Source organism: Adiantum capillus-veneris, chromosome 10 (assembly GCF_014529385.1).
Source record: "Adiantum capillus-veneris isolate H3 chromosome 10, ASM1452938v2, whole genome shotgun sequence".
NCBI lineage: Eukaryota > Viridiplantae > Streptophyta > Polypodiopsida > Polypodiales > Pteridaceae > Adiantum > Adiantum capillus-veneris.
This window is the reverse complement of record NC_140940.1, coordinates 134406173-134478261: the sequence shown is the minus strand read 5'-3', so window position 1 is coordinate 134478261 and position 72089 is coordinate 134406173. Positions and strand designations below refer to the sequence as shown.

The 72089-nt window shown below is 43.4% G+C and overlaps 1 protein-coding gene and 1 pseudogene across 1 annotated transcript; both read left to right on the top strand.

Annotated features, from left to right (window-relative positions):
* Positions 1-14623: 14623 nt before the first annotated feature.
* On the top strand, positions 14624-54656 carry DPE2 (disproportionating enzyme 2). Its single transcript, XM_086522062.1, has 22 exons — positions 14624-15135; positions 16779-16917; positions 17020-17075; positions 17161-17274; positions 17375-17497; positions 17632-17828; positions 17918-17996; positions 18080-18118; positions 50834-50953; positions 51037-51138; positions 51251-51334; positions 51619-51861; positions 51951-52076; positions 52176-52250; positions 52372-52443; positions 52619-52720; positions 52801-52898; positions 53004-53163; positions 53326-53424; positions 53517-53714; positions 53796-53889; positions 54015-54656. Exons 1-22 carry the CDS (start codon positions 14776-14778, stop codon positions 54326-54328), a joined length of 2994 nt encoding a protein of 997 aa, XP_086378188.1. The 5' UTR covers positions 14624-14775; the 3' UTR covers positions 54329-54656.
* Positions 40572-42098, top strand: LOC147449700 (uncharacterized; annotated as a pseudogene).
* Positions 54657-72089: the final 17433 nt, after the last annotated feature.

Here is a 72089-nt window from a genome sequence, read left to right as displayed (position 1 = left end):
CGGGCAACTTTCCATTTTGAAAGTTGCACGAAATGGCAGGTGGCTAGTAATTCGAAGGCTAACATCACTTCAAATTCTCTTTCCTTAGGCCGCGTAGTAGCTGAATACATGAGCGATCACCATCTGGCAGGGGGGGACCCAGAATCCCTCCCCGCTCTATAATAGTATAGATAGGTTGCTTTGTGAGAGAGAAAACAAGAAAGTGACACTAAATTTTGAAGAATTTTCTTTCACAACAGAATATTAGATTTTTTGGAAATAAATGTAATAGGACTTATTCTACAAAGTTTTGATAAATATTTTTGTTTGGAGTAAAGTTTGTTCATTCTAGTGTTTTTCCACCGTATAGGACTTCGTTCTAATCGTTTTCGTGAAGTTTCAAATTTTGACCCGGGATACCTGTTGGGAGCCAGTTTTGAGGGTGCTATGGTCAAAATTTGGAAAAGTTTTGTATGTAGTAGTTGTAGTCCTCAACACGAGGAAAAATATTGCTTCTTCGAGTTTTTCCAGATTCCTTCATTTCGATGCCCGTTTCAGCCCGTAGATTAGAGAAACGGTGAGAAAATGTTGTTTTAGGTTGTTTTTGTAGAAATTGTTGACTTGCAGGTAAATTTTCGGGCAAACTGAGCAGGAGATGGATTTTTTGCATTACACAACTTTCAAAGAGCTCAATGAGACGAACAAATCCATATGAGACAGCCCCAATCAAATTGTGGACCGTTTGGGAGTTACGGCTTGCTGAAAATGGCCAGAAATTGTGGACTTAAAAAAAAGTATCTAAGTTTGCTAATTCGTGAGTGTGGGTTGCGTTTTTGTGGTTTTTATGCGTTTGAATGTAGGACGTCTCTTTCTGAGCCTATTTTTGGGCCGCTTTGCTAAAGACGGGAAGAAGGTCGAAAATAGCCACTTTTTGGCGTGAAGAAGAGAGGCTATTCTACTATGATGGCGCCTTGTGATTGAGATTGAGATTGAGAGTGAGAGTGAGAGTGAAAGTGCGATTGAGAACTGTGCACAACATTGAGAGTGAGATAGCTCGGGGGTAGTCGGGAGGTTGATACGAGCTACGCTCTTCTTGTACCCGTGAATTGATATCAATACAGATCTCTGATTTCCTGTGTCTACTTTGTGTACTTGAAAATTTCTCTTATTCAGTTGTTGTACTCTCGTGTCTCGTTACAATAAATGTATGAATGAATTGGTAAGATTACAATAAGTTTCCAAATAATCAAATAAATAAATGAAATAAATCTTTATGACCTTAAATCAAAAGACTCTTTATCAATACTTTACATCATGGGATCAAACTCCTATCAATACACTTTATAATCTAAAAAGGTGAATGCAACGAAAATATCATTCATGTTGGAATTAGGGTTGCAGAGAAACGCACACAACTTGGAGAAGACGAAGGAAGCTCAAGGCACACAATAAAGAGTGTGTTTCTTAGTGGGCAATGGAAAGATAGATAGCCCTAGAGTGGTGGGCGTATATACAATGCACAAGAGGAAAAAACCTCCTAAAGAGGGAAAAAATGCCCCGGCGGTCCTAGTGTGTTCACACACATCACTACCACATGTAAATGGTAACAAATCCCCCCTGGAGTGATGCGGTGAACGAGAGATGGCACATGAGTAAAGGAAAGTGCCATGCCCTAAGGACATGATCAGTCCACGAAGGGGAGTAAGCCCAAAGCTTTGCGGAAAGCTTCAAGCTTCTCACGAGACAATGCCTTTGTGAAAAGATCTGCAAGGTTGTCCTGTGTTGGCACATAAGCCAAGCTGATATCTCCTGCTGAGAGCCTCTCCCTGACATAGTGGTAATGCACCTCAATGTGCTTTGTGCGAGCATGAAAAATTGGGTTCCTTGCAACTGCCAATGCGCTCTGACTAACTGTCCAACACCCAAATCAACCATAAGGCGTCTGAGCCATACACACTCAATCGTAGCTGTGAAGACTGCCCTGTACTCAGCCTCACAACTCGAAGTGGCCACAGTAGGTTGCTTCTTGCTCAACCATGATATACATGAACTGCCAAGCATGAAACAAAAACCACTTGTGGACATTCGCGTGTCAAAGCAACCAGCCCAATCTGAGTCCAAAAAAGCATATAAATCTTGTGGCAATGATCCCCCCTTGGGATAAAACAAGCCAAGATGTAAAGTGCCACTAAGGTAGCGAAAAATCCTCTTGACAGCCAGCCAATGCTTAGACCCTGGGCTATGCATAGAATCTGCTGACCTGTGAGACTGCAAATTGAATATCCGGCCTCATGTTGCATACATAAATGAGGCAGCCAACAACAATTTCGTAAAGAGTGACGTCAATAGGATCGCCAGCATTGTGTAGACTCAACTTCAAACATGTTTCCATGGGAGTGGCAATAGGTTTGTAATCCTCAAGTCCAAACTTCTCTATGTAGCTTTTCTGACACAAAGCAATACCACCATCATACTGCTTAAATTGTATACCCAAGTAATGATGCAACAGCCCCAAATCTTTCATCTTGAAAGTAGGATTCAAATCAACCTTAAATTCAACAATATGTCTCTCATTTGGTCCAGTGATCAACAAATCATCGACATAAAGAACCACAATGAGAAGTACATCACCCTCACGCTTTACATACAATGTGCTTTCTGTTGGACTGTTACAAAATCCTTGTTTGACCAAATGAGTGTCAGCTTTCCCATACCAAGCACGAGGAGATTGCTTCAACTCATACAAATCCTTCTTACATCTGCACACTTTGTCCTCTTGTCCTTTTATGACAAAACTGCGAGGCTACGTTACATAAACTTCCTCAAATATGTCTCCATTCAAGAAAGCAGTAACAATGTCTTATTGATGTACATCCCAACCAAAATGAGATGCCAATGCACATAGAAAACGCACAGTAGTCATACGACAAGTCTGAGCAAAAGTCTCTTCATAATCTATGTCTTTTTGTTGTGCATAACCCTTTGCAACAAGTTGAGCCTTATGGCGATCAATCTCACCATCCGGCTTGCGTTTCAACTTGTAAACCCACTTCGTACCAATGGCCTTTTTGCCAGGAGGCAAATCACATAAAGTCCATGTCTCATTTTCTATAAGTGCATCATATTCGGATTGCATGGCAGCCATCCAATTTTCTGAATTTTGTGCGTCATCAAAAGACAGAGGCTCCTCAACATCATGTATGTCATAATCATCAATATCTAATTCTCCTAAATGATTTTCTCATGTTAAACTGATCATTTAATATGGGGAAGTGCCAGGGGAGAAAAAGCTAGAATATTGGTTAAGCTAGCAGACCGGTCACAGTAGGGATCCAAAGGAGGGAAAATAGGGATCCAAAGGGGGGGCCATCTACAAAAGAGCCATGTGCAACAATGGACTAAAAAGACCCTAAGGTTCAGCCCATTAAGACTTCCAAAATGCTAAGGTTCCAAAATTCAAAGGTTGTGTCCAAAGGTCAACCCTAGGGGAATTGGATGCTTTGTGTGTGAACAAAAAAGTCTTTGCAATCCCTACTTGGGAGGGGGCAAGCCTATCTTATAGGGGATGAGAGAGAAAGCCACACACACACACACAATCTCCTTTTACACAAAGGGAATGAGGGACACACGTCAACTCCCTAGGCCAAATGCCCACAAGGTGTACCCAATTCCTATTGGATGGCCTTAGAGGTGGACCAATGAGAATTAGGCTAGAGTAAATCTAGTTTAATTAATTTAAAAACACTTAATAAAAGAACCAATGAGAATTAAGTCCTCTAGAAGACTATTGGACAGTCTCCCAAGAGGTCCAATGAGCATTCAACAGCCCAATGGCTTGCCTGATTCCTATTGGCCAGGAGGCAAAGGGGTCCAATGAGAGTTTAGTTGAATTATTAAAGTACCTAAAGCTCTCGCAAAAGGGGAAAGGGGGACACATGTCAGAAGGCTATCGCTTATGCTGCTTAATAGTCATTGGCTTGACCTAGGGAGGTCCAATGAGGGTAGAGCAAGAGCAAATAGCAAGAGGGCTCACCCAAGAGAGAGAGAGGGGGATGATTTTTGCAAGGCATTATCACACACACACTCTCACACAGTCTATGTGAGAAGTAAAGAAGACTATCTCTTCCCAAGCTTTAATGGAGAGCTCATCACCTACTCCAAGCTTGTGAGATAGAAGCCTACATCGACACACTCTTGGCATGTGGATGCAAATCCAACCAAGAGCCAAGCTTCAATGCATGCTCATCTCCTCTACCATGCTAATTACTAAGCTAAGCTATGCTAATATGAGTGATTATGTGAGGAGATGTGCATCGTTCTTGTAAGATCCTCCTTCTTCCTCTCGATCTACTCTCATACCCTGCTAGCTCTCACCATCTTCGAAGGTGTGTGAGGTCTTGGGTCTGAGAACAGGGATAATTAATGTTGTGTTTGCTAAGTGTTTTGCTTAGTGCATGAAGCTTTCATCTTCATTGCACTAGCTAGTCTTGAAGGAACACAAAGAATTGTATTGTATAATGTCTCTCTTGATGGGAGAAACCATAATACAAAGCCTTTTGGAGGGGGGACCGGCTCCATGCAAATCCGGTCCTCAACTGTTGTCAATAGCTTAATTTCTCTCTCTTTTGAAAGTATTTTTCATGCTATCTAACTAGGTGTTATGCTTTTTGTTGCTCTCTCCACCCAAGCACTCTTGTAATTCTCATTAGGAATCTATTCTAATGAAATGCCCACTATGTTCATGTTAATTTCCTCTACACACAAGTTTTTAGGCCATTAAATGTTACATTGGTATTAGAGCTCAAGGTTTCTCTTTTCTTGCTCAAGAAGGGAGGTCCTCAAGCTAGCTATAAATGGTTGGTATTATTAATTGCCTGTGAGTAAGTAGAATAGGGATTTTTTAGCCTTGCAGTGCGCCTGCCTTCGTGCAGTTAACGGGGCATCACCGTCGAGAGCTATGGTCTTAATAGTGGAGTCCTACGGGGCTTGCCTACGGCTTAACCACTATTGAGCTATTAGAAGCTTGACAGGAGCCGGTGCTGTTTTGGTGTTGAAAGACCCTCTCTTCTATTCCTTGCAATTAATGGTATCCGAGCCACGGGTACAGTAGCTTGAGTGCTTTTTCTAAAGGGGTAAAGAGGAGTAGCAACTAGGGCTTGAAGTGCCAAAGTACACCTAAAAAGTTGTTAGAATGGCTGACAATAGTAAAGAGAGTGAAATTAATGTTGATAACTTTGATTTTGCTAATGAGCAAGCTACTAATGATGCTCCAATGCTTGTTAACTATCTTGTTTCTAGGCTTCAACAAGCCATGGGCAATCCATCTCTCCAAAGTAAAGTGCAACGGCAGCTCCGTGCTCACGGGATTCTTCAAGCTCATCACCATGACGAGAGAACACCTAGGAAGCCTCCTTGTGAGACTCCCAAAAGAGGTCTCTCTCCGATTTGGGCAGAAGAAGAGAATCCATACGAAGGGCTCAAGAATTTACTTCTTGATGATGCATCTCCTTCCCAAAGGAGAACTCAAGAGCCTCCACCGAAGGAACGAGAAAGAAGCAAGTCTCCCGCCACCTCGGCAGAGATGGCTCCATGAAGACGGCGGGCTAAACGCTCTCCATCACCACCAAAGCGGAGAAGAACATCACACTCTTCTCCACACCATAATTCAAAGAGGGATGATAAAAAGCAAGAGAAGAAAAAGGCGAGAAAGAGGACACCCTCTTCTCCATCTTCTTCATCCTCTTCCTCTTATGAAAGTGATGGTGAAGACGATGAAGATCAAGACAAGAAAAAGGCGAGAAAGAGGTCACCCTCTTCTCCACCTTCTGAAGAAAGTGATGGTGCAACCTTTGAACCCTCAAAAAGAAGAGGCCATAGGAAATCCTATGCCGCATGGAAGAGGTCGTCCAAGTTGAAGAAATTCAAAGAGGGAGGGAAAAGCATCTCTTTCCTTACCTATGATGGTACCTTTGGTGCTACCGACAAAGTCTTGGCCTTTATCCAGCAATTTGATGTGGCGTTTGGAGATGAGGGCTTCACGGAGTTCTCTAAGCTACGCCATGTAGCTATGCACTTTCAAAAGTCCGCCAGGCAATGGTGGTCTAGCCTACGAGCCAACGGTGAAGCTCCACGAACATGGAAAGGTTTAAGAGCTTCCATTATGAAGCAGTTTTTGGCCACTGATGCCAAAGACAAAGTACTCACCGAACGGGGAAGCTTAAAGCTCTCTCCCTATGAATCCATCCACAAATATGTAGACAAGTTTTGGGACCTACAACTCAAAGCCACTGTCTTCAAAAAGTTGGATTTTGGAGAGCAAAAGCAACAATTTTGTGCGGGCTTAACCGAAGAAATGGCGGAGTATGTCAACTCCCAAAGGCCACGCACCATATCGGCGGTAATACACCATACTATGGTCGCCTCTCAAATCAATTTCCAAACGGGGGCTAAAAGAAATAATAAGCCCACAGAAAACAAGGGTTCCAATGAGCCTAAGGGAAAGGACAATGTCCAAAAGTCTCCTAAGGGCAACTCCAACAAAGCTAAAGAGAAGGGAGTTTACAAAGGTAAAAACAAACTCTCTCCTGAAGAGCTTGAGCGTTATCGCAAGGATAACCGGTGCTTCAAGTGCGGCGAACAAGGGCATGCGTACCGTACTTGTCCCCAAAAGAACAACCGCCAAGATCCTCCTAAAGCTTCCTTGGTTGAAATCCAAGAGGAGGAGACTCACCAAACTCACCACAAAGGATCTCCTCTATGCCATGCTTCGGGAAAGGTAAGAGAACATGATGCTTTTATTCTCTTTGACCCTAGTTCTACTCACAATTTTATATCTATAGAGTTGGCCGCCAAGCTAGGCATACAAGCCTACGAGATGGGAGATGTCCTACCCACAGACAGTGCCTTCAAGGGGCAAGAAGCTTCAGTCACTCCCTTAATCGGGAAATTGAGGCTTCATGTCCAAGGCTATGTGAACAAAGAGGACTTCTTTATCTCTCCTCTCAAACATAAGGATGTAATCCTAGGGGCACCATGGTTTGACCGCCTGGCTGCCAATGTTAAATTTCCTGAAAGGAGAATCTCCTTTAAGTTCAGGGAAAAAGACATGTATATAGATGCTAAGGAAATGGGTAACACTATCCCCATTGTACATACACCAGCTTTCAACAAGTCAATAAAGAGCTCTATTTTCGTGTACATGATTTTTGTTAAAGATTCTCAAAATGAACCTAATGCTTTAGCAAAAGAAAATAAAAGCAGCCAAAAGGAATTAGAGTTATCCAATTTTCTCAAGGGGTTTCAAGATGTTTTTATTGACGACATCCCTTGTGAGCTACCTCCTAAACGAAGTAATGATGACCATGCAATTGAACTTCTTCCAGGAAGTTCACCGCCTAACAAACCTCCTCATAGAGTTTCTCAAGCTCAACAAGAGGAGATTATGTGGCAAGTGCATGAGTTAGTTGAGAAGGGCATGGTTAGGCCTAGCTCATCTCCATTTTGCTCACCTGTGCTATTAGTGAAAAAGAAAGACGGCACATATCGTATGTGTGTGTCGACTATAGAGCACTAAATAGGATCACTATCAAGAATAGGGTTTCCGTTCCACGGGTAGAAGACCTAGTTGATAAGCTACAAGGATCGACCTACTTCAGTAGGATTGACCTAAAAAGTGGCTATCATCAAATAAGGATAGTTGATCAAGACATTGTAAAGACAACATTTCGCACCACATTTGGTCTTTATGAATACATTGTCATGCCTTTTGGCTTGACCAATGCACCAGCCACATTCAATCGCTTGATGCAGAAGTTGTTCAGGCCTCATCGAACCTTCACTGGAGTGTTCTTCGATGATATTATCTACTCTAATTCATTAGACGAACACAAGCAACACCTCCAGGTAATATTTCAAGTTTTAAGAGAGAATAAACTTTATGTTAATCGAAAGAAAAGTGATTTTTTCTTGCAAGAGATTCAATATTTAGGTCACATTATCTCTCAAGATGGTATCCAAATGGATCCATCAAAGTTAGAGGTAATAAAAGGATGGCCTAAACCAAGGAATCTTCATGAACTAAGAAGCTTTATAGGTATGTGTGCATACTATAGAGGCTTCATAGAAAAGCTCTCACAAATTTGCGGGACCATTACATGACCTAACAAACAAAAGCGTTAGGTATACATGGTCTGCTAAGGAGAACAATGCTTTCGAAAAGCTTATCTCTCAACCTTTGCTTACACTATCGGATCTCTCAAAACCATTTGAGGTCCAATGTGATGTTTGTGGTGATTGCTTTGGAGCTGTTTTGCTTCAAGAAGGGCACGCCATAGGCTATGAGAGTCGAAGGCTCGACCCTGTTGAGCAAGCTCTAGGCATATATGAAAAGGAACTCCTTGCAGTTCTACATGCCTTGTACTCATGGAAGCACTATTTATTGGGGACTCCTTTCATTCTGCGAACGGATCACCAAAGTCTTAAGTACTTCATGACGCAGACCAAGCTCTTCGACAAACAAATGAGGTGGGAAAATTTCTTCATTTTCATATTGCTCACATTGCTGGCAAGCATAATCAAGTAGCTGATGCACTCTCAAGACGGCCGAGAGTGAATGCGGTTTCCATAGCAACTCACAATGATCTATCTTCAATGATAGATGAGTATGCTATTGATCCCGATTTTAGAGATGTGATTTCAGCCCTTGCATTACGGAAGAAAGAAGAACCATTTACTTTACAAGATTGTTATCTTCTCTACGGCAATAGACTATGTGTTACTAACTCACTACATGAGAAAGTAATGTATGAATCTCATGCTCCACCTTATGCGGGGCATAGAGGGATTCAGTCTACCTTAAAGGGAATTAAAACATATTTCTATTGGCCTACCATGAAAGTGAACATACAAGAGTATGTTTCTAAATGTGTGGTATGCCAAAAGACAAAATTTGATAGAGGGAAGCAACTTGGATTGCTTCAACCCTTGCCAATCCCTAATTCATCGTGGGAGAGCATATCCATGGATTTTATCTTTGGATTGCCTAAGTCTATCCATGGGAATACGGGAATATGGACGATAGTAGACAGGTTCAGTAAACAAGCTCATTTTATACCTGTCAAACAGACTATCAAAGCCCATCAAATGGCAACCCTCTTCATTTCACAAATTTTCAAGTACCATGGCTTGCCAATGTCCATAGTGTCGGATAGAGATCCTAGAATGACCAGTAATTTCTGGAAGGGTCTCTTTTTGAGAATTTAGGGACAAGGCTAAACTTCTCTTTGGCCTATCATCCACAAACAGATGGCCAAAGTGAAATAGCTAACCTAACAATTCTCGATCTACTAAAAACCTATGTAACGGAAGTAGATCAAAGATCCCAATGGGAGAAGTACTTCCCCTTAGTGGAGTATGCTTACAATAACATTGTACATACTTCCATGGAAAAAGCACCTTTCGAGGTAATTGAGGGAAGATAAAAAAGTCCCTTGCTACTTAAGGTACATGGGAAGATCTTCGCTGCAGATGAGTATAGCCGAGACCTACAAGAATCTTTTCAAAAGATTAAGGATGCTATCTCTATCTCACAGCAAAGGCAAAAGGCTGTTGCTGACAAGCATAGAAGAGCCCAAGCCTTTAAAGAAAATGATTGGGTCTTATTAAAGTTTCCCAAGGCTCGATGAAGGCACACGACGGACAAGAATCCTACGGGCCACCAAAAGTACTATGCTAAACTAGCAAAAAGGTACTATGGTCCCTTCCAGATTCTTAGGCCAATCAATGAGATGGCCTATCAACTCAAGTTACCCAATCATTGGCTCATACACAATGCTTTCCATGTGAGCCTATTAATGCCTTACAAAGGAGAGCCACCTCAAGAACCAACTATTGAAGACCCACTGGAGATCGAGGACCAAGAGGAGGTGCTGCAGCCCGAGTCCATTCTCCGATATGAAGACAAGGTATTAAGAGGCGGTAAGACTATCCGACGATATCTTATTAAATTTAAGAATTATCCTTTTGAAGATGCTAGATGGATGCAAGGCATACAATTAAAGGATAACCTAAACCTTGTCAATGTTTACAATGCTTCCCAAGAGTAAGCAAATGTACAAAATGTTAAAAATGAACAAAGTTTTTGTCTTATAAGACTCTCTTTTCTTTATCGTGCACAAAAATGAAGTAGTATGCATGCTTAGATCAAGTTTGCGGAGACGACGTCTCCCAAACACCAAGTAGAGCTTGTCACTCTACTATGGAAGACTAAAGGATGCGCAGGCTCATGCATTAGACAACAAGCTTGTAGAACTCTAATAACAACAATCCTTGCAGCAAGACCTGCAACATCCTCAACATGGCCTACATCCTCAGAACCAGGACGTACATCAATGCCTTGCACAATAATCCAGACTCCCTTTGACACAAGAACGTGTTGCATCATATAAGCCCACATAGGGTAATTGTCCCCATCCAACCTGTACTCAGCAGCAAGCATCTTGAAGACATCTGTGTTGTTGTCAGCCATGGTAAATGCTGCACCTGATGTGAAAATTGCCCGAAAATAGGAGAAATGGAGCGGGAACAACACGTGTTATATAGCACAAACCGTAGAAGACTGTAAGGCGCCTGTTATGCAAAAATCGACACTGATAGAAATTCTGTACAGCATGACGAAATTGCCTGTGCAGACTTGCCTATAGTGGAAACAGAGGCCGAAATGAGCCCGAATCAGAAATCTGAGCCAAACCTCAGCGTGATCGGAGAAAGTGAGTAGGCGTGTGTTGGAGTAGTTGGCGATTGAGCCCGGGAGGACGTAACCTGCTCTGATACCAATTGTTGGAATTAGGGTTGCAGAGAAACACACACAGCTTGGAGAAGATGAAGGAAGCTCAAGGCACACAATAGAGAGTGTGTTTCTTAGTGTGCAATAGAAAGATAGATAGCCCTAGAGTGATGGGCGTATATACAATGCTTGGGGGAAAAAACCTCCTAAAGAGGAAAAAAAGCCCCGGCGGTCCTAGTGTGTTCACACACATCACTACCACATGTAAATGGTAACAATTCAAAAAGCCATCATTTCTTCTCATTGAAAATCTTTTAAGATTCTTGGGGACACTTGTCAAGCCATAAAATTTGAACAACCTTCACCCATAGTGCACTAAGGCCTTTAGAAGGCCAAAAAGAAGGAGCCAACATGATGGTGTTGAGCATTGAAGCAATAGCTATGACCCTTTTTAGTTTTCTAAAAAAAGCCTTAGTGGTAAGTTTGGTTAAGCATACTTTCATTACTTTCATTGTTTTCAGTGCCAATGATGGAGACTTACCTTAAATGTTATTTCCATTTTAAAATATTGAATGAATCTTTCTATTTTACCTTTCATTTCACATCCTCACACTGCTTGACTTCACTTGCATTCTATTCTTTTAGAATGCTAAAGTGAAGCTTCACCTCGCATAATTCTAGTAAATTCTAAATATATACATACATACACACATACATATATTTATTTATTTTACACACACACACACACACATATATATATATATATATATATATATATATGATACACACACATTTAGTGTGTGTGTATTTTATATATATATACACACACACTCTCTCTCTAAATGAGCAAACCATGGTAAAGGGAAGAAAAAATGGTGAAATACTTAGTTCAAAAATCTTGAAAATTCAAAAATTTGACTAGTATTTCCGGTTTGCTTCTTTGCAAGGAGGAAACTCAGTCCCTTAATAAAAGAGATATTCTTAAACAATGCTTTACCTTATATAATTCTAGTTAAACTCAGCCTAATGGTTTTTATATTTTCTTATTGTTTTGAAAGCCACGGTGACCTTTTCACTTGTTTCATCTTCTAATCATGCAAGAACTCTAAAGGAGATTTTCTTTAAATTCTCCTACCTACCTAATCATTGTTTTTTATCTATATTCAACACGTCATAGTAGAGTGATGATTAATATAAACTAACTTTCTAGAAGTTGAGGTTGTGTATGCATCTCATTACATGCATGTCTCATCATTTTGTTGCTTGTTTTCTTTAGACTCTCCTACCTGCCTAATCATTTGTCTTTTTTGAATTCTATTTAACACCATAAAGTGTTGATTCATATAAACTAGCTATATAGAAGTTGAGGTTATGTATTTAATCGCTTGTTTTGTTGGAATAAAGAATATGCCCTCCCCTCCCAAAAAAAAACAAAAATTATACTCGAATAAAGAAAAAAATTTGGCCTTTAATTTTCAAAAAAACTAATTCAACAAAATAATTGAATTAAAAATTCTCAACTTTTCCTAAGCTATTTAATAGGGCTTAAAGAATTAGTGTCTACTAGTACGGCCGCTGCCTTCGGCGGCCTCTCTCTCCCCCCCTCTCTCCCTCTTTATTCGCGTGCAAAGGGGCTTTGTTTAGTTTTGGATTTTAGCCTTCATGTCGCATATTGTGACACGTGTAACGGGCTCCCCCTTCCACCATATTATGTTAGTAGATATACAACTCTTCAATTTATTTATCGTGTTTGATAATTTGAAAGCCAAAAAGCCTATTATGTATAGAGTTTTAACTACAACGGCCAACGTTTAAGCTTGAAATTAGATCGAAATGAAATTATAACTCAAATGTTCATTTGAACCCCAAAAATTTTACCACATAAGGCCGTGGGGGTGGACACTCTACACCCCACAAAGATGACAAATTGATACCCTAAAAGGTGACAATGTAAAGAGAAATTGGTGCCATTGTGAGGGCAAAAGTAGAAAGGGGAACAATCATTGATATGACAAAGAAGAATAAACATAGCTTGTAGTGCCTTTGGTAGGAGACTCCTTCAAAGTTTAAAGGGAATTGGAAAGAAACTCCTTCCAAGGCAAATTGGTTATCATTTTTATCATGCATTAGCTAGTCCAAATTTCTTACCATTGCTTTTCACTCAATGGGAGCACTCACATCCATGGCTTGAAGAGAGAGTATCTCAAAATCCAACATTGATTCTAGGTATGGTCTAGTGGGAGCACTCTCACATCCATGGCTTGGAGAGGGAGTATCTCAAAAGCCAACATTCTAGGTATCATTCTCATCATGCTCACTACCTTAAGTTAAGTTACAACTTGGTTTTAGTGCAACTCATATTTGTGGATCCGACAAAGGTCATCTTTGATTCTTGTATAGAGTTGCAGAATGGGTGCTATTTCACCATTCTTTGAGATGCTGAGGGGATATTCGACAACATTTGATCTAAGTATTGTTTAGTCATTGCAATCTAAATGGTATTACCTACAATCACTTGCTACCTAATGGGAGCTCCCTTTGCCGTGTCTTGTCACTTAGTAATCAACATAAGAGGAGAAAAAGACAACTATCATTTGTTGCTGGGATCTTAGCTAGTTGAGTGTTTGTGATTCTATGGTTGTGCTTGAGCCATTTTGGTACAATTTCTACGTGGGGACATATAATGGTGTATTGACCCATACTCAAAAAGGACCCTATCATAAAGTGTGGCCCCTTATTTAACCTTCTTCTTCTTGATTCCTTTTTGGCATAAAGCTTGATTCACCATCGCATTCTACTTGTTTGTGTGGTTACGTAAAGATCCATGTGCTAACGTTATTCTCAATATCGGTGCTACGATTTCAAGCGATAGGTTAGCCCCAAACAAGGTAGAGCATTTAAATTCAATGAATATTTTATCGAAAGTTTATTGTCCAAAAAATGTGCAACTTTTTGTCAAATGTTTCTCACAACGTGGTGAACATAATCCTTGAAATATCTACATAACTATTTTGTAACTAGTATGGTCGACGGGCTTCGCCCGTGTCTCTCTCTCTCTCTCTCTCTCTTTCTATTTCATTGTGTGCCAGAAGACGCAAGGAACACTATTGGCTCAAAGTGCTTCTGCCATGTGCCAAGAGAGGGGGGGGCCCTTTTTATAATTGTATAGATGTTTTTGTGAGAATTTCAAAGCAATTTCTTTCCTTTGCCTTGGTCAAAATTGGGGTGTGGTTGCAAGCTCTAGAATCAACCGAATCAACCCTATTTGCAGCAAAAAGGGCAAAAGGGCGATGTGGATTGAGCACTTTACAAAAGTGGACCTTTTTAAAACAAAATGGGTAGTAAAAAATTACATTATAAAGCAATTTTTTCTAATAGGTATGATCTTTTTCAAGTGGTTAAAAAGGAAGCCTTTTGTCGCGACTCACTAGGCTTCATATTGTATTTGATATTTAGTCGGACTGTGGACATCGACAAGGCCTACATGACCGATGTGAAACGGGCGGCCACGTCTATCAAAGTCAACTGGGCCCGGCCCAAAAGGCCAACATTTAAGTATTACTGGCGGCCCACGTGGCTCACCGGAGTGATGTCTGGACAGTAAACTTTCGAAAGGTATGCGTCCACGTGGCATAAAGCTTCGTGTGACTCGTCGTGAGTTTGGTAGGTAGATTATAGAGCGCTGCGAGACACGTGGACCCCATGATTCTGTGCCGTGTGGCAGTTGCGGGGGTGCACTGCCGGTGATCGGTGACAGTCCAACTGGTAGTAGCCGGTGTTGGGGTCGGGGGCCGCCGCTAGCGGTGCCGCTAACTTTAGCTGGGGCCCTGGCGGATGCGTTAAAGTAGTTGAGCTTCGTAGTTTCCTGCTCCCTTTCTTTGCCGCCACCTCGTTGTGCTGCAATTCCAGCAGAGGATTTTGGTTGTTGGGCGAGGCAAAGAACCCCGCCGCCCATTTGCTTCTCCCTGCGCAGACACCCTTCCCGCTCCTCTCTTCGTAAAAGACTCCTCGCTATGGCGCAATCCCTCCCTGCCCGCCGCCGCAGACGCGCAACCCTTCGCTTCTGCCTCCCCTACTACACTCATTGGGGCCAAAACCTCGTCCTCCTCTCGTCTGACCCTGCCCTCGGGTCTATCGACCCCTCTTCCGCCCGCAGCATGTCTCCTCATCATCGTGGTGAAGTTCTCTTCTGGATCGCCTCCATGCAGGTGGTGCCTGAGGAATTGTCTACAGATGCGAGCTACAGCTACTGTGTTGTTGACCATGACAGTCGGCAGGTGCTTCGTCGAGAGCCTGGGGCTCCCCGGAGGCTTCAGCTGCCAGCTATCCAGCTTGATGACAATGCCTGCATTGACATTTACGATTTGTGGCAGGTATGCTCTTTCTGCCATTTTTAAGGTAGGATCTGAATTGAATTCTCACAGCCTTAGGCACTGAGGCCTGTACTAAATCAAGAACATAACGTCGTCTAGGCCATTTGCGCAAGAACATAGCATCATCCTGCCTTTATTCTCAATCAATAGCTAGGATCTGGTCAGTATTTTCGGTTTTCCAGTAGCATCCCTCTCAGGGATAAGGGCAGGAAGTGAAAGGATGCATCCTCGAATGTGGCAGCTGGTCTATCCAGTCACATGCAATGCCTGGAAGCAGTCGTAGAGCCGAAAGTGGATGCAAACATTGGCGACTCAGGAGTAGAACCTCAACTTGATTTAATTTTGAGAGTTGTGTCCTAGCTAGGTGGTGATGTCCATCTGTTACTTCTCGCAGCGCTCGAGGCTTCCAATTAAAGAATTTATTTAGACATCATGAATAGGCTTCATTTTCCATTCTTTATAGTATATACTGCTAGCAATATCTAGCTAATATGGTGTAGGGAAAGGACCTGCAGTGTCCTTTCCCCGTAAAACGGGCGACCGCACGGCGATAGGCGGAGGCTGGGAGCCATGGCGGGAGCATGTTTTACGAGGGTAAGGACACTGCAGGTCCTTTCCCGGCCGTCATAGTCGGGGGGAGTGAGGCCAAGAACGTCCGCCAGTTGCCGTGCAGTCGCCCGTTTTACGGGGAAAGGACACTGCAGGTCCTTTCCCGGTCGTCATAGTCGGGGGGAGTGGGGCCAAGAATGGGTGCACTGACTGAGCGTACATGCAAGCTGATACAATTCTGCTAGCTGAGGTGGCACATCATGATTTGTGCTAGCTGCAGAAATTCCGGGTGCTGAGATGGCGACGCTCTACTGCCTGCAGAAACTCCAAGTGGCTGCAGGGATTCTGGACGTATGCTGACTGGGCATGTAATCATTGGAGGGTAGCAGTAAATTATGGCTGCTGAGATGGTGCAGAACTGTCGGCTGCACGTCAAAATTCTGACAAGGAATCTGTTGTGATTGTATGGCTGTGATTTAGTGCCCGCGACCCACTGTGACGGAACGAGCCAGGTTGTGAAAGACCCAGCCTTTCTTTTTCTTTGGCTATTACTGTGACAGATATCACTTTTCAGCTTTCGAGAAAGTTTTGGACAATCTAACGCAGGTGGTCTTCTCATTTGTTTGGCCACATTTAAACCCTTGCATTAGTTTTCTGGGTAGTTTTAAGGACTTCTGTGCTTTTTTGCTTGTCCTATGTGAAGCATTTTAGTCATAATTCAGTTGATATTGGTTATTTATCATCTGATCGGTTCCGCATGCATGCATGGCTCATCAGATTTGGAAGGCAACATTGGCCTTTCCAGGTTTCCAAGCAAGGTAAGGTGTAATTCATGAAATATCACATGAAATACCACATTCAATGCAAACTTCTTCTCCTAGCTAAGGTGATGCTTGACGCTTTTTTCTCATGTTTTTATGCAACCTTATTTTGCATCTATTGGAGTCTTGTTTGTCAGTTGTATGCTTGCGTTCCCAGTCTTTGATTGTTCGTGTTTGTCTTCCTCATTTTTTACCCCACTGCTACCCTTTATGTGTGGAACTCAATGGCATCAATGGTTTGATTTTATTGATCTCTTTCGATACTCTGTGCAGGATGCTTCATGTCCTGAAAGTTTTCTTTTCAGAAGTGCCTTCAGGGATGTGATTTTTCGCAACTGTAGGTCTGATCAATTGTCCTCTACAGAACAGCAACGACTTGCCTGCCAAATATCAAATGGCACTGACACACGAGGTAAGCTTTGGGTGCATAATGCACACACACTGGCACTGGAAAGATATTTACCCTCTTTTCAGATTTATAAAGCATTAACACTTCCTTTGTTTGGTCTTCCAGAAGGGATTCTGGTTCAATTCAAGGTCTCTTGTCCTCGACTGCAACCTGGCCAAGCTGTATGTACTAAAGCCAAAGTAGGTTGCTGGTGCAGGACATGTGATCTGTGGCGTAATTAATGGAAATCTTCTGCATGTTGGACAGGTCTGCCTTGAGGGTGATGTAACTCGTGGAAGTCTCTTGAGATTCTCGTCAATGGGGGGTTCTGTCTGGCAAGGGGAGTGCATAATTGATAAAAGCAAGTTTCCTGTGAGATATCCTTTCGTTAGTATTAAGGGCTAATTAGTAGAGTATCGGTCTTATTGATGATATTTATGCCTCTGAGATGTTATGTCCTGACCTATGATGCTTCACATATAGATATGTCTTAAGTGATGAGTCAAATGCTGAGGATGAAGTTGGACCAGATAGGGAGTTGCTTCTTGTAACTGCTGGAAAGCCCCACCCTGCAGCTATTGTTGTGGATGATGGATATTTTAAGGTATGGTTGGCTTTCTCATTGCAGGGACTTGAGGAAATAAGTTTGCGGAGTTGTGGATGCAGACTTGGTTAATAACAATTTATTTGCTAATTTAACTTTATAGTTAAAGTATCAACGATGTATTGTGTGTGTAGGCAAATCCTTGGAGGGGTGCTGGACTTGCTGTACCCGTCTTCTCTTTAAGATCTGAAGAAGACGTCGGTGCTGGTGAATTTTCTGATTTGAAACTTTTGGTAGATGTGGCTGTCAAGGCAGGATTGCATTTGATTCAGTTGCTTCCTGTAAATGACACTTCTGTCAATGGAATGTGGTGGGATTCTTATCCATACAGGTATCTTTTCCCTGCGAGCACTCGAAACATTTGATTATTTTGTGTTGAGATTTTCTACTTTAATATGTTTTGGGGATTTGGGTTGGCAGTTCACTATCGGTTTTTGCTCTGCATCCTCTGTACTTGTGTCTTCAATGTCTCTCAGCAAAGCTACCACATGATGTCCAGGTTTTTCTCCTTCTTTTGTAAAGGACATCTTGAGTTGTGCACTTAAGGCATTTTCTAATAGAGGGTTTCTAATAAATTTGCAGGAGGAAATTCAATGTGCAAAGAAGAAACTTGATCTAAAAGTACGTTGTCTTTCGTTTACCAGTAGGGGAGCTGCTTGCTGAATTAGTTTTAAGGATGAACTTTATTACAAAAGATGGTTACTTGAACACGTGTGCTGCAAATGGATTTATTGATTCATTAATTTTCTTTTTTCCGACCTTATAAAACAATGTGCCAAGATATTCTGCATATGATGTTTGATAGGAGAACGTTTGTGGAATTCTTACTAGGTTATCAAATCTTGATAGGATTCTTAATATGTTGTATTATGGCATATTCTAGACGATGTTTTGTCCTATCATGAAATTCGGTTATTTAAGCCTCAAAACTCATGAATGGACTTCTAGAGGAAGCTTGTGTGATCAATTGATCCATTGTCTCAACAACCATCCCCTTAGACAATATAGTCTCCAAGCATGCATCCACACAAAATGGAGTTATATAATAGTTCGCATTGAACATTTAGATTTATTCTACCTTGTCAATTGATCCTTTTGATACACGAGAAGAGTAATTTGCCTAGACATCTTATCCTTTGGATGTAAGGTCCAGCGGAATGAATGTTGTTCTTTCTCAAGATGAGTGTTCCATATTTTGCTCAAGGTTCTTTTTAGTTCTTATGGAAGGGAGAGCCTTCCGTTCTTAATGGAGAGTGCTATGATCACGAACAAAGTGAGTGGACATTGTGCGTGCAAGTGTATGAGACTAAGAGATAGAGAGAGAAGAGAGATACGACTCTAGAGACGACGTAAAACCCTCCTTCGAAGGCCCCACTCTCGTTGGCGAGAGTGGTCTACAATTGATTGCACAAACTGGTACAAAGTGTATGCATGTGAATGATGCAATTTGAGGCTATCTCGGTGATGACGACGGTGATGGCGAGACCGACCTAAAGGCTGAAATCTGCAATCTTTTATCTGCTGTCCAAAAACACTGCTGGCTGAATTCTGCTATGGCTGAAATTGCTATGAAAAACGTTGATTTGCTGTCCCTTAAGGCTGAAAATCTGCTGCTATGTCGGGGTTGAAATGGCTATGAAAAGAGGGCTGAAATTCACCTGCTGCAATTGTCCAAAAGCTGAAATCTGAGGCTGCTCTTGCTAGGACCAAAAACGCTAGGCATGGGGGATCTGCTGGCGATTACAAGGGCTGAAAACGCTGATGTTTGCAGATTGCCGGCGGTGAGGCTAATGCTGAAAACGCAATGCAGAGAGGGAAAGAGAGCCTAGGCGAATTGATGAGAAAAACTCTGGACTTGCTTACTTGATGAAAAACGTTGAGTCTCCTTCTTGATGGAAATTGCCCAAGTGGTTGGGGGAGTCTTGCTGAGAGAGAGGGAACCTGTTGCCGAAGCCTGTTGTTCTCCTTGCTCATCTGCCATTTAGTGCTAAGCTTGGTTTGCTTATATATTATCTTACCCAATTTGCCTTACCTACTTTCCAACAAAAGTCACTTAAAAATAACAAGTGAAAAATGTCAAAAATAGGCTAAATGCATTGGAAAATTCCCTTGAAGGATTCTGCTGGGAATGCTCATGATCATGCTGTGTGCAACCAGAGGATATGCATCTACACTAAGTGACTAGGTATGCATGGTCTACGAATAGACTCACAAAAGTGTCAGATTCTTCTAATCTAGACTGACTGGACTGACGGACCCTTGTTATGCTATAGCTTGTCCACGACACATAGGGTTGGATGTGTCACGTGACATCCCCTCCTTTTTAAAGTGAGGTATTGGTACCGAGCTGCATGGCTTCCTTGTAGTCGGCCAACAACTCTGGATAATCTTTGAAAAACTCTTCGTCGACCCACACCGCTTCGTGGGTTCCTCGATCCTTGAACTTCAAGAAGTATTGTCTCACTTGCTTCTTCGAACCATGTCGGAACCGATGCAACAATACTTGCTCCAGCTCCATGACTTCAGCTTCATCGATGATTCTTCTTCCGAAATGTCCTTTGGAGGTGTTCCCTGAAACACTTTCAACCAAGAAACATGGAAAACGTTGTGCATTGACCATGAGTTAGGCAACTGCAATTTCATTGAAACCTCATTTATCTTTTTAATGACTGGAAATGGACCATACATACGAAAAGACAACTTTGGACACTTCTTTCCAACTTGCTTAGGACGTTGCTTCATGATTCTTAAATACACCCAATCTCCTTCTTTGATTGAAACATCTTGACGATGCTTATTAGCCGGTTGTGAATAAGATTCTTGAGCCTTGCTTAGCCGAAGCTTCACACTCTCAGAAATCTCATCCAATGACTGACTTTCAGTATTGGCATCAGGCATTTGACTGACCGAGCGAGTCAAAAGTGACTGGAACGAACGGCCAAAAGCTGCCTCATACGGAGTTTGATCAATAGCAGAAGAAAAAGAGTCACTCAAAATAGCCTGAACCAATGGGAGATAGAGCTCCCACTGAGACTGCTGATCATGCACATACGACTTTAAAACATCAAAAGCCAATTGATTGTAAATTTCTATTTGACTCTTTGACTGTGGATGAAAAGCCGATGAAAAATTCAACTTAGTGCTAAAATTTTCAAAGAGTGCGTGCCAAAAAAATTGGACGTGAACTTAACATCCCTATCTGAAACAATTGATTTTGGCAAACCACAAATGGGGTACCAATGCTTAATGAACAACCGTGCTACATTTTGTGCAGTAACTGTGGCTTTACAAGGAATCAACATGTAAAACTTGTTGAATCAATCAACAATTGTCAAACATTGAGTGTTCTTGAATGCAAACTTGGTGGTAGGTTAGTCACAAAATCCATAGAAATATCTTGAAAAGGTCCATCGGGAATAGGCAGCGGAAGCAAGAGACCTTGCTGCTTACCCCGAGGAGCTTTTACTTTTTGACATATAGTGCACTGTGTGACATAACAAAGCACATCTTTTCGCATTTTGGGCCAATAAAAGAATTGTCACGTGACATATCCAACCCTATGTGTCCGTGGACAAGCTACAGCATGATCAGGGTTCAATCAGTCCAGTCAGTCTAGATTTAGAAGTGATTTGGCACTTTTATGAGTCTATTCGTAGACCGTGCATGCCCAATCACTTAGTGTAGATGCATATCCTCTGGTTGCACACAGCATGATCATAAGCATTCCCATTAGATTCCATCAGAATCCTTCAGGGGAATTTTCCAGTGCATTTAGCCTATTTTACCTATTTTTGACATTTTTCACTTATTATTTTTCAGTGATTTCCCAACAAAAGTAGGTAGGGCAATTTTGCTAAGTTTGTATATAAGCAAACTAGAGCTAGCACTATTTGGCAGAAGAGGCAGCAGGAGCTCAACGCTCAACAGGCACCTTCTCAGCAGAACCCTCCCCAAGAGACCTAGCGTTTTTGGAGCAGATCAGCCAGCGATTTGCTTTTGTAGATTCCGACGACAGCAGAACCTCAGAGCAGCCTAGCGTTTTGCATTTTGCAGAGCAACTGGCGACAGCAGAAGCAGAAATTCAGCCCTAGCGTTTTTGGTTACAGATCAGCCCCGGCATTTTGCAGCTTTACCGCGACGGAACATCAGCGTTTTCAGCTTTCAGCAATTAGCACCCGCAAATAAAGTCCCGAACTTCGCAGACCTCACCTTCCCGCAGCAGTTCCTCGCCGAACGTTCACATTCCGCCAGGTTTACAGTTTCAGCCCGGAAAACGCAGATTTCAGCATCTGCGTTTTCAGCGCGTCGTCGTCGCATCGTTGTCATCGACATTGTCACCGACATAGAGTCAGAATTCAGTAGATAGAAGATTAGCAGATTTCAGTCCATAGCGATTAGCAGATTAGAAGATTAGCAGATTTCAGCCCATAGCGATTTTGGACAACAGTAGAAAGATTGTAGATTTCAGCCCTTAGGTCGACTTCGTCATCACCGTCGTCATCGTCGACATAGCCTAGACTTGCATCAATCACTTGCATTCATTTGTACCAGATTGGGCAATCATAAGTAGACGACTCTCATCGACAAGAGTCGGGCCTTCGAAGGAGGGTTTACGTCTCTGGTGTCGTATCTCTCTTCTTTCTCTCTCTCTCTCTCTCTCTCTCTCTCTCTCATACACTTGCACGCACAGTGTCCATTCGCTTTGTTTGTGATCACAGCATTCTCTCATTAAGAACGGAAGGCTCTACCTTCCATAAGAACAAAAGGAACCTTGAGCACAATTCGGAGCACTCATCTTGAGCAAAGCGCAAACAATCATTCCGCTGCACCTAACATTGGTATCAGAGCTTTGGCAGTGTTCTGTATCACTTAAGGAAAGAACCACAAGAACCACTAATTTTTTTGCTTGTTGAGGTCGCACGAACCCAAGTTCGCTTGGGCGTGTCGATTTCTAATCGTGTTTTGTTGAAGAGTGACAGGAATCCCAAGAAAGAAGGGCTTGTCACTTGTTCTAATCTTTCGCGGCCGGCCAATCGACGTGAGGTGGGAAAAAACAACCTTGGTGCGAGCGCAAGGCCGCCAAGGGGTGCGCCCGCGGAAAGGAGTAGAACTCGGGTGAAGAGAAGATCCTTCTCAAACACGGTTTGCAAGCGAAAGAAAACCTCAAGAACCTCAAGAACCCAAGTTCCTCGTGAACTTAAGAACCCAAGAACCCACAAGAACCCACGACTTCAGAATGGTCATCACTCCAAGCGGAATGGATACTTCGCTTGGAGGTGATGAGCATGAGAGAGGCGAAGAAGAATTTTCCCCACCAGGAGGTTTTCCGGACCCTCCCCTTTCCACATCTACGTCAAGGATTGCACTAACTCCTATGGAGGCTTTGGAGCAATTGTTTCTGAAACAGAACTTAGAACGCGAAGCAAGAAATGCAGAAAGAAAGCAGAAATGAATCGTAGACACGCAGAAGACAAAGCAGAAAGAGAAGCTGAAAGAAAAGCAAGAGAAGCAGAAAGAAAGGCAAGACAAGAACAACGCGATCGACACATGCAAGAGTTCTTGCGACTCCTTTCTCAAGTGCCGGCACAGATACAAGAGATTCGGGAAAAGGAGACTCTCTCAGTCTCTTCTTCTCCAAAGCATGACACACAGGATTTGCATGATTGTGTGAAGCATGATGATGATTTGATTGACAATGACTTGCATGATGTTTTGATTGACAATGATAAGCACAATGATTTGCATGATGATTTGAATGACAAGCATAATGATTTGGATGACAAAGATAAGCATGATGATTCGAATGATATTGCTAAGCATGATGATTTGGATGCCAATGACAAGCATGATGATTTGCATGATCAAGATGTGATTTCTCACAAGCATGATGAGTTGCATGAAGATGATGTGATTGTTCACAAGGATGATGTGTTAGTGGATGCTTTTTCTAGCGAAGCTAACCTCGTTGTAGATTGGATCAATCACGAAGAACCGATCTTGGCTTTCGAGTCGAGGTTCAAAGAAACCCCCCAGGACGATTCGATCATTCAGGAAGAACTGATCTTGGCTCTCGCGCCTAGGTCCAAAGAACCCTTACAGGAAGTATTATGTGTTCGCATGATTGATACGCACGCATTGTTCGAGTGTTTCATTCGTGATCGTTTCCTGTATTTTAGTCAGCGTCTTTATGTGATCCCTTTTCCTAGGCATGACATATTGTACGTTGAGCACGTTTCACTCATGAATGAGCACAAATGTATGCGGATTGTTCATGAAAAGCTGAAAAGTATGCATGTAAGGAAGTCACATTCCATGTTTCTTCCTTTGCATGACACATTCGTAGAACGAGCACATGAAAGTATGAGCACAAAGCATGGGCATTTCCATTGTGAATTGCCACGGTTGATTGAATTAGATCAAAAGAGAAAGATTCGATCACATTGTTTGCATATGTTTGGTAAACGGTTTGGCACTCCGTCTATTTGTTCATCTACATTGCATGCACAGTCTTTGAGGAAGACAAGATTTTTTCCAGTCACTTTACATGAAATATGTATGTTCATGGTTTTGTGTTGGAAGTGGTTTCAGGAATTTTCAGCCATGGAAATTCTTAAAGAAGAAAGAATCAGGACTATAGACGAAGTTGAAGCATCGAAGGAGCCACAAAAGACTTTGTGTCACTTTCGGCGCGGCCCAAAGAAGCAAGCGTTGCAGACCTTTATGAAGTTCAAGTACCGCACGATCCACTGTCACAAAACGGGAGCGTACACGAGCACTTAGAAAATCTGAAAATTATAATACTTTGCAAACATGAGAGAAGGGAGAAGATCGACACAGTATTGGGGACTAGAAGATGGGCTGGTCCCCCCCCCCCCGTTAAGAGTATTCTTTTATTCAGGGAGAATTCGTATACAAGCACGAGAACCCGAGGAAACCCCTCCGTTTTGTAATCTTAGACCTGAAGGTCGTGCTTTCTCGTAAAGGGCTTGGGCACAAGGCCGTTCCTTCCCGTAAGGGACTTAGGCGCGAAGCCGTACTTTCCCGTAAGGGACTTAGGCGTGAAGCCGTACTTTCCCGTAAGGGACTTAGGCGCGAAGCCGTTCTGCCCGTGAAGGGCCTTCCCGTAAGACGGGAGATTCTTGCAAAACAAACCACACAGAGCAACAATTCTCAATGCGTACCAACACCTTATACCTGTCGCTCCTTGCTAGGAGAATCGACCTCCGTACTCAGTCGTCACGCGAACACTTGCAGTTTCCGTCGCCAGCCTCTGTTCCAGAATCCTAGCGCTGGTGCTTTTCTGCTGCTTCCGGCTCTTCGTAGTCTCGCGATCTCTTGCGGCAGAGTCTTCTCTTGCTGATGTTGGTACCTCCTATGAGTGAGGGCATGTGGTGCTTTTATAGCTCCCTGGCCACTGCACGAATAACTGCTCGCGTAGAGATCGTGGCCGTTTTTTTTTTTTTTTTGTTGCGCTGCTCTACCCGAAATAGGGAGAGAGAATTCGCTGGCTGGTTTTGTTGCTTTATCTTCTAAGTGGCTGCCCACTTATTAAGTGGGTGGCCGACATATTTTAAAATTGGTCTGAACCTGCTAAAAACTCAATAAAACCTTATAAGTTAAAACCAATGCATTTAACAACACTTCCCAGGCGTCCCTGGATGCAACCACATGCACGAATGCAATGCAAACATAGATTCCTCGCGGGAAAGCGTCTGCCTTCCCGCGATTGTTCCTGCTTTTCGTAAAAAGCTTCATTGAACCCATCTTTATTCTTGTGCTTGCGTTCTTACGCGTATTTTCTTACTCTGTTCGGATTTCCTTCTTAGCCTACGGGATGCCCCCTTACTGATGCACTCGTCACCCATCATGTGACGCATCACGGGCATTCGTAACCCGGCGCTTTCCACCGAACTTACGGAAACTCCTTCACGATGTTTACCGTCACCCATCAAATGACACATCAGAGTTGTCCGTTCCTGATGGCAGTTCCTGTAGCTACCATCTTTTAACAGTTCTTAGTGCACATAATAAAATATCCTCAAAAAGAGATTAATCATTAAAAATAAGAAAATAGTCTAATTAGCAACATCCCTCTGGCTTCTAAACAGTTGACCTTAACCGTAGTGCTTGGACATATACCTCCAGTATCTCGGGATAAGCTGCTAATTCCTCCTGCGTCATCCACTGAGCATCTAGATTCGAATAGTTCTTAAACTTAACCAAATACTTCCGTGTTATCTTTCCGGATTTAAGAGACCGCTCCTGATGACTTACTATTTGCTCCGGTTGGAGTATTTCTTCCGTTTCCTCAACCTCAGGAGGTTCCTCAGCACTAGGCTGGCTTGGAGGCGGTCCCACATACGGCCGGAGTAAACTGACATGGAAAGCATTATGGATCTTCCAATTAGGCGGTAGCGCTAATCGGAACGTGACATCATTTACTCGCTCAGTGATCTTAAACGGCCCATAATAACGGGTAGAAAGTTTTACCACCTTCCCCTTATGAGACGCTTGTTTCTTAAGTCTTGCCTTCTCAAACTTGAGTAAGACTAACTGTCCGACTGTTAAGTCTAGATTCCTTCTATGCTTGTCTGCAGCTTTCTTATGCTTTTCCTGAGAGCGTAGAATAGCTCTCCTAACTTGCCCGTAGGTTGTGTCCAAGTCCCGGACAAATTCATCTGCTGCAAAGATCTTATCCTTAGTTAAAAGGATGGGTGGAAGCAAAGGCTTGCCATATAGAATCTCAAAAGGTGCTTTCCCTGTCGGTGAGTGTATGGTATTGTTATACGCGTACTCGATAAGAGGCAAATATTTCTCCCAATCAGATTGCCGGTCTGACACATAAGCTTTTAACATATCCAATACTGTGGAATTGGCTATCTCACTTTGCCTGTCCGTTTGAGGATGGTAGGCAGATGAAAAATTCAGCTTCATACCAAGATTATCCATCAAGGCACGCCAAAAATTTCCTGTCATGCGAGGATCTCGATCACTCACGATAGACTTAGGCATTCCATGATGCTTAAAGATCTGTGCCAGAAGACCCTAGCCATATGATCTGCTTTTATCGTTTTCTTGACTGGTATAAAGTGTGCTTGCTTGCTAAACCTGTCCACAATGGTCCAGATCACGTCATTTCCAGTCTGAGTTCTAGGGAGGTCCATGATGAAGTCCATGGCAATACTTTCCCAAGGTTCATTAGGCACATGCAACCCAGGCGTCTTATGCCGATCATACTTCACTTTTTGGCAAACCAAACATTCCCTGACATACTTATCAATGTCTGCTTTAAGGCTAGGCCAAAAGAAATATCTTTCTATTGCTAAGGTCGTAGGGAGAATACCCCGATGACCCGCATAAGGCGAAGCGTGTGCTTCATCCATGATCTTCTTTCTTAATGGGGATCTTCTTTCTTAATGGTTCCACCACACATATGGCCTGATGGTGGTAGAGATAACCGTCCCAAATGGAATAGGGAAACTCATTCTCTCCACGATGTAGCTTTCCCCAAACGGTGGAGAAGTCTGGATCATTCGGATACAAATCCGGTAGTGCTTCTAATTCTTGATGATACACCGAAGTGATAGCGTTCACCCTTGGCCGCCTAGACAATGCGTCCGCGACCACATTCTTACTCCCAGCCGTGTGAAGGATCTGGAAGTGAAACATAGACAAAAAGTTTGTCCATCTCATCTGCTTCTTAGATAGTTTCCTTTGCGTAAGAAAATACCGCAAACTCTGGTGATCAGTCTTGATCACAAAATCCGCTCCTAGAAGATAGTGCTTCCAGTTGGATAAGGCGTGAATCACAGCCGTGAGTTCCTTTTCATAGATTGATGCATGCAACTCTGCATCCTTAAGTCGTCTGCTTTCGTAAGCCACTGCATGGCCTTCTTGGTTTAACACTGCTCCGATACAATCGCTTGAAGCATCACAGTGAACCTCAAATGGTTTCCTTAAGTCAAGCACTACCAGAATAGGTCCATGGCTTAGCAAGTACTTGAGCCTATCAAAAGCTCCTTGTTGTCTCGATCCCCATCTGAAAGGAATCTTCTTCTTTGTCAAATCATGAAGTGGTCTTGCTACATGAGCAAATCCTCGGACAAACCTTCGATAATACGAACATAATCCCAGGAAGCTACGTACATCATGTACCGTAGTGGGAATAGGCCAATCTTCTACCACTCGGATCTTGGCAGGATACATACTCACTTTATTGTGGGAGACTATATGGCCGAGATAGTGTATCTCAGAGAGAAAGAACTCGCTCTTCTTTGCATTCACATGCAACTCATGCTTTCGCAATTCTTGAAACACTAAGTCCAAGTGCTTCCCTTTCTCTGATTCTGTGTTTCCTTGAACATCTAGAATGGAGTTCGAGCTTGGTGGTGCGGGTTCCTTCCTTGCCTCGTAGAGGCTTGCTCTTGCCGTTGCTGCTTTAGCGGGCAGTCTGGTTTCATATGTCCTCTCGCCACAGTAGAAGCATCTTCCTTCCTCTCTGAAAGTTTGAAGTTGAGTAGGAGAAAGGTACTTAGTTCGCTTGCCAATGCCCTCTGGCTTCTTAGAATGATCATCATCTCTAGATGGAGGACGTTTTCTTCCTTGGCCCCTTGGGTCATCGTAGACCCCTCTTTGTCTTGCACGGTAAGTGCTATGCTCCATCTTTCTGGGCGTCCCAGTTGAGTGCAAATCCTCAGCAATGATTGCTGACTCCATCATCCTCTGAAGAGTATCATGCGGGTACACTTTCATACTCTTTCGAAGCTGGGGTTGGAGACTCGCTTCGAACTTTCGTTTCTTCTCCTCGTCGGCAATTTTCATGAAGGGAGTGACCTGTAGAAGAACCGACCAATACTTGTCCACATAGGTCGTTACTCTTTCATGTTCCTTCTGGGCTAGCCAGTCCCATTCCTTCCGTATGTCCTGCTCGAAGTCAGACGGAAGAAATTGTTCATAAGATTCGGATTTAAAGCTCTCCCAAGTTCTGGCCTGAGAACCTTCCAGAATCTTGGCTAACCACCAATTACTTGCTGTTTCCTTGAGGTGCATCCCCACATGGCGTAATTTGGATTTTTCTGTGAAGTGCACATTGGTAAAGGCGACTTCAAGTTGTCTGATGAAGGACAGTGCTTTGGAGATGTCTCTCCGTCCGTTGTAGGTTTCGAACTTGATGTCCTTGTCGCCTGATTTGAAGACTCTCATGCGATGTTGAGACTTGCGACCTTGCTTCTTGAATCGAGGTTTATCTTTAGGTTGATGTAGGGTAGTGGCAGTAGTAGCAGCTTCCTTCTTCCGACGAGATGATCGAGAAGTAGAAGTATAATCAGGAGAGTAAGATGGAGATGAGATAGAGATGTCCTTGCTCTCGTCTAGCAAAGAGCGCTTTTTCCTAGCCTTTCCTTGAAGTAGGCCGTTCATTCCGATCCGAAGATCCTTTGTGCACCTCGGCACGTTCTTCTTCTCTTGCCTCTTGTGGTCACACGCCAACAGTGTTGTCTGGATGCTTGGCTGCATCAGTTCCATTCGTTTTCTTCATTCGGCCCAAAAGCTTTTGGACGTCTGGCAACAGTAAAATTTGTTGCAACTCCGCAAGCTGAGCTTGCACTTGTTGAAGCTCCTTTTAACACTTCTCCCTTGGCTCGACATGGTTCTTCCCGTTCTTCCCGGAATCGTCCTTCTTTGCAGAGAAAGAGAGGAGTCCGAGCTCTGATACCACTGTCACAAAACGGGGGCGTACACGAGCACTTAGAAAATCTGAAAATTATAATACTTTGCAAACATAAGAGAAGGGAGAAGATCGACACAGTATTGGGGACCAGAAGATGGGCTGGTCCCCCCCCCCCATTAAGAGTACTCTTTTATTCAAGGAGAATTCGTATACAAGCATGAGAACCCGAGGAAACCCCTCCGTTTTGTAATCTTAGACCCGAAGGTCGTGCTTTCCCGTAAAGGGCTTGGGCACAAGGCCGTACTTTCCCGTAAGGGACTTAGGCGTGAAGCTGTTTTGCCCGTAAAGGGCCTTCCCGTAAGACGGGAGATTCCTGCAAAACAAACCACACAGAGCAACAATTCTCAATGCGTACCAACACCTTATACCTGTCGCTCCTTGCTAGGAGAATCGAACTCCGTACTCAGTCGTCACGCGAACACTTGTAGTTTTCGTCGCCAGCCTCTGTTCCAGAATCCTAGCGCTCGTGCTTTTCTGCTGCTTCCGGCTCTTCGTAGTCTCGCGATCTCTTGCGGCAGAGTCTTCTCTTGCTGATGTTGGTGCCTCCCATGAGTGAGGGCATGTGGTGCTTTTATAGCTCCCTGGCCACTGCACGAATAACTGCTCGCGTAGAGATCGTGGCCGTTTTTTTTTTTTTTTGTTGCGCTGCTCTACCCGAAATAGGGAGAGAGAATTCGCTGGCTGGTTTTGTTGCTTTATCTTCTAAGTGGCTGCCCACTTATTAAGTGGGCGGCCGACATATTTTAAAATTGGTCTGAACCTGCCCAAAAACTCAATAAAACCTTATAAGTTAAAACCAATGCATTTAACAATATTTCCCAGGCGTCCCTGGATGCAACCACATGCACGAATCCAATGCAAACATAGATTCCTCGCGGGAAAGCGTCTGCCTCCCCGCGATTGTTCCTGTTTTTCATAAAAAGCTTCATTGAACCCATCTTTATTCTTGTGCTTGCGTTCTTACGCGTATTTTCTTACTCAGTTCGGATTTCCTTCTTAGCCTACGGGATGCCCCCTTACTGATGCACCCGTCACCCATCATGTGACGCATCAGGGGCACTCGTAACCCGGCCCTTTCCACCGAACTTACGGAAACTCCTTCGCGATGTTTACCGTCACCCATCAAATGACACATCAGAGTTGTCCGTTCTTGATGGTAGTTCTTGTAGCTACAATCTTTTAACAGTTCTTAGTGCACATAATAAAATATCCTAAAAAAGAGATTAATCATTAAAAATAAGAAAATAGTCCAATTAGCAACACCCACACATCTGAGTGGGCTGACGAAGAGTCCCTTCTAGGATTCTAGATGCTGTTGGTGATCTCCCTTGACGCCATACAGTTCGGTACCAGTACCTCACTTTGAAAAGGAGGGGATGTCACGTGACACATCCAACCCTATGTGTCCATGGACAAGCTACAGCATGATCAGGGTTCAATCAGTCCAGTCAGTCTAGAGTTAGAAATGATTTGGCACTTTTGTGAGTCTATTCGTAGACCGTGCATGCCCAGTCACTTAGTGTAGATGCATATCCTTTGGTTGCACACAGCATGATCATAAGCATTCCCATCAGATTCCATCAGAATCCTTTAGGGGAATTTTCCAGTGCATTTAGCCTATTTTACCTATTTTTGACATTTCTCACTTATTATTTTTAAGTGACTTCCCAACAAAAGTAGGTAGGGCAATTTTGCTAAGTTTGTATATAAGCAAACTAGAGCTAGCACTATTTGGCAGAAGAGGCAACAGGAGCTCCACGCTCAACAGGCACCTTCTCAGCAAAACCTCCCCAGGAGACCTAGCGTTTTTGGAGTAGAGCCATCACCTAGCGTTTTCATCACAGATCAGCCAGCGATTTGCTTTTGCAGATTCCGGCGACAACAGAACCTTAGAGCAGCCTAGCGTTTTGCATTTTGCAGAGCAACTGGCGACATCAGAAGCAAAAATTCAGCCCTAGCGTTTTTGGTTGCAGATCAGCCCCGGCGTTTTGCAGCTTTACCGCGACTGAACAGCAAGGAACATCAGCGTTTTCAGTTTTCAGCAGTTAGCACCCGCAGATAAAGTCCCGAACCTCGCAGATCTCACCTTCCCGCAGCAGTTCCTCGCCGTACGGTCAGATTCCGCTAGGTTTATAGTTTCAGCCCGGAAAATGCAGATTTCAGCATCTGCATTTTCAGCGCGTCGTCGTCGCATCGTCGTCATTGACATCGTCACCGACATAGAGTCAGAATTCAGCAGATAGAAGATTAACAGATTTCAGCCCATAGCGATTTTGGACAACAGTAGAAAGATTGCAGATTTCAGCCCTTAGGTCGACTTCGTCATCACCGTCGTCATCGTCGACATAGCTTAGACTTGCATCAGTCACTTGCATTCATTTGTACCAGATTGTGCAATCATAAGTAGACCACTCTCGTCGACAAGAGTGGGGCCTTCGGAGGAGGGTTTTACGTCTCTGTTGTCGTATCTCTCTTCTCTCTCTCTCTCTCTCTCTCTCTCTCTCTCTCTCTCAGTCTCATACACTGGCACGCACAGTGTCCATTCACTTTGTTTGTGATCACAACATTCTCTCATTAAGAACGGAAGGCTCTACCTTCCATAAGAACAAAAGAAACCTTGAGCACAATTCGGAGCACTCATCTTGAGCAAAGCGCAAACAATCATTCCGCTGCACCTAGCAAGAATCTTTCAATTTTTTCTAAAGTGGTGTTCATTCCTCTGTGCCCACGTGAGAGAATCATGTGCATCATGCAATATGGTTAGCCTGAGAGAAGACAACACACATAAACGTTGACGAAAATACAACAAACCATCACGAATGAGATAGTTGCTTGGCCCTTGGGAAGCAAGAGCCTGCAACCAATGCTTACCAAACTCGGAATCGGCATACTGATTCTTCATGCTGTCAAAAGGCTCACCCTGAATAGAAAATGTGGATCGTGACTCGAGCCAAAATCTGTCCTTTGCGACTCAATGCATCTGCAACAGTGTTAGCTTTTCCAGGCACATACTCAATCAAATCTCCAAATTGCTCAAAAAATTGTGACCAGCGTGCTTGGCGATCACTCCAATGTGCACTAGGCATAGACTGGAGCCACTTGAGGGGTTGATGATCTGTGCACACTGTAAACTCTCTACCATAAAGAAAATGCTTCCAATGCTTAAGAGAGTGAATGACAGACAAAAGTTCTTTATCATAAACTGAATAATTCTTTTTCGCACTATTGAGCTTCCGCCTAAGGAAAGCTATTGGACGACCATGCTGTTGAAGCACAACGCCTATGGCGACATTGCTCGCATCCGTCCATACCTCAAAGGGATCATCCCAAGAGGCAAGGATAAGACACGGTGCTTCTGTCACCGCAATCTTGAGAGCTGCGAAAGCCTCAATGGCTGCCTCGGGCAAGTCTACACGCAGACGGCGAGTCTTTACCCCTTTCAAAACATCAGTCATAGGTGCAGCAATGCGTGCAAAATTCTCTATGTGCGAACTATATGCTTGACATAAACCAAGAAAAGAACGCACATCATATGCAGTTTTGGGCAAATCCCAATTACGAACCTGTTCCACCTTCGCGGGATGTAGCTTGACGCCTTCTGCAGAAATGATATAACCCATATAAGTGACTTCAATAAGAAAAAATTCAAACTTCTTAGGTGCAATGTACAAGACACTCATCCAAAGGAGTTAGTACCCTTTCGACATCTCTTTCATGTTGTTCCCACGATGCAGAAAAAATGAGAATATCATCCAAAAAGATGAACACACATACACCGACCATATCGTCGAAACGACCTACCATGAGACAATTAAATGTACCCACGGCACCTGTCAATCCAAAAGGCATAACAATATACTCCCATTGCCCTCGCTCGGTGCGAAAAGCGGTCTTGAAAATGTCGCGTTTGAATACCCGTACCTGATGGTATCCACTTTTGAGATCGACCTTGCTGAAAACCTTTGCCCCATTGAGCCTATCGAGGATATACTCAATGCGAGGCATCGGAAACTTGTTCTCGACAGTCATCTTGTTAATGTCCTGTAATCAACACACAAACGAGACGAACCATCCTTCTTGCGAACAAACAAAATAGGAGCAGCAAAAGGACTTACACTAGGGCGTATGAATCCTCTAGCCACCAACTCCGTGAGTTGTCGCTCTAACTCTTCCTCCTGTGTCTTGTTCAAACGATAGGGAGCCTTACTGACAGGTTGTGTCTCCTCCATAAGCTCGATGCGATGGTCCTCCGGCCGCTCGGATGGGAGACAAGGTGGAAGATCATCCTGCAAAAAGAGATGTTTAAACTTGGTAAACAAATCTGAATACTTAGCTGGAGCCTGAATGCTCTGGGAGACTGGAGCAGCATAGATGAATGCCGCTTGTGCTCCTCGTAATTCACGCTTTACCTGCATATGAGAGATGAGAGGCAAAGAATGCAAGCCCTCCTCAGCACGAATGATGAGGGGGAGTCAGTTTTGGCATGTAAAGTGAGAGTGTTAGCCTCCCAATCAATGAGTGGGTTGAGTTCACGAAACCATCTTATGCCTAAAATCATATCACATCCTGAGAGAGGAGACACAAGAAATTTCCTACTGAAAGAAGCTTGTTGAACGGTAAACATCACATCAAGGCACTCTTTCATGATGAGAGAGTCCATACCAGGAGCGAAGCTTGAAACCTCGAGAGGAGATTTCTGACTAACCTCTAGGAGGACTCTCTCAACAAGAGGGACTAATCACATCATGCATACTGCCTGGATCAAACAATATGATAAATCGCTGACCCTTTACATGACCATAACACTTCATGAGAGACTCATCAATGTGTGTGTCAGAGTCATGAGAAGATTCAGCGTGGTGCGTTATAATGCTTGTGGTTGCTGTGGGTGCCTTTTGTTCTTTAGGTGGGGACTGTCTTAGGACAAGCCTTCTTAATGTGACCCTTGACGTGACATTGAAAACATCTACCTTCCTTAGCATAAATCACTTGTTCTTCAGCCGTGATGTATTCTCCTGTAATTCCTTGTGTAGCTTTTTCATCTGGGTTAGCTTAGGTTTTGCAGGTGCTTTAGCTTTACCCTTAGATTCATTGTTAGAGTTCTTTTCCGAGGAATTAGAGGAAGAAGGGCTAGAAGAATTACTACCATTCTTACCGTTCTTACCATTCTGCGTGTTCTGAGAATTCAGCGGGGTGCCTTGAGAAGTCTTGTTTTCCTTAGGCTTTCCCTTGTTGTGCTTCATCTCGTGTGCAAGAGCAATCGCTACTGCCTTGTTGAGATTGATTGGATCAAGTACCTCGACATCATACTTGATATACTCGTCCAATCCGTAAAGAAATGCCTCCTTGCGCTCCGCATGATTTGCGTAATTGAGTGCCGAGCTGCAACACACGATTAGAGAAAGACATAACTGGCATACCATTTTGCTTGAGAGCGCGCCAATCGTCCTTCAATCGTGCGAGGTAGTGAGGTGGCATAAACCGCGCCTTGAGCTTGTCTTGGAAGTCAGCCAACTGAAGGAAAGGGGCGTGAGTTCGTCGGTTTTCTCTAGGTGCGCGGCTAGCTGTGCCTCTTGCCATGCGTGGTACCAATTGATGGCATCACCGGCAAGGTACATAGCTGGCGTCAATACCTTGCTATTCCCTGTCTTCTTAGTTGTCGCAAAATAAGCATTAAATTGATGCAACCAAGAATGAATAACCGTAGCATCCATCTTACCATCATACTTACTGAAAGTCAACTTCTCTGTGACTGGGTTGTTGGAATCAGCATTGTGGCTTGCGTCACTTGAGGAACTCCCAGATCTTTGGCTGGTTCGGACTTCGAGGCTAGTACTTGTCGAACCAATTCTTGAGTGTGTAGTTCTCTTTGAGCCTCACGCTTGGCCACCCAGACCACGCGCCTTGCTGTAGCTTCCTCCTTTCTTTTCGTTCGTCGTGTTCGCGTTCCAAGGCAATGCAAGTCGCTTCTTGTTTGGCCATCATGTCCATCGTTGTCTTGACCATTGCCTCCATAGGATTTGGTACACTTTGTGGCGTAGATGGCGAAGGGGGAGGGTCGAAAAAATCTCTTGTGGAGAAAATTCTTTGTCGCCTCTCTCATGCTCATCACCTGTATGCGAAGTATCCATTCCGCTTCGGGTGATGACCATGCACTATGATCTTTGGTGCTTAAGTTCACGAGGAACTTGGGTTCTTGAGGGTCTTGAGGTTCTTGAGGTTCTTGAGGGTTTTCTTTCGCTTGCAATCTGTGTTTGAGAAGGATCTTCTCTTTACCCGAGTTCTACTCTTTTCCGCGGGCGCACCCCTTGGCAGCCTTGCGCTCACACCAAGGTTGCTTTTTCCCACCTCACGTCGATTGGCCGGCCGTTAAGTGCACGGTCCGCTCTCAATGAGTGAAAAGAGACACAAGGGGAGGTTGGACAAGCCCTTCTTTCTTGGGATCTCTGTCACTCTTCAAAAACACGATTAGGAATCTCAGATTGTCCATCAGTCTGCGGGTGGAAAGATAACGAGAACTGCAACCGCATGCCAATGTTCTCCCAAATTGCCTTACAAAACAAACTCGTGAATCTGGGGTCCCTGTCGGAGACAATCATCTCAGGCATGCCATGTAATATGAAGATCTGGGCAACAAACAGTCTCGCTAAGTGATTCGGCTTGACTGTTTTCTTCCTTGGAATGAAATGAGCGTGTTTGCTAAATCTGTCAATAACAGTCTAGATACCATCGTGACCACTCTGTGTTCTCGGGAGATCAAAAATGAAATCCATTGCAATACTTTCCTAGGGGCAGGTGGGTATAGGCAAAGGCTGTAACAATCCCTATGCTTTATGCGTGTCAAACTTGACCTTCTGGCATACCAAGCAATTGCGCACAAACTCTTCACATCCTTCTTGAGTCTCGGCCAAAAGAAGTATCTCTCTACCCCTTTCAAGGTGGTAGCAATGCCGGGGTGACCCGTAATAGGTGGACAGTGGCATTCGCTCATAACCTTTTCCCTCAACGGCTGTGTAACGCACAACATGGTTTTCCTCATCAAGTAGCCATTCCGAATGGAATACCCCGCTACTATCTCCCCATCCCGTATCCGTGTGAAAATGTCGACAAAATCTGTATCTGTGGTATACTGGTCGACCATATCCTCGAAGCTCCTATGATGAATCGGAAAAAGAGCCAGAACCAACGTCTTCCGAGACAAAGCATCTGCCACCAAATTCTTTTGTCCCTGCACATGGACAATCTGGAAGTGAAACTGTGACAAGATGTTCGTCCACCGCATCTGCTTTTCCGATAGCTGCTTCTGTGACAAGAAGTAGCGTAAACTCTGATGGTCTGTAAAGACAGTAAAATCCGCTTTGAGTATGTAGTGCCGCCACTGAGTAAGAGCATGGATAACTGCCAAAATCTCTTTCTCATAAATCTGTGCTCTCAATTCCGGCCTTGAGAACAATTGGCTCTCGTAAGCAATGACATGGCCTTCTTGCATTAAGACTGCACCCAGACTACGACCACAAGCATCACAATATACTTCAGATGACTTCTGCAAGTCCGACAAAGTCAAAACTGGTCCCGTAATCAATTTTTCTTTCAATGTCTGAAAGGCAGTCACCTCTGTGGGTCCCCACGAGAAAAGGACTCCTTTTTGTGTCAAGATATGCAAAGGGGAAGCAACCTCTGCAAACTTTCTAATAAACTGCATGTAGTACGAACACAATCCCAAGAAGCTTCTAACTTCATGGAAATTCTTAATTTTGAAATGGCCGAAGCCGAATACAATATTGATAGACTCGCCCTTAAGTTTTACATCGAGTACACTGGTTCTGCCCTTCTCTGTAGTCGAAGTCGCTTTCCTCGCCCGATAGTCGACCACGGCGTTTTTCTTGTGGTACCAAGGAATTCCCAAGAGGACATCACAACCTTCCAAAGGCATTATGTAGAAGTCCTCATGCCCCAAATATCCCTGACAATGCAACCGAAGTTTGCCAATGACAGGTGTAATGGCTACGTCCCTGCCGGGTGCCGCTAGAACTGCCTCTGCAAGTGGTCCCATCCGATTGGGAGTGATCTCAAGCCGCGCCGCCAATTCTGGCGAAATGAAGTTCACCTTGGCTCCTCCATCAAAGAAGATCAAGGCTTCTTGGTCTTTTACTTTGCCCCAAGCTCGGCAAAGTTCTGTACTCTCGTCCATCGTGCTAGGATCGGTACCCACGCAATCTGGAACCAGTCCTGTTTTCATCTTGCCTTTTCTTCCACGTCCCTCAGCTGCCCTCGAACTCTCAAGCCTTTCTTCGTCCTTGTCGTTCTGTTCTTTCTGTGCCTTTTTAGGGCACTTCGCGGAGATATGCCCAGTTTCCCTGCATCCAAAGCACTTTTCCTCCTTGATGTAGAGAGCTCTCTCTTGAGGAGTGAGCTTGGGTCGTGCATGATTTTCTTTCTTTTCTGGGTTACTCTTCCTCTTTCTACTTTCATTTTTCAAAGTCTGTTCTGTCCTTTATGTCATGATTTCATGTGTGGGGTAGGTCAAACTGCCTGAGTGAATGGCAAAACCCCGTTTCGCATGACTCATCAACTCCTGAATGGAAGTTGACTTTTGTTCTAAGCAGTGATCTCGGATCTCTGTAGGAAGACCCAAGGTAAACCGCTCAATCTGCTCTTTGAATGAGATCTTCTTAAATGGCTCTTTGAATGAGATCTTCTTAAATGAAGAGGCGGGTAGAAAAGAGCTCGAGAATCTCTCACAATAAGCGTCCACTGTATCCTTCTTGGTCATCCGAAGATGGTTCCAAGCAGTTCGTATGTCGTGTTCATACTCTTGAGTTAGCCAAGAAGAAATAAAAAGCCTTTTGAATTTCAACCATTTAACTGGTGTTGTCTTGTTTAATAGAAGCTGGAGCACCAAGTTCGAGCATTCCCCTTGAAGTAAGAGGGAGCTCTCCGAATCTTGGAGTGCTCTGAGTAACGCCCTCCTGAGAAAGCTATGTCAAACTTTTGTATAAAAGACAAAGCCTTCGAAGCATCTCTATAATTAAAAAATGTGTCAAATTTTATTGACTGTCCACCTTTTTTAAACTCTTGGACTTTCTTGCTTTTATCTTCTAGAAAGTCATACTAGTTGGCTTTATAAAAATTCTTCTTCTTTTGCGTAAAAGCTGATGTCGTTAGAGTCCGAACTATCTGAAGACGAGTCCTCTGTAGAACTGTCAACCACGGGGCGAGATTTAGGCTTCTTTGCCTTTTTCTTGCCCTTTCCGAAGCTTTGCGTTTTGCTTCTCTTTTTGCCTTTTCCGTCTTCTTCGCTCTAGTCAGAAGAGCTAGAAGAACTGTCAGAAGAAGAAGAAGAAGAAGAAGAAGAAACTCCTTCAAATCAAACACGTTTCTTCTGCTTTCTTGCCGATTCAAATGTAGATTGACGACCCAAATAACCTGGGAAGTCAGCGCCTTTCTTCTGCTTTTTGTCGTGCTTTTTAGCTTGTTCTGCGCGTCAGAAAGCTGAGCAATTTGAGCATCAACCACCTCTACTAATTCTTGCTCTGTGTACGTGCAAGGAGTAGGAGGTTTCTTGAGAGCCAGTTTGAGAGGTGGTTCTGTGGTCTATGAGTGCACCTCATTGAAAGAGGTCTGGCTCATATATTTTGCAAATTTCGGGTCCTTCGCAAAATTTAGCATCATCTTTGTTGCATTGCCGATCAATTGTCAACGCTCCATCTCTTCAATCTCCGCCTGAGTAGGCCGAGGCGGGCCGTACTCCTCGTGTGAATCTTCGTTGTGATCTCTTCCCGCATCTCCGGATGTAGAGGAAGTCGATTGATCTCTGTCTGAAGCCATAAGTGCCGCGTAAAAAGGATCGGATTTCTCATAGAAGAGAAATCGGCCGTGCTCTGATACCACTGTAACTGACTTGGACACTCCAAGTCGAGATTCTACCGCGACAACATAAGATTACACTTCAAACAGTTCACAGTTCACAATTCACAATAGATTCAACACTGGCCTGGCGGAGTTCCGTGCCTAGAGATGTTTGGCCCCAAAGATTGGCGCCCCTTTTGGTATTTCTTTTTGTATTAATCTGCAACTTCAAAGTACAATTGAGTAGTCGGGACTCACTCTCAGATTCTGCGTCCAGATGCTTTGAGAAGTGAGAGCCTAAAGACTCTTATAAAGGTTTTACAAGGGATGCTAAAAGCAGAGCCCCAAAAGCTTGGTAAATCAAAAGCTTTTAAAATAAAGCAAAAGAGTCTCTCTCTCTCTCTCTCTCTCTCTCTCTCTCTCTCTCTCTCTCTCATTTGCATAGCCAGAAAAAGCAATCCCCAAAATCTGCCAACGCAACTGTCGTAAAATCTGCCGTAAAAAGGGGGCGTCCGTACAGCTGGCTGGAATTCCGTGTTTTCCGGGGCTGTCGTACAGCCATGCCACGTCAGCATTTCAGCGGGTCATTTCCAGGGGCTGTCCATGTGGGGAGGGGGTGTGTATTCAGGGCAGCCACGTCACCAGTTTGTGACAGATGGAGATGTATGGAGAGGCCTCTAGTCTCTATGATCTCTCGAATGATTCGGGCTAAGGCCTCACTGCCACATGAGATTATTCGAGCTGAGCTAGCTGCCCCTCCTCGTGTGGTCGAGGCCCTTATTACATCAGTATCTTTCATGCATAATTTATGGGACCTCCCTAGAGATAGATATGCTCGGCCAGCCCTTGAGTCATCCCGACAGCTTGCGCTACAGGGAGACACAACATGCTCGTATGGACAGATGACATCATGGTTTCAGTCTCATGGCTTCAATATGGATAGACTGCCTCCGTTCCAATACTCCTTGGATGCATCCTCCCTATCTCTCACACGAACAGAGATCACTAGACTCATACGTCAGGATTTGATTCAACTAGATACCAGGAGCACATGGATACAGCCGATGCAGGAGCTGGGCACGAAGATGACTTTCTATAGAGAGCATCCTCTTCTAACAGAGGATGGATATGTGATCAGAGCGGCCTATATGGGCACTCATTTATCCTATGGGATATGATATGCTATTGGTCAGATGCGCACATCATTGCATCGGCTAGAGATTGAGACTGGCAGATTTAGGAGAGTTGCCAGTTGTATCATATAGAGCGAGAGACAAAGTTACGTCACATTTGTCATTGTCCGGTATACTATGAAATACGAGGCCGTTTTTATTGTCTATTCAGAGAGGGCTTTGGACCGTTGGCTAGAGTCATGAGATATCGGGATCAGAGATGCCTCCGGTTGTTTTTGCTACAGCTGCGCAGACACAGAAAGAGTTTCTTGAGGAGATCAGGTAGTGGGAGACATTCACAAAGGGAGATTATTGACTTCTTCAGAGCAGGGACTCAACAGCTAGATGAGCATGCTTCATAGCAGACTTCAGAGGCCACTTATACTAGAGGTATTATATTAGTTGACAGAGCCATTGAGCTCAGGAGAGCTAGACGGCCACGTCTACGAGGGCGACCACGACATCGACAGAGGCTCCATCAAAGGATCATGACTATTCTAGCACAGACATGGGAGATGCCCAGTAGGACTATTTACAGAGGCGGACATTGACGAAGCTTTTCAGTGACCGATGCAATACTTTCTTGGACAACGCCCAATGCTGGGTATCCTCGGGCGATTGATGATGATGATTTTAGTCTTTCACTTTACTTCATTTTTCTTTTTGTACCCACACATTGGATTAGATCCACCAAGATTATATCAGTTTGGTCTCATAGGTCATTTTGGCCTTCTGAAGACGTTTACTATAACATTCTTCCACACCTCTCCCATGGTGAGAGCTACAACAATATTCACAGCCGCCAGCGGACATATAGAGGTCGTCACTTCATATGTCTACCTTGGAGTCACATTCACGAGTTTGCCTGGTCCTTTCTCCATGAGACAGGCAGCTACAGACAGACTGACACGGGGGTACGCAGCTTGGCCATGTTAGAGCGGCGCTGTCACTAGGCACACTTTCAGGAGCCCCGTATGAAGGGGTGGCTATTTGACACATTAGTCACACCAGCTATGATGTATGAAACGACAGTTTGGGCCCCAGGCCTCACAGACACCCAGTGGAATGCGATCGAGAGGCCCCTGGTACGTATGATCTCGCGATTCTTTCGCGGGAAGCTGACACTTCCCCATGACATCATTAGAGCGGAGCTAGCGGCACCTCCCATGATAGTAGAGGCACTGTTCGAGACTATCTCCTTCATTCAGAGGATGAGAGAGCCCCAGCAGACAGACTTACACGTAGAGCATTTGAGGCAGCTATACAGATCTCAGAGACAGGGTATGACAGAGCTTGGTACACTCAGGTTAGAGCATGGTTTGACAAACAGGGTCTAGACATGGATAGACTACCACCCTTTCAGTATGACCCAGATTCACCCCACATCCGCCTCTCACGTAGTGAGAGGAACACTGTGCTCAGATAGGATCTATGGCAGCTGTACACCAGTCGGACATGGCTCACACCCGACCTGGCATCTAGACGGTCACATTACCGAGATCAGTTCCTGGACATACTAGCAGACGGGTTCATTCAGCGACCACGATACATGGATACTTACATGCCTCATAGCTCGAGAGTAGCTATTGGCCAGCTGAGGGTTTCCTCACATCGACTAGAGATTGAGATTGGCAGAGCATCATACACCCCCAGAGAGGAGCGGATATGCCGGGTATGCAGAGTAGAGCTAGAGGATGATGAGCACTTTGTATGCAGATGCAGAGCATATGATGACATCAGAGGCAGATATGAGGGTTTATTCACAGGGCAGCCTCCCTTAGAGAGATCATGGACTCCAGAGATAAACGCCAGCTGGGGCGATTCTTGAGTCCACGACAGCTCAGACAGGAGGGCGATAGACCAGCTCACTGACTTCTTCGTCTCACGACATCTACCAGCCCCCCCACCACCTGACACACATAGAGGAGCGACTCTTCAGGAGGCTGAGACCTCCAGAGCTAGGAGACTGCCCCGCGCTACAGGTTGCCTGGCCCTAGACTTAATCGACACCAGATTGCGGAGATTCAGACCCGTAATCGCCGAGCCACTGAGGAGAGACGAGCCCAGATGATGGCCGACCCCACTGCAGCCATCCGAGCAGCCCTGGCTCCAGCTCCACCCATGTACCACATCTTACACCCACCCATTAGCACAAGATGGAGCTAGTTTAGTCAGTCACCCAGATGCATATCATGCGTATACTACCCACTTGCATATAGGCTACCATAGTGATAGCGCTCCACACACTCACACTCTCATCATGGAGATTTGTATCAGCTTTATCAGTTAGTCAGTCAGTTTTTTCAGCACTTTTGTCTTTCCGATTGACGGAAGACACACCCATGTACATTGATTTGTCTCATAGGCTGATTTCGGCCTTCTAATAGACGTAAAAAATCTTTCTTTCTTTCTCTCTCTCTCTCTCTCTCTCTCTCTAGGCTTCCGGCCGATCGACTTTGAGAGCAAGTTGGTTTGTGATTGTGGGAGACGTGTATGGAGGAGAAGACGAGTTTGAGCTTGCAAGCCGCTTTGTAATTTCACAAGTTGGTGACATGGCGTGCTCAACTGGAAGGAACTAGCCGAGAGGGCAAGAAGATCTGAACCGAGCAAGTATGGCTGAGAGGATCATAGGGTTAGAGTTAAAAACTCTGACTCCTACTAACATATGAGCACTGGCCGACGGGCCTAAAACCATAGAAGATCAAGACCATCAAATTTGCATGGCAGATTGATTTCCGTAAAATGCGTTAAGACCTTGTTGACGTGGTAGCTATACGAAAGTTTCGCGTTTTGTGCTAGTAGCATGGTGACGTGGCAAGGTAGGACGGATGACAGTTTTTGCGCAAGACTTTTGGTCAGAGCTTTTGGATCAGATGCTTTTGGGGGTCTGCTTTTGGGGCATTCCTTGTAAGATTATAAGTGCCAGAGGGCCTCACGTCAAAGAGCATCTAGAGGCAGAGTCTCGAAGAGGAGGACCGCGTGATCTGTTTTTTTGGTAAAGTAATAATAAAGAAATACTGAAAGGGGCGTTAGCCAGTGTGTCTAGGGACAGAACTCGTCTGCTCCCTGTCGACTCTCCTCTTCTCTATTGAATTTCAGTTCAATTATTTGCAGTTTTTGTTCGTGTGTTGCTATTGATTTCTCGCTTGGAGTGTCCAAGCTTGTACAGTAGCTCATAACGATTCTTCTTCTACGGAGGATCCGATCCATTTTGTAGCACACATGGGTTCTTGCAAAGAACCTGAAAAAAACGACACCCCTCCGACCTTTGGTTTGCGGGGAGATAAGAAAAACTAAGTCCCAATGTGGGAACAGACGAAAGCAACGGATATTTTGTCACAAGTGATGATGTGGCGTGCCCAATGGAAAGAATTGGCCGAGAGGACAAGTGGATTGAACGTGAAAAGTGTGGCCGAGGGGCCTAAACGAAGGGGTTAGGGTTCTAAAATAGAAAATTAGCCTCTACCTGACTTATGGAGCACCAATCGAGGGGCCTAAAACCCAAAATATCAAAAGCTTGACATTGGGGGCTGATTTTTGTAAATTGCACTGACTGATGACGTGGTAGGTTTTATGGATTTTGGCGATTTGTGTTGGTTGTTTTGGGCAGCTTTCCGCGCGAGCTTTTGATAGAAGAGGATCAAGTGATCTGATGCTTTCGGGGCTCTGCTTTTGGGCATCCCTCATACATTTATAAGTGCCCAGAGGGCCATTTCTTAGAGAGCGTTTGGACACAGAGTCTCGGAAAGAGTTGGACCCTCGGGGAGTTGTAACATTGGAAGCAATAATAAAGAAATACTGAAAAGGGTGCCAGTCTTGGGGCTAGTGCATCTTGGCTCGGAACTCCGCCGCTTTGTGTCGACTCTCCTCTCCTCCTCTCTCTCTAGTCAAGTTCAGTTATTTGCAGATTTTTTTTGTTTGTTGCTAATGATTTCTCGCTTGGATTGTCCAAGCCTAGTAACAATGGTATCAGAGCTCAGAATGACTCTTCTTCTACGGAGGATCAGATCTTTTTAGCAACACATGGGTTCTCGTGGAGAATCTGACAAAGATGACATCCCTTCGAACTTTGGTCTACGAGAGATGAAGAAAAGATGAGTCTCAGCTTGGGAACAAAAGAAACCAACGGAGATCTTGGCAAATTTTCGGCGGGAAATCTTGATAGAGAGGAGTACAAACGTCAATTGCAGGTTTACATGCGCGTGAGATCCTAAATACGTGAATCACTTTAAGAATAACCTGCTTGATCAGATTCACTCGAGATGGCGAGAGGCCGTTGATTCTCCTCTCAAGACAGTAATGAAGCCAGAAAAGAAGCTGAGTGCAAAAAAGTAGAAACTGTACTTGCAGGCATAAAAAAGGGTCAAAACCCTAAAAAAATTACAGCAAGCTGTAATTCTCTGTTTTGGGTTCCATTTTGCGTGTCGAACGCACCTGTAGGTAGCCTCGAGTTCCTGCACATGTAAGGCTACTTGCCCTTTGATTTAGACAAGATTTTTCCCGAAGCTCGTGGGACCTTTAGGCATCAGAAAGGGTCAAAACCCTAAACCTGCAAAAAATTACATCAAGCTTTAATTCTCTGTTTTGGGCTCCATTTTGCGTGCCGAACGCACCTATAGGTAGTCCTTGAGTTCCTTCACATGTAGGGCTACTTGCCCGTTGATTTAGACGAGGTTTTTCGCGAGAAATCTCTCTAAATCAACATGTGCGTGCTTGGGATTAGCAATTAGCTAATCCGGTATATGTCCAAGAGGCTCTTGCCTCGGCAATCACCCGTAAATCCACAGAATTGTACTCACAAATGAGTTGTAAGGTGCAGCGGAAGTGAATGTTGAACTTTGCTCAAGATGAGTGCTCTGAACTGTGCTCAAGGGTTCCTTTTACTTATGGAAGGGAGAGCCTTCCGTTCCTTTAGTGAGAGAGTGCAATGAACACAAACAAAGTGGTGAACACTGTGAATGAAGATGTTGAGACTGAGAGATAGAGAGAGAAGAGAATACGACACCAGAATGTTGTCAAACCCTCCTTAGAAGGCCCCACTCTCTATGGCGAGAGCGGTCTACTATTGATTGCACAAATCTCTACAATGCTTTGGACTTGCCGATGATGTCGACGACGATGAGGACAACAACGAGACGGGCTGAAATCTGAGAACGTTAAGAGCTGAAATCTACAAATCTTGTATCTGTTGAATTCTGACTCTATGTCGGGGGCGATGTCGATGACGGCAATGCAACGATGACGTGCTGAAAACGTAGATGCTGAAATCTGTGTTTTCTGGGCTGAAACTTTAAACCTTGATGAATATCACCGTGCGGCGAGGATCTACTGCGGAAGGTGAGATCTATTATTGCAGTAGAACCCCCGAACCTCAAACGCCGAGTCTAGGGCTGATTCCGTCGCGAAGATCTGCAAAAACACTGAGGTGTCAGGCTGATGCAGAAACGCTAGGGCTGATTTTTGGTCTTCTGCAAAAACGCTAGTGGTTCTGTGGTCCTGTTGTCGCCGGTTGTCCTGCAAATGCAAAACGCTAGGCTGATCTGTTGTTCTGCTGTCGTCGGGAATCTGCAAGTGCAAAAACGTTGGTTGATCTTGTTGATGGCTGAAAAACGTTGAGTCTTCCTGCCTGTGGGGAGTCTTGTTGAGAAGGTGCCTGCTGAACCTTGGTTCCTGTTGCCTCTTTTGCCTGAAAGTGCTAGCGCTAGGTTTCTATTTATACAACTCAACAAAATTGCCATATCTACTTTCCAACAAAAGTCACTTAAAAATAATGAGTGAAAAATGTCAAAATTAGGGAAAATAGGTCTATGTACTATAAAAATGCTCCTAATGGGTTCTGATGGAAACCTGATGATCATGCTATGCGCAACCAGAGGATATGCATCTATTCTAAGTGTCTGGACATGCGCGGTCTGCGAACAGACTCATAAAAGTGCCAGATCACCTCCTATTCTAGACTGACTTGACTGAACCGAACCCTGGTCATGCTGTAGCTTGTCCACGGACACACAGGGTTGGATGTGTCATGTGACATGAGTAGCCCTTGAGTTGGGCATCATAATTTTGTATTCAAAAGAGTGGAGAGGTACACGAGATCAAAATCATCGGGCTACATAAGACAGAAGAGAAGGCAAGCTTTTCAATAAAGCTTTGAACTTGCACCCACTACTCACACACACATTGCAATCAATGTGTAAAATCAGCTTCCTCCCTTGTTGAGATCGATTTTGGGCACCCCTTCTAGCATGAGGTGTCTTGTAGAATGCCCACAGGCTGCCAAGTGTCCACTTTGCCCTTTTGGTTTAAATTCCTAGTACCCATAAGAACTCTCGACGAGGGGCCTAAATGACTTTAATTGATTCTAGCCACCTTTTACTAATCAGATTTCAGTGCTGGTCGGCCCAATCATCCCCTTCACTTTTGCGGGTGAAATGATGGCCATTTTACACTGGCCATGCAATGTCCGGCCATTTGTGACTTCAAAAAGAGGGTCTTAAAAATTAAATAAAAATCGAGGGAAAGAAACCAACAAATAAAGTTGGTGGTTGTCACAGCCTTGTGACATACCACCCTCTTAAAATCGCAAATGTCCTCAATTGCATGCATGATATACATGCCACATATAATTTAGTGTGATTAGCACCCTTTTATCATTGCATGTATCCGCAAAAAAGATAATAAAACATAGATACAAATGACTTAATGAAATTTCATACTTTTGCCATTTCTGTCTATCAGAGAAGTGAGCATTATACCTTTTAACACTTGTCAAACAATGTACACTTTTATTGCACTGAATCCGTATGTACGGGTGATATGCTAGCTCGAGTATCACCCCTCTTTTGAGCAAGTTGAGTTGGGGCATACGTGGGTCGTAAACCAAAGGCTTCAAGGTAAGCGAGAAATCAATAGCAACACACGAAGAGAAACTTCAAAATCATTGATCTTTAATATATATATATATATAGAGAGAGAGAGAGAGAGAGAGAGAGAGAGAGAGAGAGAGAGAGAGAGAGAGAGAGAGAGAGAGAGAGAGAGAGAGAGAGAGAGAGAGAGAGAGAGAGAGAGAGAGAGAGAGAGAGAGAGAGAGAGAGAGAGAGAGAGAGTCGACACGGCACGGTGGAGCATTGGTTGCAAAGCCTGGCACCCCTTTTGGTATTTCTTTATTATTGATTACATCAAGGTAAACTTCCGAGGGTCCTCTGCTCTCAAACTCTGCGTCCAGATGCTCTGTAGAGTGAGAGGCCCAAGGGCTCTTTTAAACTTACAAGGGATGCCCAAAAGCAGAGCCCCAAAAGCAATCAGTCCAAAAGCTCTAACCCCTCTGGTCCCGAAAAGCTAGCGTTGGAATCTACAAAAGCTACCAGCATAATTTGGAAATTTGTACAGCTTGCCACGTTAGCGCAGCATCGCGATTATCAGAATTCCGTACAGTTTGCCAGGTCAGTTGTCCGTGCAGCCTTGCTATGTCAGCAGCCAACGTGTTTTACGGGTGTGTTCTCCAGAGTTCAAGCTTCTCTCTTTAGGGTTTCGCGGCCCACGGTGGGTGCTTCATACGTTCTTCAAGTTAGTCCGTTCAGTTTCTCTTGTCCACTTGGCCATTTCTCTTCCAGTTGGTCATGCCACGTCATCAATTTGTGACATCCCCGCCTCTTGAAAGAGGCGTAATCGCCCTCGATTACGCCTGCAAAACAACCAAAGGACAGAAACTTTCTTCAGTAGACACTTACTCTATGTACTCATACACCAGACTCCCTCAATCCAACACTTCTACAAAGACATAAGTCACTGATCAATCACATTTCTGTCGAGGTTCAAAGACAAATCCTGATCATTGTAACCATTTAGCAATCACATGCATACCATACCGATCTTTTCACGGATGTCTTGATCTACTAAATCTTGTTACTATCAGATTCATATTATTTCACATTTCAATAAAGCAAAGCATGCCCATGACTATCCCCACAAGACGGTACATCCACATAGCATGCAGTTCACAAGTCAAACACTAAGTTCGCACAAAACACTTGTGTTTCAATCATTTTTTTTCCCGAGAAAAAGATCCTTCTATTAGTTACTGAAACTGCCCATAGGGCTACAACCACCTCTTCAAGAGAGGCCTACAACAACCATGGTGGGAGACTCTCCCAATGAAAAAACCAGCATATGTACAATGGGGCTAAATCAAGAAATGGGGGGAGGGAAAAGCCACACAGAACTGTACTCGCAGAAAGAGCTGGACAAAGCTCTCGACAAGAAGATGAACTAGATAATGAAAGGCTTTTTTGCACTTGTTTGTCCTTTCAGCTTTCCTCTGACCTGAGCGGAATTAGAGTGACAGTGGTAGCAGGATTTCTTAAAGATAATGCTATGCAATGGTGGAGTTCAATCGCGACACAACCGCATGCTCCAAGGACTTGGCAAGCTTTGGAGACAGTTTTTGCACGTAGTTACATGACTTCGATGTTTGAAGTCCGGATTTTGGCAGAGTGGGCAACTTGAAAATGCTTGCCACCGAAACCATGGACGACTATAACCAAAGGTTTCTCGACGTGTACCTTCCGGTGTCCTTCTTTCAGTTCATTTCCTTGGAGGACTAGTGCGAGCGCTACACCATTGGACTACCATCACCATTGCAAGAATATTGTCTCTCCAAGCAAGTCTCTACCATGCAAGAGCTTATGGACCATGCCGCCGTCGGCTACAAGCTCATGAAAAGAAAGTTGGAGTTTACCATAGAAGAACCTCCGGCCACTAACCAGAACTCCGAGCAACAACGAACAAATCCTTGGGAATCCCGTGAAAACCAGCCTCAACGGCTTCGGCTGACAGACCATGAACGAGACTCTTTGTTACAAGAAGGCCGATGCTTCGAATGTTTCCAAACAGGGCATGTGTTCAATACATGTACTGAGCGAGCCTCAACGTCCCCAGTGCAACCTTCTGCTCCCACGTCAGACAGATCCCCGGGGCCACCTCCGACCAAGAGGGCTAGACCTGCTATTGGACTAGTATCCGATATTTATGGTATACACCTCAAGAGTTTTAATGAATTATGCAGAGCCCTTGGAAAATTTTTAAGCTAACTTGAATTGTTCTGCAGATATGCTATAATCGCGGACGATTACTTTCTTTCAAGAAGGGGGGATGTCACAAATTGCTGCTATGTGTCAAGCCTTGAAGAATGGAGCCAACTTGCAGATGCCGGCCGAGGGGCCTAAACCCTAAGAAGAACAAGCAACAGAAGAAGAAGAAGTCCTACCAACTTATCGGACCTCGTCCGATGGGGCCCCAAGTGACATAAAAAATTAAAATAAAGTAGGACCTGCAGCTGATGACGTGGCAATTTTTGAAAATCGCGCGAACAGTGCTGATGTGGCAGGCTGTACGGATTTCTGCGTTTTGCGTTAGCAGTTGTGCGGAATTCTGTGATTTATGCTGGTAGCTTTTTGACATTGCTTTTGGACCAGAAGCTTTTGAGTTTTGAAGGCTTTTCATGTAAACTGCTTTTGGGGCCTAGGGTCTTTAAATATGAGGCCATGGGCTCATTCTTTGGCATGCTTTCTGGAGAAGGTGCAGAGTCTCGAGTACCGGCTTGTACTGTGTTGAAGCAATATAAAGAAATACCGAAAGGGGTGCCAAGGTTTGGGGCCAATACTCTCTGGGGTGGGATTCCGCCACTTCGTGTCGCGTGTCGTCTCTCTCTCTCTCTCTCTCTCTCTCTCTCAGCTCGGTTGTTATTGAAGTGCTAAAAGTCTGTTCAGTCTGTTCTTTTCTATTGGCATGTGGTGCCCATCTTGTGACACTTCGTGTCCGGGAAAGCAGAGTTGTTCTGCAAGAAGGGACTTTGGTAACAAAGTTGGAAAAGAGTTGCAGGGATGCCATGCCCTGAGTGTGGAAGGTGAGATCCAGAGGCGAGAACCTTGGTTCTTGAGGACTTGGAATAAGGAACGGAAGTTCCTTGGAATAGGGTTTTGCCCTAGGAATAGGAAGCCTTGGCTTCCGGGAACCATCAAGTCTTATTCTAGAACGAATGTGGTAATACGTTCGGTTCAAGTGCTTGTATAGACTTCTCCTCAGTAATAAAGATACTATTACCGGGGCGGGGGGGGGGGGGGGGACCCTACTTATCTTCTGGTCCCTAGTACTGTGTCGATCTTCTCACTCTCCATCTCTCTCGCTTTCCCTATTTCTCTCTATACCCTCTGGCTTCTATTTATCAGAGTAAATTCTATATTGCTATGCGCTCCCGTTTGTGATGGGCCAATTGTGGGTTCTTCCAACCTCTCAATGCAAAATTTAGCCCTCATTTTTGTATTTTACTCTGTATCATGTCTGAGTCTCCCAGTGTCCCCTTACCGTTTGTAGGAATGTGTTTGTAGCCTTTTGAGTGTTTGGTCAACTAATAGTCGAATCCTCAAAATAAAAAAGGGCATATATTCAAGGTTAACTCATGCTGTTATACTTGCTGAATGCCATTTCATAATTTCACTACATGTTGATATCATACTTGATTTCAAGGTGAGCTGCTTTATTCTGCCTTGAACTGGTAATTTCTTACCCTCTATACTGCATTTTGGACAGGATGTGGATTATGATGCTACAATGGCAATCAAGCTTTCGATTGCAAAAAAGGTCTTCAAGCTGGAGAAGGACGAGGTTCTCAATTCTTCTGATTACAGAAGGTTCTTTCAAGAAAATGAGGTATTTTTGGTTTCCACTTTCTTAGAAGAAGGTTCAGCCATGCGATCGAATTTCTGAAGTCACATTTTATGTAATTATTACAGGATTGGCTAAAACCATATGCGGCTTTTTGTTATCTTAGAGATTTTTTTGGTACATCTGACCATTCTCAGTGGGGTGTTTACTCGAAGTTTTCTCAAGAAAAGGTGCTGTAGTTTTAACTTTACTCTTTGCAACTGCCCTCCCCTTCCCCGCGCTTTTTCCCCCTTATAATGTTTTTTTTATTGCTGAAGCTGCAATTATGCTTCCTATTTTCAGCTGAACAAGCTGGTGGGACCAACCACTGACCATTATGGCTCGATCGCTTTCAATTACTATTTACAATATCATTTAAACCTACAGGTATGCCAGAATGCTAGATCCTGTGAAGTTTCTAAAACAGAATTTGTCATAGCTATAGAGTGTCTTGCACTGCCAGGTCTCTCTCCTGCACTTACTCTAATAGAATGAGATACAATCTACCGTTTCCAATTGGTCTAGCTGTATGCTTAGTTGTATGTGACTCCATATTGTTGTCCTTGGTGATTATTCTTTATCCTAGGGCTAGCATATTCAGTTCTCATCGGAAATTTAATTTTGGAGTAGACATAAATACATGTTTTACTGAGACCCTTGCATGAATGCAGTTATTTGAGGCAGCTAATTATGCCAGATCAAATGGAGTAGTCCTTAAAGGAGATCTCCCTATTGGGGTTGATCGCAACAGTGTGGATACATGGATGTATCCCACACTCTTTCGAATGAATACGTCAACAGGTGCACCACCAGATTACTTCGACAAGAATGGGCAAAATTGGGGGTTTCCTACCTACAATTGGGAGGAAATGTCCAAGGACAACTATGGTTGGTGGCGAGCACGGCTGACACAGGTGCACTTTTGTATTTAAAGATTTTTGCAGTACCCTTATGCTGTCAGAAGATACTTACATTTTTTATTGCCTTAACATTTATCCTACAGATGGCAAAGTATTTTAGTGCTTACAGAATAGATCATGTACTGGGTTTTTTTCGAATATGGGAATTACCAGACCATGCTGCCACGGGTCTCATGGGCAAATTTAGACCTTCGATTCCTCTTAGTCAGGTTTTCCTCACACATCTACTTGCTCGTTAACAAACTCGGCCGTTTACTGGGTTTACATGAGTTTTTGTAGTCTTAATGTTGGTGCAACATTGTCCACAGGAGGAGCTTGAAAGAGATGGTATCTGGGACTTCGACAGGTTAAGCAAACCTTATATACGCTATCATATATTACAGGTCAGGATAAGGGATTTCTGTGTGAATTTCATTGATACAAATTAGGTGGCTCCTACTTAGTATCCATGTGCATAAGTTGCCTCGTTGAAGAATGTTTTCACATTTAAGGTATATTTTACAGGAGAAATTTGGAGAAAGCTGCAATGAGGTGACTGACAGATTTCTCAACGAATATGAGCATCTATTTTACGAGGTAGTTTCTCGTCCTACTATGTGTATATAACAAGCACAGATGCAGTTTCAGCTTTTATGTTGATTGCTGGCTGCGAACAAGAGTGTTTTTATCAGGTTTTGGCTTTCTATACAGAAGGGTGGATAGGAAGGCTAAACAGAATGTTGTTATGCTCATTAAAGACTATTTTTTACAGTTTAAAGAGGAATTCAACACAGAAAAGAAGTTAGTCAAAGCCTTAGAGTCGATGGAGGGAGCATACCCTTCTATGAAGAATAGATTAATTGATCTACTTCAGGTACACTTTTTACTTTAGGACCCTTTACAGGAATTTTGTTTTGCCAGCTGGCATCTCATGCAACATGTTCTTTTTGTCAGGAAGTAGTTTTGATACGAGACCCCGAGGACTCAAAGAAGTTCTATCCTCGGTTCAACCTTGATCAAACAGCTAGTTTTCGTGAGCTGGATGAGGGCAGGTATGATATATATTCTTTGTTAAATACATGCTTTGCAAACCTATTTGAGAGATGACATATGTTGCTTGCTTTCGGCTAGTAAAACAAACCCGTTTGTCTTTGCAGCCAGCACGTGCTTCGCGGTCTCTATCATGATTATTACTTCCAGCGGCAGGAAGGGCTGTGGCAGGAAAATGCCATGAAAACTTTACCTGCGTTGCTAAACTCATCAAACATGTTTGCTTGTGGAGAGGATCTTGGCCTTATTCCTGCATGTGTACAGCCTGTGAGTGGGTCCTGTGATTTCTTCCATGTAGTAGTGAGATGGGTTTTGTTCCAATCAGGAGGCTTTTGAGTAATGGAGATAGTGAAGCACTTTCTCTAACATTGAGCGTTTGGACACACATTGTAGCACAACTCTCTAACTGCTTTGATGTGCCACTGGCAGGTATTGCATGATCTCGGTTTAGTTGGTCTGAGGATTCAAAGAATGCCTAGTACGCCTGGGATAGAGTTTGCTTTGCCAGCTGACTATGAATACGCAACGGTCAGTGCATTGGAAGGCCAAAAGTTGGGTTTGGTGAGCAAAAGTTGGGTCGGTCGCACAGCTGTAGAGGTTCTGAATTGGCTGTTTTGCAGGTTTGTGCCCCTTCATGCCATGATAGTTCTACTCTGCGAGCTTGGTGGGAAGAGGATGAGACTCGACGGACAAGATTTTACCAGAATGTACTCTTTTATGGTGAGCAGCCACCAGCTAAATGTGAAACGTTTGTCGTGCGTGCTATTCTGCAGCAGCATATGGAAGCACCTTCAATGTGGGCTATCTTCCCTATACAGGTAAAGTCTGATTGCATGTTTAGAAAAGGTATGTCGTTGAACCATGCTCACCTAAGGTGTCGGTACTTTGTGGGATTCCAGGATATTTTAGCTCTGAAGGAGGTCTATGCCCAGCGGCCTGCCAAGGAAGAGGCCATCAATGATCCTACCAATCCAAAGCACTACTGGCGATTCAGTACGTGGACACATGATATTGGGTTTTCTTGTTTAGTGAAGTGGACACATAATTATGGGATTGATCATTTGGAAGCAGCTATTATATCCCTAATCTGGTTTTGAAGCCCTTTTGATGGTTTGTAGGATTACATGTTACATTGGAGACTCTTCTTGATGATATGGAGCTTCTAAGTGAGGTCACTGAGCTGGTGGAGATTGGTGGCCGGTGCACACCATCAAGGTCGGACATAACTTTGAGGGTGGAAAATGGGAACCACCACAGTGGTGGAGAAGAAGCAGAGTTCGTGAAGAATCGGCTCAGCAATGGACACAAACCGGGTGCTATAAAGGATTTGGAACCTTCAAAAACCATAAATGGGCAGCATCACACAAAACCTCCAATTTTCATGGACAATGAAAATGGGCTAGAGTTCAATCCAAACAAGTGCCGGACATAAGAGTACTAACAAGTGGCACACATGATTACTAAACTTGTACAAACTGAAGTTTAAAGCTAACAAAAAAGTTAAGTGGGTGAAGAGAGACCAGGAGAAACGACACCATTTGTATTGGCACCGAGGACCGCATCATACCTCCCGAGTATAAAAAGGAGTCCAAGGACAAGTCAAGTGACATCCTTGGATGTCTATACTTTTGAGCTGGTCCTCTAGTAATGAGTTTAGTGGCTGCTGATGCATTACATCCTGTATATGGTCTTGTTGTATTATCGGAGATTCATGACGTCATAATCGTGAGTGGTAACAGTTCTGGCTACCTTTCCGGCTACCTTGTCATGGAAGATGAGCAATTCATATCAATGCAATTAGGACACTCTTTTGTAAATTCACTCATCTTGGAGTGCACACTAATGCTTTTGTCTTGTGAAAAGTGAAGTGCACACTACCGCTTTTGTCATGTGGAAACACATTAAAGGGCCTCAGGTTACATGGCAGATTTGCTCTTCTTCCATGCTGCTCAAGCTCTTGAGGCCTATAGAGTAGATTGGTCTTCAACTTTTTTTTGCAAACCATCAACTTTCTATCAATACTCGCTAATGTCTCTTGAATGCCCATGTCGTAGGTTTTTTCTCTTTAGGCACTGAAAGAGGGGGTGGGTGTATGTTGAGGAGATTTCAGCTTGTGTACAATGGAGAACCTTTGTGATGATCTTAGGAACATTTTCTAATATTTGACTTGTCATTGGGGGCCATTTGCTTCATCTTACGTTATACTATCATTTTTATAAATAGAAGGAAGAGTTGCCAGATGGAAAGCAAGATGGGTGCTTTCCATCGTCACAGCCTCTTCATCCCCCCCTCGTAGTGTGGTTGCTCTGTTGATGATGAAAACAACTTTCCATCTAGTCTCTCTCTCTCTCTCTCTCTCTCTCTCTCTCTCTCTGTGTGAGAGGAGGCATTTGCAGTACGTGCAGAGAAACTCGATATGTTTGCGGATGGACCAACTAGTTGATGTCGGTGATGATAGCATTTATGAAACCTCGCCTAAGTCAGAAGCGACATTTAGGCGGAGGTTTCGAGAGAGCACACTTTTGTCGGGTTCTGTGAGTAGAGAAACTTTCTAGAGTCAATGTTGACTTAACGTATGAGAAGGTACGGGTGATGATTAAGGCGGAGTTGAGCCTCTTGAGGGGTGACATTGTAAAAGAGATTATGCAAATGCGGAAACCTTCAAAAAAGCTATGTATACAGATATGAGGAATAAATTGTACAAAGAGATGCATGCGTAGTAAGCCTGATGAGATGTACACATCATTGAAGGCCGAAATGTAGACGATTGTGAGGACAGAAGTGAATGTAATGGAATGTATGATGCACAAAAGATTAGTGGATTCAAGTAGAAGTGAATGTAATGGAATGTATGATGCAGAAAAGATGGCATCCTTGAATCTTGTAAATTAGAATTGGAAGAAGCATGAATGAAAAGAATGCATTGATCGAAGCACTTAAAGGAGACCTTGCAGCTTGCAAAAATACCCCCGCAAATGGGGTAGAAAATAAAGCTTCAATGCTCAAGGAGTACGAAAGCATTAAGGAGCATGTGAAAACTCTATGTGAAGAGGAAGTGTAAAAGGTACGAACAACCTCTTCATGGACGAAGCACCTATTCAAAACACAAGAGAACGTCGATAAAGATGAAAATTGCATCGAGAACGCAAAGAAAAGGGAGAAAGGGAAAATTGCTTTCTTCAGGGGAGGAAGAGCACCACATGATGGTGCGAGACCTATGGGATCAACCTTAAATTGGTAACATGGAATTGTAACGGATCAATGAAGCTAGATGTAGACGCATTTACGGGTAGCTTTAAGGGAAGAGACATTATTTTTTACTCGAAAACGCATCAGACTCCTGGCGGCACATTACCTAAAGTGACGGGATACCATTGGGAGACTACTTGCAGGCAGGAAGTGAGATCAACGCATAGAGGACCGGGGTCAGGACGTGTGGCAGTCCTATTGAGGGAGGAGCTACAACCCCTCATTCGTATTGTTCGGAGGGATGGGGTCAGAGTGTGAGTGGAGACACGGAGGCCACTCTACATTGCAATATGCTATTTTGCCCCCAGCACATCTCATTATGCATCGCCCAAGGGGTCTACATGATATTGGATGAGGACATATAGGAGTTCTCTAGGGATGGAGATGTCATTCTTTTGGGTGATATGGGATTGGCCAGGTGTTCGGCAGGACGAAGAGCACACTGGATATGGGGGATATTTGACAGATTTGGGGACTGCACATGGACTCGCCATCTTGAATGGTCTCCAGAGATTTCTAGCGTCGAGTGGGTTGACTTGTTTTCCTCATAGACCTGGGGCCAGCACAATGGATTATGTTTTGGCTCAGCCCAGTTTTATACCCTCTATTCAGGACTTTAGAGTCGGGCCAGGCCTATTGGGGGTAACAATAGATCATGCTCTCCTCGCATTTACCATCTCATTCCAGTTCAGCATAGCTCGACTAACACAGACACCTACACATACCCGATACACTTTTACTTCAAAGACTGATTCTATCTACATAGATTGTATTTACAGACACTTATGCATAGAGGATCCGGGGAGACCTTTAGGGGAGCCCACTTATATACTGACGAACACTACAGGATGCAGCAACAGAAGCAGACCACATTGAGCCTGATAGCGACGACGTTATGGGAGTACACCCCAAAATAGTTGGTATGATGAGTACAAAGACACCACAGCCTGGCTTCAGAGCACATTGGCACGTTTGTACACATTTATCCTTGAGCAGCAATTGAGGAGATGGGTAGAGAGAGAGAGAGAGAGAGGGTGTATGGACAACAAGACGGGTAGGTTTTAGGAGAGGTTTCTCTACTCTTGATCATATTTTGACACTCAGAACCATTATTGAGGAGGAGAGATCACGTGGGAGACGGCTCTATTGTTGCTTTGCGGACTTCCACAAAGCCTTCGATACAGTGCCTAGAGCTAGATTGAGGCGCAGATGCAGAAGATGGGGGTACCCAAAGAGTTGATATGGGGAATCATGGCTCTGTATAAGTTAGTAGTGGGGCATGCACACACTCCAGAGGGGATTTTTGATTTGGATCACTCCACTATTGGGGTAAACAGGGTTGGCTGCTATCTCCTACACTATTTGGCATGTATGTGGATGAGGTTGCTGACTACATTGAGAGGGACGGTGATAGAGGAGCACAGTTGGCAAGGGCGTGGATCGTGGATCCCACTATTGTTATATGCTGATGATATTGTATTGATTCTTGACTCCCCGGAGGGGATGCAACATCATTTAGATGCTTTGTTCACATTTGCCCGCGATAGTGGATCTTTGTTAACTTGGGAAAAACCAAGGTTATGGTGTTTAACACTACACCACAGTGGGTTAGGTGGTCAACCCCCACTTTTACAAATGGCAAGGAGACGGTGGAGTATACAGATGCATACACCTATCTTGGGGTAGGTTAGGTGGTCAACCCCCACTTTTACAAATGGCAAGGAGACCGTGGAGTATACAGATGCATACACCTATCTTGGGGTAGTCTTCAGTGGATCGGCGTTTTCATTGAGGAGAGAAGCAAAGACTAGATTGACGAGAGCCTATGCAGCCTTGGGAGGATTGGAGAAGATGTGTTTGCAGGTTTAGTTTCAAGAGCCTCGAACAAAGCTGTGGATTTTTGATACTCTAGTGGCTTCAACTATGCTCTATGGGGTTCAGATTTGGGGACCCTCAATGGACCACCAAGGCAGATTTGGTAGCGCTGATGGATGGATGGAGATGTTTGGAGAGGCCTCTAGTCTCTATGATCGCTCAGATGATTCGGGCCAAGCAAGGATTTAATATTTACGTAATTACCTAAAATTTTGTGTGATCACAAGGTCTTATTAATATATTTACATAATCACACACAACATGATCACAAACAAGCCGGTTGAACAAAAAAAGCTCGCCAGGAAATTCAACTTTCCCTGCGGGTCCTCGAACATTCACGTTTTTCATGTAGACCTGTCGGGGAAACCCTAATGCCCGGCGGGCTCGCAACTAAATATATAGAGGGTCCCGATCGGACACGTTGGGTGTTATTTCTTGAGCCACTCTTAGAGAGAGAGAGAGAGAGAGAGAGAGAGAGAGAGAGAGAGAGACGACCGCTTTCGTAGGTACGTCGAGAGGAGAGAGGGGGTCGTGTGGAAGCGTGCTCTACGTTGCAGTGCACGACAGCAGCAAAGTACATGACTACATGACCTCTGTGTGTGTTGTATGGTAGCATGCCTTTTGTCATATTGCACGGCAGTCATAAGGTACCTTACCACACAATGTGAGTGCGTAAGCTGTTTTATGATACAATGCTTACCACGCGGGCATCGCTTCGGTTACGCGGGGAATATGGTGTCCTTGTCGTAAGTATTGGCTCACTGTTTGGGTTCTACGTCGGTAACGGTGCGATTCTAGTATTCTTATGGCGAGTCCACTTCGCTTCCCCTTTTCAAAAAAACATATGGACATCGATCGATAACGCGGCTATATGATGCTCGTATGCAAGCCATTATTGTTCTTTAGATTCGGGCGACACTCGATCGTAACGGGGCTAATTGAGTGTTGTTTGTTATAAGTATTTATTTTTGCATAAATGTGACATTCAAGTTGTTAACCTGGTCGTATGAACGTCATATAATTTATATGTGCATGTGCAGTTCAATTTTTTAAGTATGAAATACTTGGTCAGTAACGTGGCCGTGTAGAGTATGTTATATACAAATGTTTGAATTGCTATTTTTAAGTGTTCTTGGTAAAATATATACTATCTAATCATATTCAAAAAATGTTTTATTCATCTATCATTGTGGCTATTTTAAATGCTACATTTACACAAGTAATTTTCACACTATGCTATTTCTCTATGTCTACAAACAACTAATATACTTTCAATTTAAAAAGGTATATGCACACATTTTGCATGTAAGACATTCATTTTAATCTTTTTAAAGAGCAAGACGTTCTTTGCAATTTATGAGCGGTTTGTTGAAATCGCACTAAATTTTCATTGTTTTCTCACGGAATTGTATACTATTAATGTTTTAAAATGAGCTAAAATGAGATTGGCAATATGTACATCACAATGCACATGTCTTCTACTGTATCATTTTTTTTTTTGAAGTGGTAACGTGCAAAATATAAACTCGCGTTTTATGTTCTATCCCAATATTTCGATATGTTTTGGGTTTTTAACCTGTTCTATTGAATCTGGATGATTTTCTTAGGAGTTACTTGTTTTAAAGTGAAAATAAAACTGTATTTGATATGTTCTTTTTTATTGTCCAGTGCAAAAATGACGCCAGAGCTAAAGAAAATTATTATGCGTGTCATTCGAAAAGAATGTATGTGCAGATGGTTGTATACAACAGATTAAAGTGACGTCTTTATTAAAGATCTCACTAGCAATATATCTGGGAGAACACAGAGCGCAGGCTGCGAGGCGAAGGTCAGTATGAGTTACTGATTCCTATTGGGATCTGAGAATTGGACCCCACCACAAGGTCAGGACTGTGTTGGGAATATGAAAGTGTGTTGCAGAGACTTGATCTCCCTCCCACTTGCGATATGACAAAATTAGAGTTGTGGGATAAACAATGGGAGAAGTAGAAGGTTAAGATGAAGTGGGTGAAAGCTCAAGATCAAGCCTCCTTACCCAAGAGATTGAAGATGCCCAAGATGCTCAAGCGACTGTGAGTGGTTGATTAGATGCCAACGCCACCAGCACAATCATGCACACATCATTGAATGTCAGTGCACTCATCTGATCGACATTACCCACGAGGCCCTGGTGGAAGATGCAAGAGTTGGAGCATGCTCTTTTGGTGTATGGACATTATACACCATTAAAAGCATTTATTTCTTTCTAGAGCACATTACATATGCAGGACAATGTTACAAGGAAGGAATGAGGCAAAATTTGATAGCTTTTCAAACAGAGAAAGGAATGCAAACACTTCATCCCTCCATTGTAAGATGCATTGGCTTTACCACCGAGGCTCCTTGGATCACAATCTTTCCATACTACAATGGGGGCACCTTGGGAGACATGATTTGCCTCCTGCCATTCGTCGACGCAGCGTTCATACGCTACATACACATGCTACATATTGGTTGGAGGACTCTGCCACCAGCAAATCAATACTTACCAGAGGTAGAGACTACACGGATCAAAGCAGTGATTGAATAGATATCAACAATCTTACCCGCTTTAATTGATGGTGTTGCAGCTCAGTTGGTATAGTGCACTAGTGACCTACATCCTTTCAACATAATATTAGATTTTACTCGCGTAAATAAATCCCGCATCGGCATCATTAATTGGGGCACGATGCTTAGAATTCCATCCAAGCGTATATCGAATAATTTTTTGCATTCGAGCGCTCGATTGAACTTTGCAGGTTTGGAGGCAAAGGAAGCAGGGAAAGGAGATATTGCAAAGCAGTTGTGGATCGCTCCAAAAATATATGATTCACGGTGCGCAGATGCATACACAAAAGCAAGCGACATTTATGCATTAGATTTTCTATTCGACATGTTCATAGACTTTTGGAGTGCATCTAGGAAAGTCTATTTCCCATAAAAAGTATTTTACCACCCCGATCAAGATGCCATGAACGCTATTCAAATAAAAGTGGATTGTTGGACGAAGTTAAGAGAGCAGGATTCTAGAAGAAACGCATCAGATGTTTTGATCTTGTTTAGAGAGCATCTGAAGACAAACTCTAATCTTGTCCATCGATCGCTTGTGGAACTTGCGCCGTCTTTTTATCTGGTATGAACACTTTGTACTTTGTTTTGTTGTCTAGGTATTTTATTTGCATTGAAGTCTATTTTCTGGGTTCTGGGTGGTTCACCTTATTAAGTCATCTGAAGTATATTTGAATCTGTATGTCTTTAGTCAATTGTCTTGTGGTTCAATGGGATGAGTTGTGATTTTGTTTTTCACATCAATTGCATAATATTTGACTGAACTAAGATACGCCAATGGTGGTATCTTTGAGACTGTTGAATCGTGAGAACAATTTTTTGTCAAAGATATTTTATATTTGTCTGTTCGTTCATTGTAGTTCTAAGATACTATGGTTGATGAAGAAGAAGCTTGTGGTACACAAACAACGCCAGATGATCAACAATAAAAGAGACTGTTAATGCGTTTCAACGCATGAAATCTCTAGTGCATGGTATGTCGGCACAACAAGCTACGTGCACTGCTCGACGACTATCAAAATGGGCAAATCCAAACCATTTGCAATGGAAAGATATGAATATAGAGTTGACCAAGGATATAATTAAAACAATATGGCCATGTGAGGACACAGAGAAAAAGAAAGGACGGTGGAAAGTATCAAAATGCCTTCATCAAGAGATCAAAGATAACGCTCAGAGGATCTACTTAGAAGTTTTTGGCCATCCATTGCACAATGCACATTGTGTGTTATATTTTGCAAAAATATTGTATGTACATTTTGTGCAACAACGACTAGTAGAATTTTCCTCGAAGGAGACAACTGTAGCCACCCATGATATCAGGGAGATTTTTGTCACATTCACACGGGAGGAGCTGGCACCGATAGTTGAAGGGGCCGACATACAATTAAAAAAATGGAAAGATATTTTAACAACACAACTGGTAGAGAAAGATGCACAAATAACACGGCTGTCTGTAGCAACCCAAATACCCCAACCATCCCATGTCCAAATGGAGAAAAGTCTTCATGGCTTAAGCCAGGATGTTCATAATTTGACACGAATGAATCCTCTGCCTGTACAAGGGACACACATTAGTCACATCGTCCTGCATCCAAAGTTGAATCCCGCGTCACAATCAGATATAACTTCATCTTCCCACCGTCCAGTATGCTACAAGAATTTTGATGGATGGAGTAGATTTTATACATTGGCATGTGGCCATTATTATCATTTCATGTGTTTAATTCATTTAATGCAAAATAGTAGCCGATATGCAATCTGTTCACAAGATATTTCACAAGGAATACATTATATGTTTGGCATGGCAAATGAGTATAAATTCAAGCAAACCCGCCAAGATACGCCTAGCACAATTAGAAATCTATTTGGTAACAAAGTTGCAGGTTCCGAGCCTAACAATTGAGATCGACAGATTATGTATAATCGATATTATGAAGCATTGTAAATGATCAAAACATGTTGAATACAAGCTCTTTCATAATGGTTTTTGACACAATTTTCATTCTACTCTTAAGGTATATTGAATATGTGAAGTTGTTATCTTGTTCTGAGTTTGAGTGTTGTGGGTCTTTTGTGATTCAACTTCCATATCTATTATCAGATTATCTTGTATTTCGTCTATAGTGCATTGAGATACACCGATATTGAACTCTTCTTTGTCTTCGTTTTGACAATCATACACCCAGACTGGCATTTCCTTCTCGTAGCCAACACTTTTGATGTGATGCGATATCTTTTCATTGCAAAACATATACACTAATTTTTTTGCTTTGTCTGCCAATAATATGTTGCAAATAGTGCTATGAACATACTTGTACATACTCCAACATCTCTTCAAACTCGAGTTTGTTGCACATTGTGCTAGTAATTTCATTGCAAGGGAACATAAGGTCGAGTAATGCTCTCCACCATTCATCATCCACTACTTTCATGCAGGTTGCTCTTTTGCCATTGACTGTACAAAATCATTTGCAAAAGGACCTTCTTTTAGTCTAAATGTACTCATTTCTTTGATACAATCAATTTGTTGCTGAACATTGGAATAGAACGTGTTGACCATGTGATAAAAATCGCTGACCACCTCTATATTGGACATTAGATCTAAATTCTAAAAATCTACATTGAGTATGTAAGCCACACTATGGAGTGGACTATGAGGGCTCTTCCATTTTGCACGAAAATACTTGGCCAAAATTTTTCGTTGTTTGACAGAGAATGGTAGTCGCCACTCCTTCTCTACTAGAGACTCTTATATCTCCTCTGGATTTTCAAAACTTTGTTGGACTGACCACCATGTCATCCGGGTGTAAGCATGTTAACTTGTCATGCTTTTTGTGCTAGTTATCATATGGCAACAAGCATATCTTGTAAGCATAATGAGAGTGTAACTTTTCAAACGTGTGGGAATCCATCAAATATTTCAAAATAGGGGGACCACCCTGAATCCACTTTCCTAACCATTTACGCAGTGTTACTCTGAGGGGAGTGAGGCAGTCAAAATGCATGGAGAGAAGGGGAGTGGGCAGTCAACATGCATGGAGAGAAGCGGGGCGCAGGGGCCAGAGGTAAGAGAGAACCAAAAACAAAGTCGAGGGCTAAACTTTCTGCTGCTTCTTCTCCGCCCCGAAAAAGGGTGAAGCTCTCTGATTCCCCAGCATCCCCAATGGCAAAGACCTTGCATACAAAGGGGAAGGATGACTCAGGTACTCTCTCCCTCTCTCTCTCTCTCTCTCTCTCTCTCTACCTCATTATGATTTGCGAGGATAGTTGCTGGTGCTGTCTTAGTTGGAGAGTTGTCCCTTGATGTCGGCTTTAGCAGTAGGACATCTTGTGAATAGTCACTTGAAATACAATCGCTCAAGTCGACGAAGTCTGGCTCAAGAAGCACAAACCAGTCTTTGATTTGAACCTTGAAATTGGAAGGAAGTGCTCAATACTGCACTTTCCTACTGTTAACACACTTCTGGCTACATTATTTTTTACCTACCAACAAATAGAAAAATCTGCTAATCTTGTGACATTGGGGGTGTGCAGGCCGATGGAAAGCTCCAAAGTTTACAGTCCCAGTACAGAGCAAGTTCTGTATTACAGCAGAAGAGTTCAATGATGTTCATGGCCTCTCCCTGGCTAGTGCCAACCCTAAACTAGTGAGGTGGGATCAGATCAGTGATGTGGAGTGGTTCAGTGTTTTCAGAGAGTCAAAGAATCGTAGTCACTATCGCATTAAATGCAGTTGTTTGCGTACTGATATGTTCGACCAGGTGATGCAGCTGCATTACAAGGTGTACCAGAATCCCCCAACAAACATGGAGATCAACTCTGCATTCGCCAAGGGGTTTGTAAAAGAATTCAGCCCGGCGGCAATTGCAAGAAGCTCAGCCATGCAATTCAATTGGGTTGAGTTCGTTGTCTAGCATTTGCAGGACCTCCGAGAGAAAGGGTACTACGAGGCCCATGTCGAAAAGTGGAGGATACGCAATGTATGTCAAAACATCAAGGAGGCGCAAGCTGAAATGAAGGAGGATACCAAGGAGACACCATCTCACGCCACCAGCACTCACCAGCAGGCTGAAAGCCTGTCATTTTTTGGCGTTGAGAATTTGCAGCACATAAAGGCTGCCTCTGAAATTCTCAGCAAACAACTGCAAGATGCTAAAGAACATCTTCTAACTACAAAATCAGAGTTTGAAGCTGCAAGGGTTGTCCAAGCAAGCAATGCTAGGGTCACCCCAATTGTGCTTGCTATGAGACAAAAGCTTCACGACACTGAAAATGAATTACAGAGGTTACTACAGAGCGACAGCGTGGATGCAAAGAGGGAAATAGAGTGTAAAGTAAAAACAGAGACATTTAAAGAGACATTGGAAGTTTTGGCATTTCCTGACAGTGAGGACACTCTTGCTGCTGACTGAACTTGTCAGCGTGTAAGTGCGTGACTTTTATGCTTCCACCGTATGATTGGAATATGTGCACAACAAACCTATGTACTTACCATGCTCCTCTTTTTTTTGGTGTGCAGATTAATGTGGAGGTTATGGAAGCAAAAGTGAATGCATGTGAAGGTCAACTGCAGCTCCTAATGCACATGAGCAAGATGCTACAAGGCTCCTCCATTCCCACTGCCCTGTGTAATATGGCTATGGGCACTTTTACAGAATGTATAGAAGGGGTATGCGATGGGACGATGATCAACCCGTGCAGTGGCTGCAGTTTTCCACTTGAAGTAAAGGGAACCAATGCCACGGTCAAGATGCCCTGTGGGCATAGCTACCACTTTCTCTGCTTTGCAGCTGCATGCTCATTGTCGATAAAATGTAGAGCTGTGACCTGCCAACAAAGGATACCACAAGAATGGTGTTGGAAACCCACAGGGCAAAGACATCCAATCACACCAACATCTGGTAAGATTGTACACGGTGTGCTAATTAGCATACCGAGTGTGTTAATTAGAATATTAAGTGTGTTAGCTCGATATGCTAATTAGCATACTGGGTATGCTGATTAGCATACTGGATATGCTAAATAGCATAATGGGTATGCTAATTAGCATACTGGGTATGTTGATTCACGTACTGGATATGCTGATTAGCATACTGGATATGCTAAATAGCATACTGGGTATGCTAATTAGCATACTGGGTATGCTAATTAGCATACTGGGAATGCTAAATAGCATACTGGGTATGCTAATTAGCATAATGGGAATGCTAAATAGCATACTGGGACTGCTAGTAGCTAGCATAAAAGGACTGTCTTTTAGCGTACAAGGTGTGCTTATTAGCATACCCACAGTGTTAATTAGAATACTGAGTGTGTTGACTGGATATGCTAATTAGCATATCTTGTATGCTAATTAGCATACTTGTGCTCAGTGTACAGACTAGAGTAAGTTTTTCATAATGGCAAATCTAGTAAGTAAGCTACCATCTTCATATGCAAACTAGCGGCCAGGCCGCACACATAGTCACAGCATATCAAACATTTTCTAGCATACATGACATGCTTATATGAGTCTTAATCCACGTTTTTTGTTGCAGGCCTGTGGCAGTCCCTCCGTGATGTGGACAGTGTGCATGACACGAAGGGCAAGGGAAAGGTTGTAATGGAGGACCTTTCGATTGAGGAGAGTGATGAGCTGGATACAGGGGAGAACCCTTCGACGAAGAAGGGTGTTGAGCTGGATGCAAGGAGTGAAGGGGTGGATGAGGGCTCCCAGCATATGCCAAATGAAAGCATGAAAACAACGGAGGAAGGCAGTGATGTGAGCAAGAACTCAGAAGATGAAAAAGAAGATGATTTTTTTGTCATGGCTCCTCGTGTGCCAGCGATGCCTGTTTTGCAACTGACAAAGCAGAAGCTTCTCAGCAGACAGTGGCTAGTGGCTCAGGGGAAACTTTGAAGAATGACAACATAGAAGATGAGCAAGAAGTTGGTAACAACAGCCCTCTCGAGGGTTTTTTGCGTAAAGCTCAGCTGAAAAGAAAAGTTGGCCTTGAAGAGGTACCTGAAGACATTGCAAGCACAACCTGTGGTTCAGACAAGGCTGAAAGCTCCAAAGGTGAAAAGAAAGCCACCCGCTCAAGAGCTTGCAAAAAATTATGTTAAGACTTATTGCTCCCTACCCGGTTGTGCCCTTCACTGTATATGCTAGACCATTTAGAAACCCAAATGCATATTGTAACTGACATGCATTTTGTTTTCCAATGAAAATGTATTTTTGTGCAATATAAATCTGAGCAGCAGTTCATTGTAATAGTTGATTATAATTTGCAGTTTTTTTAAAAAAAACTTGTTCATTTCGTATCGCGGTTTCCTTGCAGAGGAAGAGAAACAGGCATTAATCGTCATGCCTGATGCAACTGCGGCTATGCAATGGCAGAAATTACGGAGATGGCGAGTCCACAAAGCCAGGAAGTTAAGGAGACAGAAAATGGAGATTGAAAAACGCCTTGAACGATATTCACAGCTTGCCCGTAGTATTATTGAGCACCTAAATTATGAGCACCCAAGTGGGCCGGTTATTTTTGCTGAATGGTATCCTCTACTAGACCCAATATGGGTGCCTAAGCATTTATGTGATGAAAAAAGGGCTCTGGTGTTGGACTTGAATGGTCTTTTGGTGGTAGTGGTAGAGCCTCGCTTTGGTGAAAAGCCCCCGGCATATGCAGATGAAATGCTGAAATACGATGTACTTGATAAGTAGGTGTTCTGTCGCAAGGACAGCCATTGTTTTTTGGATTGGTGCCTGCAGTTCTTTAATGTGTTTATATGGAGCACAAGCCTCCATAGTAAAGTCATGAGTATTTGCCGTACTGTTTTTAAAGAGTAGGTGCCAAAGATTACTGGGTTTTTTGCTCAAGTGCACTGTACAAAGCAATCCTGGTAGATCCAGAGAAAACCTGTGTTTATGAAAGACTTATCCTTGTTCTGGAAACACACTCCGGGGTACAACGCCCAAAACACACTTATAATCGATAATAGCTTCTACAAAGTGTTTCAGAACCCACCACAAACTTGGCTCCCAGTCTAGAGCACCAGAGTGTTGAGCAGAGGGAAAAGTTCCTTATAGAAACTTTGAAGTCCTGGCTTTTTCTTTGGCTGCAAACAGATGATCGGGAAGCATATGTTGCTGATAATGTGTTTGAGACAAGCTCAGATGAGTTTTCTGATGTAGTCGTCATACGTTTGCTTGACATTCAAAAGATGGTTTTAGAGGCTAAAACACTGGAAGAAATTCATCGCAAACAACGGGAAGCTGACCTAGAAGCAGAAAGAGAGAAAGAAAAGCTGGAGAGGGAAAGAAGAGAAAGGGAGCAGCATAGTGCCAACCTAGAAGCAGAGGAGGAAGCAGAGAGAAAGGAGGAAGCAAAGAGAAAGGAGGAAGCAAAGAGAAAAGAAAAGAGGCAGCAGGAAGAAGACAAACAGCAAGAAGGACAGCCCAGTCACTACAAGCGCCCTCCGAGGAGGCCTAAAGGGTTTTGGGGGCAGTGACTGTCATTGTAAAATTGAACCCTATGTAAATAATTTGATGTTGGCAATTAATGTAAAGAGTTTGATAGTTAGCATGCTGACACAAAACCACCTTTATAATAAAACTGCATACCCTTACAACAAAGTGATATATAGAAAATCTAGTGGATACAACTTAAAAGCTGAAGGGCATGCTATTACAGATTGCTTCATAGCTTTCTGGAGTGATTGTGTACACCTGGATTCTCCTTGGGACGTGCTCCATGGGTATTTTGATACATCACACCAGATGTGCAAGTAGGTGGACGATAGGCTGCTTGTGGTCTAGCTTGAAGGTGTATGCATCCAATTGCTTGTAATACAACCCTTGCACAACATATGAGCCTCTGTCAATTACATTGCTCCATTCATCAATGTACCCCTTCTCCACCTTCTCCTTTTTTGCAACACACTTGACCAGATAGAAATCCACATCTTCGGCGTTGGTTAAAGCATCTGGATTTACAGCAAATGTGTTTCCAGAACATAGAGCGCTACTCAACACATCATGATGACCTTTGTATGTGAAGTCATCATAGCCAACGACTTCCTCTGTCGAAACTTCATCTATTTGCTCAAGTAATGGCTGCAGAATCTGATAATCCCAAGCCTCCACGTGAGCTTTATTGATGCAGCAATTCCACCTTCCGTTCATGCATGCATCACAGAAGCATGCCAACTTTCTTGTTGCAAGGGCAGTTGGATCTTGTGGGTTGTGACCACGAATAGCATGCAAAGAGCAAGTTTTTGCCACAGTGGCACAATTCCACTTAACTTCCCTGTTAACATCTCCTTCTTTAACCTCCCAGAACACACGAGCACATTCCTTTTCTTTTGAAGGATATGATGCAGGTGCTCCCAGCGATAGGTTGGCCTGGCAATAAGCAACCACATCTGCTGCACATTGCAATATAGATCCATTAGGTTTTAGTTGTTCGTGGGTCAAGGTTCTTTTCACAACTGCTCCTGCACCATCATGCTTGCCCTTGCCATGCCCTGATCCAAAGAAGAACCAGCTCATCCCAATCCCTGTGAGTCCACCATATCTTGCAACAAAATAGAAAGGCATGGCTCCCTTGAATTGTGAGGCCGCACCATCTGACCACACCCAATGTTGTTTACAAGTGACACCCTCTTGTTGTAACCAGTCACGGTGTAGCATGAAGCAATGTTGCACAAACAGTGTGTCATGCACCCTATCATTTGATATGAAGAAGTGGATTGTTTTGACTACCTCCCCTGCCTTGCGGTAGTACGTTATGTGTACAAAAATAGTTACTTGACTAGAGTGCTAATGCATTGACTGAATCTCATTTTGCTCCTTGAAGGCGTAATTTTCAGCAAAGTCAACAACTGAGACAATGACATCATCTGGAAAGCAAAGTATACAATCCTTAAATTGTTGTCCTTGCCATTGTGCCACATAGTTATGAGTGATGAAGAGCTTCAACTTGGTCTGCAAACAGTCGAAGAAACTCCCAGCACTGCATTTCTTTATGCAAAAGATCTTTTCTTTTCTTACTGTTTCCATGCTTGTCTTTTGCTTCTACATACGCAAATACTTTCACATTAATACTCTTACCTGACTTTGTTGTTTCTAAGCAACATAATTCTAACTTCTTTACTCCACATATCTTACAGTCTCCCATCAGGCATTCCCTTCTATGGAAAACTGCATCTGCTAGCTTTGGACAGAGAACGGACTCCCACATCTGTGTGACACCTTTGAACGTGTGATGTGAAGCCAGGCAGCTGCTGCTAATGTTCTTGCCTATAGCACAGATATTGCATACACAGTTGCAACATGTATCATGCAGCCCAAAAGCACGAGAGTGCATGTGGTTCAGTGCGTCTTTCAAAAAGGTCATCTGCACATGGTATTTGCAACAGCATGTGTACCTATCCTTCAGCCTCCTGCAAAAGAATGGCTTTAACATCTCAAACATCCTCATGCCAATCTTGCAATCTGGATGTTTTTGTTTGAATCTTTGAAAGAGCTCAACCTGCAATATCCATATTTGATCAATATGTTTACTAGGAGAAATAATCCAAACAGGACTATACGCATTGCTACTTAATACATCCACCATACAAACAAATTGGTGTGTTAAACAGCACATTGTATGGTCCTAACATGCATGTAACTGGGTATAACATTGTGTACTAAGCATGCTAGTTAGCATGCTGAGTATGCTAACTAGCATAACTGATTATGCTAACTAGAATACTAGCTGTGCTAACAAGCACAATCAGTGTGTAGTGTAGCATACAAGGCATACTCAACAGGATGCTGAGTATACTCATCAGCATGCTAGTTAGCATGCTGAGTATGCTAACTAGCATGTTGAGTTAGCATACTAGCTGTACTAACTAGCATACTCATCAACATACTAGTTAGCATACTCATCAGCATGCTAGTTAGCATGCTGAGTATGCTAACTAGCATACTAGCTGTGCTAACAAGCACAATCAATGTGTAGTTTAGCATACGAGGCATACTCATCAGCATGCTGAGTATGCTAACTAGCATGCTGAGTTAGCATACTAGCTATGCTAACTAGCATACTCATCAGTATACTAGTTAGCATACTAGCTGTGCTAACTCGCATACTCATCAGCATGCTAGTTAGCATGCTGAGTATGCTAACTAGCATGCTGAGTATGCTAACTAGAATACTAGCTGTGGTAACAAGCACAATCATTGTGTAGTTTAGCATACGAGGCATACTCATCAGCATGCTAGTTAGCATGTTGAGTATACTCATTAGCATGCTAGCTAGCATGCTGAGTATGCTAACTAGCATACTAGCTGTGCTAACAAGCATAATCAATGTGTAATTTAGCATATGAGTCATTGTTAACCACATGAATGTGTGCTAAGAAGAATAGAAGGTATGCTAACTAGCATACATATTGTGTTAACGAGCACACTTATTATGTTGAACAGCATAGCCAGCACACTACGAATGCTAACTAGCATAAATCAGCTTACTCGTTATGCTACTTAGCATTCTCAGCTATGCTAACTAGTAGACTCATGAGCATGCTAGTTAGCATGATGAGTATGCTAACTAGCATGCTGAGTATGCTAGTTAGCATAGCTGAATATGCTAACTAGCATACTAGCATAAACCAGCTTACCCGTTATGCTACTACTTAGCATTCTTAGCTGTGCTAACTAGCATACTCAGCATGCTAGTTAGCTAGCTGAGTATGCTTACTAACATGCTATATTGCTAGTTAGCACAGCTGAGTATGCTAACTAGCACACTAGCTGTGCTAACAAGCAAAATCAGTGTGTAGTTTAACATATGAGTCATGGTTAACCACACAAAGTGTGTTAAGAAGAATAGAAGGTATGCTAACTAGCATACATATTGTGTTAACCAGCACACTTGTTATGGTGAACAGCATAGCCAACACACTAGCATAAAAGGTGTTAAAGTAGCATACATATTGTGCTAACCAGCGTAGTCCTCAAGGTCACTAGGCATGCTAACTAGCAGAAGATTTATGTTGAACACCATACCCACCATACAGGAATGCTAACTAGCATATACCATAAACCACCTTACCCATTATGCTAGTTAGCATACTACGAAAGGTAGCTAGCATACTCATTGTGTCAAAGAACATTCTGAGCATGCTAGTTAGCATAATAGGTATGCTAACTAGCATAAAGGGTGTTATAGTAGCTTACATATTGTGCTAGACAGCATACTTATCATGCTAAACAACATACCCATCATACTAGGAGTGAGACTATGCTAACTAGCACACATGCTAGGTGGCATACATAGCATAACATATTGTGATAACTAGCATGATCTGTATGCTAGGTAGATTACTAGCATGCTAGAATGCATAAGTTATGGCACAAGTATGTCATTGATCACCTGAGACTCATCCAGGAGGTGCACAGGGTGTTTTATGTAGCTTTTCCTTCCCACTCTCTTTCGACAAACATC

Coding starts and splice junctions, on each gene's coding strand:
- DPE2 (XM_086522062.1), top strand. CDS start 14,776: ATGGCGCAATCCCTCCCTGCCCGCCGCCGCAGACGCGCAACCCTTCGC. Junction 17,498..17,631: donor TGGATGATGGATATTTTAAG/GTATGGTTGGCT, acceptor TTGTGTGTGTAG/GCAAATCCTTGGAGGGGTGC. Junction 53,164..53,325: donor TTCCTGCATGTGTACAGCCT/GTGAGTGGGTCC, acceptor TGCCACTGGCAG/GTATTGCATGATCTCGGTTT.